This window comes from Pipistrellus kuhlii, unplaced genomic scaffold, assembly GCF_014108245.1.
Source record: "Pipistrellus kuhlii isolate mPipKuh1 unplaced genomic scaffold, mPipKuh1.p scaffold_m20_p_3, whole genome shotgun sequence".
Lineage (NCBI taxonomy): Eukaryota > Metazoa > Chordata > Mammalia > Chiroptera > Vespertilionidae > Pipistrellus > Pipistrellus kuhlii.
In genome coordinates, this window is record NW_023425529.1 from 112,689,670 (window position 1) to 112,761,758 (window position 72,089).

The 72,089-nt window shown below is 40.3% G+C and overlaps 1 protein-coding gene across 1 annotated transcript; it reads right to left on the minus strand.

Annotated features, from left to right (window-relative positions):
• Positions 1–18,721: 18,721 nt before the first annotated feature.
• On the minus strand, positions 18,722–54,995 carry TNFSF11 (TNF superfamily member 11). Its single transcript, XM_036458658.2, has 5 exons — positions 54,521–54,995; positions 48,165–48,332; positions 28,653–28,698; positions 28,474–28,572; positions 18,722–20,267 (listed from the first exon to the last, which is right to left on the minus strand). Exons 1-5 carry the CDS (start codon positions 54,746–54,748, stop codon positions 19,846–19,848), a joined length of 963 nt encoding a protein of 320 aa, XP_036314551.1. The 5' UTR covers positions 54,749–54,995; the 3' UTR covers positions 18,722–19,845.
• Positions 54,996–72,089: the final 17,094 nt, after the last annotated feature.

The window sequence follows — 72,089 nt, forward strand, 5'->3', positions numbered from 1 at the left end:
AATTAGATCATAGTCAGTAGCGGGGTGGGACACCAGCAAGCTACAAGTGGGTGGTGGAGAGCTACTGGAGGGGGCAGGCAGCAAGCTATGAGAGGGGGACTGGAGGGCAGAGGGAGCTATAGGAGGGCTGGAGGGAGCTGCAGGAGGGAAGCAGCAAGCTACTGGCTATAAGTGGGTGCAGAGAGCTACAGGAGGGGGCAGGGCTGCAAGGTTTAAGGGGGACAAGGGGAGGGGAGCGGATGGAGCTACAGAAGGGCAGGGGGTGGAGGGAACTAGAGGATGGCAGGGCAGCGGAGGGAGAGCTACTGGAGGGCAGCAACAAGCTGCTGGTGAGCTACTGGCACACAGATTCCTGTGCAGGGCTACAAGTAATATTATAAATTCTTCAAAAATATAATTTTTAATGATATGTGGCTATAATATAACAGAAGCTATGATTTATTAAACATCAAAATAGCAACCATTGAATAGAATCCTTTGAAAACATTATGAGATCAATAATATTATAACCCTCACAGTGGAAAACATCATTATTGTACCTAATTCTTCCCCCTTCCCTACAGAATAATGGTCCTCAACTGGAATCTTTTTTTCTCAAGCAGGACATTTCACAATATCTGGAGACTTTTTTTGGGGGGGGGGGCGGGGGAAGAGGGAACATTTTCATTGTCACAATTGTTGAGGTGCTGCAGACATCTAGTACATAGAGGCCAGGGATGCTGCTAAACACACAATAAGTCATAGGACAGCTCCCAACAAGAAAGAATAATCTGCTCAAACAGCCACTAGTGCCAAGGTTGGGAATCCCTGTGTTAAAGTCATAACCTTTATTGTGTGAAGTTTGCCACTCCTTGACTTGAGTCCTTGACTTGAGGCATGGTCAAGTGACTTGCTTTAGCCAATAGAATAAGTTAGAAATTACTACGTGACATTCTCTTAGGCATTTTCACACTTCCCTCTTGTGGTTCTATCACAAGGCAAAGAAAATGCTCATTGTCACATTAGACCCAAGAGGAGGATGCGAAACGTGAAGCAGGACCACCCAGCAGACACAAAACCTGCAGTGAGAAGCAGTGGTGCCAGCCTCTGCATGCGTGGCCGGAGATAATTTTAAGCCACTGAGTTTTTGGAGCATTTTTTTTTTTTGTGGATTTTTTTTTCTTTTGTTTTGTTTTGTTTTGGCAGTAGCTAATTAATAGATTAGATGAGAAAACTAATTTGCTTCAGGTCACAAAATCAATAAGTCAAAGAGCTGGTTTCATTTTAACTTTTTTTAAAGAATGGTTTACTGATTTTTCAAAAGAGAGGACAGGAGAGTGAAAGAGAAACATTTATGCCGAAGCCGGTCTGGCTCAGTGGTAGAGCATCAGTCTGCGGACTAAAAGGTCCCGGGTTCGATTCCGGTCAAGGGCATGTACATTGGTTGTGGGCACTGGTGGGGGGTGTGCAGGAGGCAGCTAGTCGATGTTTCTCTCTCATCAACGTTTCTAGCTCTCTATCTCTCTCCCTTCCTCTCTGTAAAAAATCAATAAAATACATTTTAAAAAAAAAAAGAAAAAGAAACGAGAAACATTTATGAGTAAGCTCCACATTGAGAGGCTGCCTCCTACACCTCACCCCCAACACAGACATGTGTCCTTGACCAGGAATCAAACCAGCAACCTCCTGGTGCACTGGATGATGCCCAACCAATTGAGCCACACGGCCTAAACAAACCTTGTTTTCAAACTCAGAACTGCTGACTCTAATATCTTTTGTGTAATCATTCTTCTGTTGGATAACTAAGTTATTTTCTGTATTTTGCAATTTTGATAAACACCTTTTTACACATACATTTGCCTCCTATTTCTCTAGGATAGTTTCTCTGTCAAAGGATATGGGCCTTTTAAGTAATTTAATGCATTTTGGTTGTATAATTTTTAAAAGAATTATCGAAATAATTATATTAATTTTAAAATTCTAATAATAGTTTTATGTTATATACAGGTATCAAATCATCACATACATCTTAAGCTATGTTTTGTTGCATCTATATACTAGTATATAAAAGCCTATGTGACTGGCCGACGACCAGTAGCTGTGATGCATACTGACCCACAGAGGGAAGACACTCAATGCAGGAGCAGAAACCACAGGCATGGATACATGTGACAGACTGATGAATCACAGAGGGAAGGGGGAGGGGGAAGGGCAGGATGAGATTAACCAAAGATCTTATATGCATACTAGAGGCCCAGTGCATGGATTTGTACACCAGTGGGGTCTCTCAGACTGGCCTGTGGGGATTGTGCCAAAACCAGCTCTCTGACATCCCCCAAGGAGTCCCAGATTGTGAGAGGGTGCAGGTCAGGCCAAGGTACCCCACTGCTGCAGGAATCTGTGCACTGGGCCTCTAGTATAATATAATATCTCAATAAAGCTGGAAAAATAAAATAAAATGAACCCCAATTCTATTAATTAATTAAGAACTTAATAAGTTCCATAACTAACATTATAATTTTAGATAAATTATACAGTGCATGACATATGTAATCTAAGATAATTTTTATAAAGTTTAAACTGTATGAGGAATGCTTCTATTACAGATGGCTGTGGAATTAGAAACAAGGCTCAACATGCCCGTACTTTTAGGTTATGTATTGACTGCACCTGTAGTGAGATATAAGTTGATTCTCTTATCTAGAAGAATGCAACCCACTTCTATAGAACTTATCCTCATTTTTGATGAGCCATTCTTAACAAGGCACTCCCTGCAGGTAGAAGTTAGCAACAACTGTGTGGCAACGGACCAGTTAAGACCAGAGCATGATGTCTTGTAGAGGGGCTGTGTCCAATAAAATGCACTACTACCAGTTACACGTGAGTAATGTAACTTGGCCATTGTTAGCCTCAGTTTAAAATATAGACAGATGTAAATGGTTCCCTAAAGCCAGCATGTGACTCTCTTAGCATTCAGGGTTTATTAGCATTTGCTTTCGCTTGCCATAATCACTTCAGCCCTAGAACATTGGGTCAAACCCCTTCTCCCAATAGGTGATGAGCAACAAAAGCCATCTGGTCTCCCTACAGAGGTGTGCAGAACAGGCTGAACAGGTGAATCTGAGGCAAGGAACCTAAGAAGCGCTCCATCCAACACTGGGGCTTTGTGCTATGAAACCAGGCTCTGATGTTGCCTTTAGAAGACTCCAGGGGCTGAAACAATCCCACCTCCCCACCAAGCCAGTCCAGCCTTGCCTTGCAGCACAGTACTCAAGTCTGCTGCTGCCCAGAGCAGCGCGGGACCTGTACCCAGAGGGCCCCATGCTTGGGTTTAAGGCTCTGCCAGCACCAACTTAAGTTATTAGTAATTCATTTTTTAATTAATTTCTTATACAATTTATAGGACAATGGAGCATGGGCTGGAGGCTTGGAGTGTCAGGTCACCTGTGGTCCCACCTGCCACTAAAACCCCTTCTCCTCTCCCCACCCCAAAGTGAGACAGTGCAACCCCCACCCTGATGGTGATGAGTCTGGATGTGTCAAACACAAGGCCCTCGAGCCAAATCCGTGCCGCCAGGCCTTGCAATGTGGCCCGCACCGCGCTGTCATCACTGCACTCCGCTGCGTTTCCATCACAATGACAGTTTATGACTGTTCAGTAAACCATTCGGCCCACGATTTAGGCTGGATTTTAGATTTTGGCCCCTTCTCTGATTGAGTTCGATACCCCTAGGGAGGGTTGGGAGAGAGAAGAAGCCCACTTTCTGCTCCTGGCCTCTCCCCTAGCAGATACAGGGAATAAGAAGAAGGAGAATAACTTTCCCCAAGGGCATTTTGTCGTTGGCCCACATGTGGGAGGCTCCTGTCACCACATGCACTCTTGCCTCACACTCTCCACATTATTTACTAATTTAGTATCATCAGTGGTCAGAAGGGTGCTTTCTGAATGTTGTCTCCCTCTGTCTGGCTGCTACCAACTCTTCCTGTCTGTCCCAGCAGTGGGGGGCATGTCTGTTTATTCATTCTCTACCCCTCCAGCTCCACTATCATCTGTTTACAGTATTAATATCTACATTTTAGTAATGAGAGAGGGTAGAAGACTTGTTCAGAGTTTGGCCACATCAACTTGTTAACATAAAACCCAGTGTTATTCAGCCAGGAACATGTTTCTCAGTCATCTTAATCACCAATTTCTACCATCATTGGGCCAGTTGTACAATCAATCCAAAAACAGTTGTTTAGTCATCTAGAAACATTAAATGGTTATTGATCTCATGTTTTGAGCAGCCACACAAATTTGGAAGAACATGCCTAGAATAGGCTTCAGACCACAAAGAACTAATGTTAAAAAAAAAAAAAAAAAAAAAAAAAAAAAAGAGTTCTTATTGATGATCTTCAATGTGTAGGCCAAATCAGAAATTTTAAGGGGGATTTCAAATTTCAGAAAAATATATGCATGCTGGAAATCCAGCCCCAAAGAATTACTTATAAGCCAAGTAAGCATGATGGGGAAGGTTCAGGTGAAGGTCACATGGCTATAAGTGGATTAGTGGGCTTTTGCTGCAGAAAAATCTTCCAGTTTGTGTTCTGTACACAAAAGTAGTGTAAAAGTCCTTACCAATACCAATTTCTTAAGCCAAGCATATAGTTCCGTCTGCTCTCACTTGACTTCTGACAAGAAACCAATTTGTGGGAATTGCAAAACTTATTCTCTTTGCCACTGGGAGCCCCTCAAAGGACGTGGCCAGTTGTGCGTATTATTGTTGAACAACCTTTCAGGTGGCAACTCATCAAGTCCAAGGGAAGAAGGAGCCCTTCTGTATCTGTCAGGATAGGTTTGGTTATGCTTTGCCAGCAAACAATTTAAAAAAACAAGGGTTGATATCTTGCTCATGCTAGGTCTACACTGTGGGAGGCTCTGCTCCACAGACTCAGGATACTGGGAGTTATTCTGTATGGCGTACTACTGATTTCGATAGCAAGGGAAAGAGACCTCCAGGCAGCTTTGCACTGAGAATTAAATGCTCTTGCCTACATGAGTCACATGTCACTTAGCCTACAACCTATGGTCTAGAACTAGTGCTATGACTCCTCTATCCACTCACAAGGAAATAAAGATACACAATCTGTTCAGATGATGTAAAGGAGAAGAGAACTGAATGTTAATGAAGACCAGCAGTTGCTACCACACTTCCAAAAGCAGAATTAGGATTCTACTGAGCTGTGCCCCTGGGGAAAATTATCACTGTGTCTCCATGCAAAGAAACAGGTCTGGGGCTGGTTCCCAGAGGCCTCCAGTGTGATAGCTCCATTTTGTGGCTTGCCTTTCTCAGAACTCACTCTCAGTTTCCAGAGGAGCCCACATCTCCCACCAAGAATTGGAGCAGTCTAGATGATACCTTTCTGTAGAAAATATTTCCTTTGGCTCTACATTGCACTGTTAAGTAGGATGAAGAAATATTCCCTGCTGTGACAAGGAAGACCTAGGAAAACATGGTGAAATCCACTCTTGGTCCTCAATCGTATACCTTATTCCCCACCGCTCCACTACTTACCTTTATTGGAGTTCCTTCCCTCTCTTCAACTGCCCAAAGTGTCTATAATTTAAACTTTCTTCTCATCTTTCCCAGTTAAGTTCTCTCTACTCCTTCTCTATTCAATCCCTTACCTACCTAAGTCCCACCCCAATTGTAAGACTGTCTTAGCTTTCATCTCCTGGAAGCCCTTTCTAAACTTCTCTGGGTGGACACTGTGCCTCTCCTCTCTGTCCCCAAAGCCCCAGGGGCATATTCCTATTATAACACTTTTTACCTTACATGGAATTTTGCAGTCTCTTCTCTAAGTTCCTAAAAATCAGGAATTCAGTCATTCATTCTTTTATTCCCACTGCCTGTCTGGCACTACTAGATGCTGAATAAATGGAGGTGTAAATCACTACTAAGCTTCTTGGCTCAGGGTGGTGCCTGCCGACATTCTGCAGAGTTCAATCATTCTCCTTTCCTCCAGGTAAAAAAATACAAACACTCCAACAGTTGTGAGTTGCAAACCTAAGGAGGCTGTGGCATTCTATGTGTGAGAACTGACTATTTATCTCACACATAGAACAAACACTGGGCAGCAAATGGGCATCTGAACCAAGAAAGCAGTTTCTTTCGAAAGGTTGGAAGTTTTCCAAGCTTTCCAAAGATTTATTCTCATCATGGTCCCATGTTCTGGTAGCAGTCCATCATACGGTAAGGAGGGTGAGGGAAAGAGGAATAAGAAAGGAAGTGGAGAGCCTGTGATCACTGTCAAAGTGATCTTAGACCACAACGGAATTACATGAGTTCAACCTAAACAGATAAAAAGAAGAATTCCAGGTCTCAGGAGAATTAACCTGCCCCATTTGAGGCATGCAGCTGGAAGAACAAAACCAACCTACCTCAGTTACTCTGTCACTCAACTAATGGAACTGCAGCTGCCCCCCATTGAGGATTTAATCATTCTCCTACTTGTCAATGCTTCCATGTTTGTTTGTTTGGTTTTTACCGGTTAAGGCAGACACCGTTAAGTTATCTATAAATCATCAACAGGCCAATTTGCTGTTCCCAGAAGACCCCCAAAGGGACTATTTGAAATAAGAGGGACATGAAGAAAAGAAGTTAACTCTGCTCTTCAAAATGGGACATTGCAACTGTTGTGAGAATGAGTACATCTCTTACTCCATTGTGAGAAAGGAAGTCTTGCAAATTGCACAGCTGGTAATATGTTTCTCCTCTTCATAAAGGATGTATACTACCCTGTTTCCGGGAAAATAAGACAGTGTCTTATATTAATTTTTGCTCCCAAAAATGTGCTAGGTCTTATTTTCAAGGGATGTCTTATTTTTCCATGAAGAAGAATATGGTACACATTTATTGTTAAATGAAAATAAAGGAAATTTATTACCCATATGCAGTACGGTAGTACAGTAGTTGTCAACACAAACCAGACAAACTGTGAATCCTACAGTATCAAGAATTTACTCATTTATTCAATGACAATCATGTCATCATCTTCTGGAACATCATCATAACAATCCAATTCCTGAATTTCCTGGTGAATTTCTTGTGACTCCATTTCTTTCAGAATCAGTGGACCAAATCTCTCCTGTTTAGCAATAGCACTGTCTTTAAATGAATACTTCTTGTCAAGGTAGCCTGCTTGCAGTGCATTTGCAATGCAACTGTCAGTGATTTTCTCCCATGAATTCTTCACCCAAGTCACAACTTCTTGCAGTTTAGGTTTCACAAAGTTTTCATGCTGATTTCTTTCCATTTTATTTTCAATGTAGTCATTAATTTCCATGCGCAAATTGTCTTTGAATGGCTTGTTTATTGCAATATCAAGAGTCTGGAGATAGGCCTTCATTCCTGCGGGAATCATTATCTGATCTATTTTTTTTTTTTTTTTTTTTTTTTTTTTTTTTTTTTTTTTTTTTTTTTTTTTTTTTGTGAAGAAACGTTTTCATGTCTTTAGTGCAGTGAGTGCTGGCTGTATCCCAGACTAGCAGACCTCTTTGGCTCCCTCGCATTACAAGTGGCAGCATTAAATCGACCCACTTCCTTATAACTGCTTGTGTGGCCCAGGCTTTTTCAGTTTCAAGAATAAAAACGCCCAAAACACGTTCAATCTTTTCCTTCTTGCCCTTAGAAATGATTAAAGGTGGGATTTTAGTACCATCCAGACGAATTGCCAAAATACAGGAAACACGTGCACTTTCATAAGCAGTGGAAGGAATGTACACTGAGGAGGCACCCCGCTGTTCAATTGTTGTTTGAGATGATTGGCCCATAAACACTGCAGTTTCATCCATAGCAATCATGTTGGAAAGATTGTATTTAGAGAAGTCAGAACCCGGGGGGGGGGGGGGGGGGGGGGGATGCCTTATATTTCACTCAGAAGGAAACCTGTAAGTAGGTCTTATTTTTGGAGGATGTTTTATTTTCGGGGAAACACGGTATGAAAGCCTAACATTTAAGTTTGTTTTGGTATTTTGGGGAGGGGTGTGTGTGTATGTGTGTTTCTTAGCAGTTATTCACTGAACAAGTAGTTAAAACTAAAAAAGGTTGCCTGCAACTCACACTGTGAAGAGATCTTGAAAGAGACTGGATTTGGACCCAGACTATTCTAAAGGATCTTGATGACCAAAGACCAACTAAGACTTGTCTTGAAGGCATTTACCAAAGTTGGACAGATGCACTAGTTGTGAGCATGATTCTGGGATGAAAGGTTGGAGTTTCCTGATAAGTGGATATTTCATATATAGAGACTAGACTAAGGAGACACTGACACTAAGACATTCAGGGTATAGAAACAGACCTTGGAATTTAAGATTTTCATAAGAGGAACTTTAAAAAGAACTTAACTCCTGCTTTTTGCCTTGACATATGGCATATTAGTTAAGATAATGTTGCCAGCCACAGTAACGCCAAAATATCAGTGATTTAGCACAATGTAAGTTTACTTCTCACCCACATATCAGGTGTACCTGACAAACAGATGGTTTTCCTCCACTTGAAGACTCAGAGACCCAAACTCCCTCCAACTTATGAGTCTGCTATTGCTTAGACACGTAGAGTCCTCTTACTGTCAGCCAGAGGTGTCCTTCTTAATCACTTGGTTTGAGGTGACATTTCATTCTGCTCTCATGCCATTACTAAGAACTGTCATGTGACTCCATGACATGGGGATTAGGAAATAGATCACAAGCTGGGCAGACACTTTCCAGCAACAACCTCAGGAAGGGGAAGCACTTCTGATGAACAGTTAACAGTTAGATGTCTCTTAAAATTGGGTCAATTGGAGAAACTTCTTAGAATTTATTCACTCGAGGCTCTCAAGCTTTCAAATGACTTGGTAGAAATATTTAAGAATATCCAAACACGAGACGTGTCTTCAAAATTCATATTGGTCCCAAAACATTGATACTCTGTGTTAGAAATAGAGAATTGAGGACATAGCAACTTGACCTACACTTTAAATATTCATCTTGTTGATAGCCAGCACTATATAAGATTTCAGAATGGACCCAATCCCTGGGCAATCAGAAGTAGGAAGTTATTACGTGGGATGCTCTGGGAAAGATTTCCTTGCTCCTTAGAATGTGTTACGAAGAGATAGTCCCTTTCTTCTTCTGAACATTGTTGCATTTGGATTTGATGCTCAGAACTGCTGTGACTATTTGCTTAACACCAAGAGGATGAAGCTAACACATGAAGAACAACAAGTCAGAGAGAACAATAAGAATACTGCAAAAGCCTTGACATGTTATACTAAGCTCTCAATTTCTTATTATTCAAGAAAAAATTCCTAATTTTTTTTATTATATAAGCCACTTTGAGTTTAGGTTGTCTGTTACAGATAAAAGCATTCTAAATTCTAAATTACACTACCCAAATAAACATGAACACAGTGTGCGCGTACACACACACACACACACACACACACACACTCATCCCAAAATAAAATCTCTTCCCTAACCAACCCTTGCTGTCTGAAATTATCCCTCTTTAGTGAGCCACTTTTAAATTGAGAAATGTTCTTTCTATTAGAACACACATATCTCTTTATCTTTTAATTTTTCTGAAATTTGGTTTAAATTTTATTCAATATTGTATTGCATACTTACCAAGTGCTAGCTGGTCGGCAAACAGCAGCTAGCGAGCCACATGCGGCTCTGTAGCCCCTTGCTCTGTGGCTCTTCCACAAAATACCACAGCCTGGGCGAGTCTATTTTGAAGAAATGGCCTTAGAAGAAGTTTAAGTTTAAAAAAATTGGCTCTCAAAAGAAATTTCAGTTGTTGTACTGTTGATATTTGGCTCTGTTGACTAATGAGTTTGCCAACCACTGCTCTAGTCTGTGAGAATTTTAGATTAAGGGAAAGAAACCATAAACAAGGGTGGACTTTAAGGAACTGGGATTTTTAATGATGCAGAAGGTTTACTGAGGCCATCATCTTTTTGGACTGCCCTCATTTTCACCACCAGGCTCAGCACAGGCTGATTGGCTTGCTGAGAGAGGGAGGTTGTAGACCTGCTCAGTGGAGAGGGAGAAGATGATGGGTTTGGCTCTAAGACTCCAAATGATTGCTACTTCACGGACATTTTTATTTTGCCTGCAGGAAAGAGAAAGTGATTCATTATGACCATAATTGAAGTGTACTCCCTTTTCTCTTTCCTCTTTCTCTTTTCTTTTAGAAAAGAAAAAAAAAAAGAAGAGATAAGCTCAGTCTATAAAACGTGAAAACAGTTAAACAGAGGGAAAAACCACTTAAAATGTCAAATAAAAGTAGAATTAATTTGAAGAACTGTCAACATAGAGACCAGGGCATAATGGGCCCTACTGACCCCTAAAATCTTCCCCAGAAATTATTGCTGGTTTGGGAGATGGCACCTAAGAGGGTATGAATGAGCCGGCCTGGGAAAGCAGAATCGAGCTACCGGATGTTGGGCAGGTCCAATTGTGTTACTGCTCTCGCTGACTTCAAGAATAACAACACTATTCAATCCATGTTACCCCTTTGTGACATGTTTTCACATTTACTGGTATTGTTTTACTTAAATCCTCAACAACACAAGATAAGTGATATGGTTTTATTATTTCAACTTTATGAATAAAAAGTGGAGTTGGAAGAAATTAAGTGTTGTATACAAAATCATGAAACAATTATTAATGAGACAAGACTAGGTCTTTGTCTCTCAACATCAAATTTGCTCATCTTTCCGGTCTGTTCCTTGCCATGGGATTTTGTGTAAAGGCACTACACCTGAAAAGCCCAGAATGCCAAGTGGCCCCTTTGGTTTCATTGCCCCTCCCACTACTCACCCAATCCTGTGTAACCCCGGCAAAATATTGGGGCAAAAACTTAAGGGGCCCTTACAAGCCACACAACAAAAGCTGGGCTGTGGATACTCACAATTGACAGAGGACACAGGTGAATCCATCAATCATGTGTTCATTAAGACATATTGAGTTTTTCTCTGCCCCCATCACCAGCTCGGCACCTTTGGGAACACAAGAGAAGCATGGAGAACACTCTCACACTGAAGCAGCCCACACTCCTTGGAAAGCAAGACCTTGACTTAGAAAACAACCTAAAGGTGACAAAAGACAAGAGATGACTAAGTCTTACATTGTGTTGTTAAAAACACAAAGGACAGTAGGAATTTACAAGGCAAAGGTTATTGATGGACTCTTGGAGTGGTGGGGCTTATACAGGATTTGAAGGCCATGTGAAAAGTGGAAAATATTTCAAATAGAAGGAATCATATCAACCACATTGTCTGTGACATCAGGAGTGAGGAAGAAGCGAGCCTTGAATTCTTACATTCCAATCTCAAATACATACAACAACACACACACACACACACACACACACACACAAAAACACACACACACACACACACACCACTCCAGATGCCATTTAATATTTATGACTCTATAAAATAGGTTAGTGATAATCACTGCATAGAATTATAGTGATGGTTAAATGAGATTATGGATAAAAACAGCCCAGAAGAATGTTCAATCCTTGGAAGTTCTCAACCCTTTTCAGCTGAACCTGAAAAGAAAAGAAGCATGTCTTGCTATTGCCTAATCCACAAATTTTAACCATGGGAGGAATGGCATTGAGTGTCTCTGGCAATAGAAGTTATTTCTTAATCATTGATCCAAGCAAAGAAAAATGCATGGAAATGCACTAATAGTCTATTAATAATTTTTGACAATTTTATGTAATATAGCACTTAAGCCCTTTTCACTGAGGAGAAGAAAAATTCTCTTTTGTGGAAAGATTGATGTTTTACATAGCCAAACTGGGTGGGCTGAAGAGGTAGATGCCTGGGGCACTTGAGATGTAAGATGGGAATGAAGAGAATATTAATTTCTCTCTGTAATGAAAGAAATCTATTTTTTGCCCCTGAGACCATCCATAGGGGTCAGACTCGTAAGCATTTTCTTCTAACAAAAAGGAACTATGCAGTGAGATTCTGATGAACTTCAAGAATCCTTTTTTTCTGAGTGGGATATGCAAGTTTGCATCAGATTGGACCAGATCTAAACTGTTCAGGGCATCCAAAAGGAGACTTACTGCTGCCACCAGCAGTCCCCTTCTCTGCCCTTTCATATGCATCACTCTCCTCTTAAAAAGATCCTGAACAGGTATTTTAAAATACTAATTTATACCAGACTAAATTGCTCTACCTGCCCTAACTGGTTTGGCTCAGTGGATAAAGCATCAGCCTGCAGACTGAATGGTCCCAGGTTCAATTCTGGTCAAGGTCACATGCCTGGGGTTGGGGGCTCGATCCCCAGTAGGGGGCATGCAAGAGGCAGCTAATCAATGGTTCTCGCTCATCATTGATGTTTCTATCTCTCCCTCTTCCTTCCTCTCTGAAATCAATAACATATATTTTTAAAAATTGCTCTATCCTTCTTAGTTCAGCATCTGCATTCTGGTAGACCCAGAGCAAGAATGCCTCTTTCCTTTCTGAGATACCAATGACCACAGAAATCTCCTTAAGTCCCCAATAAAAATAAGTTAAAGGCTATAGACATTAATATTAAGAACGAAAAACAAATGCCAAAGGACTTGACTGTAACAAACATGGTTAAAAAGGCTTTCTAACCACATTTGCCTTTACTAATAGAAAATCAGAACTATTGGGCTAGTAGATATGTCTATAGACATTGTAGCTCGCAGGGTTTAACTTCAATGAGCCAATATATCAGGCTTAAAAAAGAATTCTTGCATTTTTAAAACACTAAATTTCTGTTTTAAAAGACTTTATTACCAAATGTTTATTATATTACAAAAAAATGTTCAGCTGCCAGAGTTTTTTTCAACAATCCAGTAAACACACACACACACACACACACACACACACACACACACACACACCTTATTTAATAGCTATGCCGCAGGATACTATCTTTACCCAAGCAGCTTGCATGCTAAGGGGATATTTCAATGAACTTGATATTTCAATCAAGCTTACTTGCTTGATGAGTGCAGAAAACAAGGTGAACAAGTTGTCAAGCCATCTTTAAAAAATTAACTGAGCCTTTGGATTTGTTTAAAGCATTCAAGAAAACATTCTCCTTCTTTGAAACTGTCCTTTTTATCTTGTCCTGGGTAAATGAAAAATCAGTGTTAGGAGGAAATATTGTGTGTGAAGCCTGGCTCCAACAAGGTTTTTCAGCCCTGAATTTTGTACACATTCTAAGTCAAAGGCAGTGTAAACAGTGAAGGTCAGCACCCTGGGGAGAAGTCAATTCTTCCCAGAACAACAGCTGGCTCCTCACTCCTTCAGGGTATTTCTGCAGCCTCAGGGGTATTTTAATTCAGAAGCACTCAGGCCTTGCATCATGGGCCTTAAATTAATTTACCATGAAAAGCTGCAGTGTTATCTATTGAACAGGTCAGTTTTAATGCTCTTTATTATTGAATTCAATGGCAGCAGGTGACTTGATTTCAGATTCCTGTCTTCAGAACTCTGAGAGAATAAAGTTTTTTATTGTTGTTTTAAGCCACCAAGTTTGTGACAGTTTGTTATAGCAGCTCCAGGACAGGAGGTCCTTTCATTGTTTCAAGGACAGAATTGCATGGTAGGTTCCCATTGCCACCCCTCAGGAGAGCTGGCAGCAGCTTCAGCCTATTCCTCCTATCTGGGCCATTCTGCCTGGGAATCATAGGCACTTTGGGTTCCTTCCCACCCTGGGCTTCCCCATGTCTTGGCAGGGGACACCCCCTGTGCTCCCAAATAGCTGGTCACTGGCGCATTTCTGTGGATCCTGACTGTCTTCTCCCAGAGCTGAATCCCTTCTTAAGCCCTTAGACAAACTACACTCATAATGACATGGAGTCCTAGCACCAAGGGGTGCACCTATTACATTCCCATGGGCCTGACTCTCCTCTTCTCTCCTGAACCTGAGCCTGAACTTGGATGGGACTTGCCTTTTGGGTGATGGGCCACCTGTGTTGGCATTTTGTGGAAGAGAAGGGGATGGGAGGTGCTGCTCCTGGCTCTGGTGTCCGTCTGATGCTCTGTGAGTGACTCTTTTCACCCGCCATTGCATGTAGTGTCTCTGAACCTTGAGATTTAGGAAAACTCCTCTAGACCCCTCTCTCTTGTTTCATGACTTATTTCCTGATGTAGGTATTCTAGATAAGTCTTATTTATTATTTGTGACTCCTCAGAGTTGAGTATGAACTTTTCTTCTTTTATTTAGAGGCCATCATCAGGGCCAGGACACCCTAGTGTGTGTTGGGTGGGTTGGGGGTGGTAGCAGGGAGACTTCAGAGGGAATGAGGGTATAAGAGCATGCATAACAGCCTTGTCCTAATCCCAGCATAATCTCATGAAAATACACAGCCAACCCAAACACAACACAATTATTTAAATCCAAATATGATGTTATTCATATTTCAATGAAAATAAGTCCTTACTTGGTTAGGTGAGTACAACAAGCAAAGACCAGAACATTACTACACTTCTATTGTGGCATTAATTTCATTCTAGTTTAGTGTATCTAAACTAGATCAGATACACCAAACTAGATATTTATAGGTATTTTTCTATTCTTGGACTGTAACTTACTTGATATCTATATTGGGTTAACTAATGTTGTCCAATACTCCATGTCTACCCAGAACCTGCAACCTAATTTGGAAATGGGGTCTTTGCTAATGTAATCAAGGTAAGATGAAGTCTTACTAGACTAGGGTAGACCCTAAATCTAATGACTGTTGTTTTTTATGAGAAGAGGAAGATTTGGAGACACACAGATGCACAAGGAAGGAAGCCCATGTGAAGACACAGGGAAAATGGCCACATGACAGTAGGAGTGGAGTTTGACTGGAGCAGCACCCAGGATTGTCAGCAGCCACCAGAAGCAGGAAGAGGAAAGAAGGATTCTTCACTACAGCCTTCAGAGGAAGCGTGATCACATGACACCTTGATTTCAGATATCAGGCCTCCAGAACTGTGAGAGAATAAATTTCTGTTGTTTTAAGCCACGCATTTTGTGGTAAATGTTACTTAGGCAGCCCTAGGAAATTAACACAGTATCTATCATGGTATCTACCACAAGGCAAAGAGCACAGTGCATTGCTGAATACAGGCCCTGCACAGTGACTAGAGAGAAAAAGGTCAAAGGGCTTGCTTGAGCCTTAAGACTGAAGATATAGCAAATGAAAAGGAAAGATAATAACGGTGGCTCCTATTTGCTGAGCCCCTCTCATGAGCCAATTAATCCTCACAACTTTGCAACACATGTCAACTGTCCTTTAATTTTTTTAAAATGATTCTATAAAACTCCTGCATCACAAGGCCAGAAAGCAAAATCCAAGTGAAGGCCACCTGCCCAAGGTTACACACAGGGGACCTTAGAGTCCACCCTGATCCATAGACACCCAAACCTATGGTCATCCTTCCGAAGAGGTTCATGTGTCCTAAGGAACTCTCATTCCACCAACCTGAGATTGTGGAGATGAGGCTTTTGAGAAAAATGAAGCTTTTACAGAATCTATAAGAAGAGGGAGAAAATGGTTTTTGCCCAAGAGAGTGCCATTCCATGATTTTAGACCCCTGATACATAAACTTGAAATATTTACTTATTTTTAAGAGCACTTACTATTTTTAAAACCATCTCTGATCTCCACTTAGCTCTGAGTGCTACTAATGGAGTAAGTAACTTCTAGGTTATTTCTTGACCAACAGGAAGGAACAACTCTTTCAATTTTTAAAACAAAAGATTCTTTTTTGGTTTTTGTTTTGTTTTGTTTCTCATATATAAGTGAACTACCGTATATGGTTTTTATCCTTCACTGTCTAATTTGTCTCACTTAGCACAGCACCTTCTAGGTCTGTCCATGTAAGTGACAGATGGTTTCTAGACTTAATATGGAGACCACTTTATAAAGAACATAAATGTTGACTAACTGTGGTATGTATCTGAACCCAATATAATATTGTATGTCAACTGTACTTTAATTTTTCTTAAATGATCCTATAAGATTTTTCTCAGATGTTGCAATATAAACAGTGTGATAACTAGTCCACATCTGATAAAAATCAAAGAAATTGTCACCATAGAAGCTGGAGTACTGGTCAAGATGCAATAAAACAAGCTCCTGTTAAGAAAATCAGTCAACAAAGAGAGGGCAGGGGAGGGAAAATTATTACAGAGTAGAATTTTTAAAATTATAAGATTAGAAGTGTCATAAAAGTGTTATTAACCAAAAAGATAGATTTCTGTTTTATAGCTAAAATCTAATACTCAAGGTGTACAAATATTTTATTGTAAAAAGTGACACAAGTCTAAATCATAATAATGTGAATCAATAACTAATAGCATTTATAAATACGGCTACTAGAAAACATTATTTCAATTTCCTAGCCAGGAAGCTAAAGAATCGATCAGCAAAGCCAAGAGTGAAGTGAGGACATGCTTGGTGTGCCCAAAATGCCTCCACAGGCTAAACATGGGACTGAAAGTTGAATCAGAATTGTATCCTCAAAATGTACAAGTAGATCCAATGTCACTATCTCAAACTGAGTTAAGAATTGGACACAGAGAAAGGATGAGGCTTGAGGTGCTCTGATTCCCACCTAAGTCACTGGAGAAATAGGTCATCTTCTCTGGATATTTTTCTGGGATGGCCTGATGGAGATGAACAACACAGCAGAAAGCAGATGAAAAGGGGCAGGAGGAAGGGAAGCAACCTCACTAAATAAAAATTTTGGAATAGGTAGTGTTTGGGAAAATGCAAGGATGCCTGACTTTGGTGTAGTTCTGTAAATTGACTCAAGAAGACAGATAACTTTCAATTTTTATGCTTTTCTTCCTTTGGGTTTGATGTGTTGGGAAGGAGATTGAAATAGAGTAGTAGTTAAAATGAGCAAACAATTCAGGAACCATGTGGCTCCTTGGCATGATACTGTCACCCCTCAACATGTTTAGTTAGATGCTGCTGAGTGTGGACATGATCTTGTCCCCTCTCAATCAGATGCAGCAGCCTCCTATCCCCCAAGTGCCACCGAGAAACTAAATGGTCCCCTGTCCTCTGGGGAAAGAACCAGGGATGGGAGTAAGGGGGAAATAATAAGAAAGGGTTACAACACATACAGAAGAATGGAAGTGGAAAAAGGGATGGGTGAGAAGAAAAAAGGCAGGGGTACAAAGTAGCATGTGAGTGGGGGAAGTAGGGGTTTGGATCCTGCCATCAGATCCAGGAAAGCCTTGAGTATCACCAGAAAGGAGAAAAAGCTTTTTCCACACTTCCTGGCACACCCACTTGATCCAGTTGTCTCCTTTCAGACACAGGCCAGTGTACACCATTTCATTGTCATAGGTTCATTCCAGCAAAGCTCTAAAAAATCCCTTTAACATTCATAAAAATTGCATTTCAGTTAAGGTCTTCTATGAAGGCTCTCCCTTAGCATTGCAGACCAACTGCCAAGTGGGTCCCCCCAGTCTGGCTGGTGCCACCTTGTATTTTCACACTAGTTCCCAGGTTCTTTCCATCCATAGACTCTGAGTTTCAACTCATCTTTGAGAGATTGCAAATTAGTTGCAACAAGTTAAAATATTAATGGATAATCTACATTCACTTTTGGAGCCTTGCAGACCACCTCCTACCCAGCCTGATTTCATTTCTAGAGCTTCTGCGACCCTGTAGGTTGGGTCTAATGTCCTCCTCTCTGCTCCCACAATACACTTCACATGCCCAGACCCTGGAGCTTCCCACACTTGAACAGAAACCACTCAAGGGCGGAAATAGTGCATATTATCCCCAGGGTCTTGTCAGCACGGTGCCTTGCACATCACTGGTGCTCAGTAAATAACATGGAATGAACGAATGAATGTCATTCACCTCTAACCATGACAGAACCACATTATAGGAGCCAGGAAAGCCACTAAAGCTCTCTACACAAGACTTAGTGTCAGTGGGGAGTAGATGAATTCCCCAAATGCTTGTCAAAATTAGTTTTCCTTAAACAAAAACTCAACCAAAGGGTTATGCAACACTGAAGCCATATTTTGGATCAATCTACCCTAGATTTACTAATAGTTTTAAGACAATAGGTATATTTTGGTCAATGATTTAGTCCCTCCATCAAAGCTCTGCTGTTTAAAATTTATAAGTTCTTCTTTGTAACATCTGCTATTTCTTTCCTCCTTCCACCTTATCACAACCATCAAGAAACATTACCCACAAATACCCAAGTGCCTTAAATGATGGCTTCCTGTGCCTCCCCAAGCTGCTCATTTTCTTGTATCTCTCATCTTGGTAACTAGCTTTGGTTGAAGAACTCACTCACATACATTTCCATGAGGATGAGGATCAGTCTACAGCTAATCCTTCCTCCCTGAGGGAAGGTACAATATGTTCAGGGGTTCCTCCAGGTCAGACAGTTGTTCTGCTGCAAGGCATTATGAACTTGTGCAAAGCTCCATTTTTCCTCAGGAGCATAGCATAAAAGTTTCTTTTTTAAGTAGAAGCCTCTGCTCTCTATCTGGCTACATTTTCGCATACAGATACCTTGTAAGTTATTTTTCAAATTCCAAGGTTCATTAATTTAATTGAATCTCTTCCTAATTTTTAATTGAATCTGCATTTCTCTGTAACCTTTGGAAAGACAGAAGCCACATTACCATATTGGAGAGGACAAGATCACAGATTTATAAAAGAGAAGCACAAAATCACAGGCAGATTTTCTTATAAATTTATTTTTGTACCAAAAAAATTTAACATTCAAAGGCAATGTTTTTATTGTACAGTATAAAATAACTTTTGCTCAATTAAAAAAGGGTTTCTTTTGCTGATAAGCCACCGATACATTTTCCATTTAAAATAAAAACATTTACAATTTGCAACACTTGTAGAAAAAAAAAAAACCTGTTCAATAATTATATAAATACTCTTGACAGATTCCAGTCTCCCATTATGTATCCTTTTGGTGATGTCAGCTTTCTAAAGCCAATTAGCTTCTAAATGTGAAAGGCACCTCGTGGCCAACATTCTGCTTATTATTCAAGGCATTCATTTTACTTTTTTTTTTTTGCACAGGCTTGACAAGTCTGAAAAATCTATTAAGTTAAAAAGAATGAAGAAATATAATACAGTTGATATTAACAAACAATATTTTTCCCTTAGCTGCAATTTTTCCCCAGCTGATTTACAAAGTGCACCAGTTAAATATGTGTACATTTAAAACATTAAATATGTCAACAGTAAGACATTTTTAAATATTTTGAATCAAATACTATAGCACAAATATAATTTACAATACTTTGCACAGAAAACATTACATCTGAAATATAACTTTAGATATTATATAAAAATACATATATTTTCTCTCGTCGTTAGAAAAAAGTATTTATTTGCAGGTTCCAGCATGATGTAACAATTCAAAAGAACATAACCCTTTAGATGATCATCCTTTTGCAATTAGATAACACTCTCTCTGCTTCCGCTGCAGAGTGGCACATAAAAAAGGGCTAGATCCAGAGAATTAACCCCGCCTGTGGCCAAAATGCAGTTTTCCATAAAGGCAACCATAATTGCTCTAATCTGGTTTAATTCTAGGAATTCATTACAAAATTTAAAACCATTGTGTAAGAAAGCCTTCAGACTGTAACACACCTTGAGTCTAACATCTCCCTTTGGCTATAAATACACATGCTCTCTACAGGGTCAAAAGCTGGATAGAGTCTTCTTATACCACGTAGGTCATACCTCTTAGTAGTCTCACACACCTATGTACATCTTTCTTGGCTTACTTAAATGATAAGTTCCCAAACGTCCTAGGAAATATACAATATGCTCCACAAAATGGGGGTCAATCTATATCTCGAACTTTAAAAGCCCCAAAGTACGTTGCATCTTGATCTGGATCCAGTAGTGAAGGGTTGGATACTTCGATGCTTATTTCCTCACCAGACCGTAATCTAAAAAATCCTCCAACATTTATAGAGTAAAAATGGAATTCAGAATTCCCTGACCAGTATTTGGTGCTTCCTCCTTTCATCAGGGTATGGGAACTTGGGATTTTGATACTGGTTTTAGTGACATAGACCATCAGCTGAAGATACTCCGTATCAAGGTCTCCCGAAGTTTCATGATGGCGAAAGCAAATGTTGGCATACAGGTAATAAAAGCCGTCTTGGTTGACTATTAGTTTTCCATTGCTGAAAGTCATGTTGGAGATCTTGGCCCAACCTCGGTCATGGTACCAGGAGGACAGACTCACTTTGTGGGAACCTGAGGAGGAAAAAGGCACATGATTTAAACTTCACCCCTTTGAAATAAAAGGAAAAACCAAGATGGCAGCATAGGGTAGACACCCGAATGCAGCCTACCACAACAAATTTTCATTTAAAACTGGAAAACAGGGGAGGCATTGCCCTGAAGCACCATACGGCTAGCTGAGAGGAGGCTCTGCCATCTGGGAAGGAGAGAGAAGGCACGCTGAACCTCAGGAACTGTGAAGGTGCAGAGAACTGTGCATGTACAAAGGCGCAGACTTACTCCCAGCACACGGAGAGGAAGGGCCAAACCGAGATTGCTGCTGGCGTACTCCCACGCAGAGAGTGCGGGCCAGGCTGAGTTCGCTACTGGCTTCCTCCTGGCACGCAGAGAAGGCGGACAGCTAATACACGGCTGGCTTTCTTGTTCAAGAGGAAAACAGAATCACCCTATTGCTCTGATAGACAGCCCCAGACAGGGAGAAGCCAGACTGTCAGGCAGTGGGCAGAGATCTCTCGGAGGTGTGTGAAGCCAGAGGCCATTACTGCGGGACTTGGGGAGGAGCCAAAGGGAAAACAAAGCTTGTCTGCACCAACCCGAGACTCCGCCCCATCCAAGCTGAGCACAGAAGCTCTCCCAGAGGCTGGCTTTCTTTAAGGAGGGACTGGCTGGAATCCAAAGCTTATCTGCGCCTTTACCAAAGAGGTGCGCACGCCTGCAACCAATCTTCCAAAACTCACCTTGAACAGGACTTTTTTAAGGCGAGACTGACGGGAACCAAAGATTGTCTGCACCAGCCCGAGACCCCACCCCATCCAAGCGGAGTACAGAAGCCCTCCTAGCTGAGATACTGCTGATCCTCACAGCCAATTGGCTTGGAGATCAACACTTCCCAGTGATACCAACAATAAGCAAGGCTTAACAACAAGACTGCACACACAGCCCACAAAGGACTACACCAAGACTGTCCACTGCAGGTAACTGGGAAGGCTGTGCTACTGGGCTCTACCAGAACACCTAGCACACAAAGCTATTCCATCAAATGAGGGAAACAACTAAAATGCAGACAAGAGGAAGGACACAAAGGAAGGAGATGGAGGAAAAGAAAAGATTGGACATTGAGTTCAAAACTACAATTATAAGGTTATTCAACAATATCCTAAAAAAAGGGGGGGGCCAATAAAATAAATGAGACCTAAGAGGATATGAAAAGGGAGCAACTAGAAATAATAATGGATCAACTAGAAATGAAGAAAATATTGTCTGAAATAAAAAAATATTATACAGAGTCCTAAAAACAGACTGGGAGATCGCAAGAATCAAGACAAAGATTTAGAACACAAAGAGCCAGAGGACACTCCTCCACAGAAGCAAGAGGATAAGAGAATCCAGAAAGTTGAATATAATGTTAGAAAACTCTGGGACAATTTCAAGTGAATCAACATCAGAATTATGAGGATCCCAGAAGAAGAGAGAGAGCAAGATACCAAAAGAATACTGTAAGAAATAGTGACAGAAAACTTCCCCCACCTGGAAAAAGAAATAGACTTACAAGTCCAGGAAGCCCACAGAACCCCAAACAAAAGGAATCCAAGGAAGACCACACCAAGACACATCATAATTAAAATTCCAAAAGCACAAAACAAAGAGAGAATATTAAAAGCAGCAAAAGAAAAGCAGGTAGTTACCTATAAAGGAGCACCCATATGATTGTCAGCTGATTTCTCAACAGAAACCATGCAGGCCAGACAGGAATGGCAAGAAATATTCAAGGTGATAATAGCAAGAACCTACAGCCAAAAATACTCTACCCAGCAAAGCTATCACTCAAAATCGAAGGCCAGATAAAGAGCTTCACAAATAAAAAAAAGCTAAAGGAGTTCATCACTGCCAAACCAGAATTATAAGAATTGCTGAAGGGGGTTATTTAGGAAGAGGAAGAAGATAAAGATAAAAATTATGAACAACAAATACGTAACTATCAACAAGTGAATCTAAAATCCAAGAGAATTAAAAAATCTGATGAACAATATTAACTGGTGAATATAATAGAATCAGAGGTATGGAAGGGGAGTGGACTGATGATTCTCAGGGAAAAGGGGAGTGGGGGTGCGGGAAGAGACTGAACAAAAACTGTGCACCTATGGATGAGGACAATGGGAGATGGGGAAAGAACAGAGGGTGGGGTGGGAACCTGGTGGAGAGGAGCAATTGAGGAGGGGGGGAAAGAGGAATACATTTGTAATAATCTGAACAATAAAGATTTATTTAAAAAAATTCACCCCTTCAATGACAAGAACATCCTCACAATTCTATGAGGTTAATCATAATATTTTTTTTTAAAAAATACATGGCATGACAGTCATTGTTCCAACAGGAGAATAACTTTTCAGAATTGATCTTCTAAAAGGGGAGAAATACATTAAGATGTACTTAGTGCTCTGTGCTAAGCACCTGAGAAGGTACAAAGACAAAAACTCATCTTCCTTCCCCCCGAGTTAAGTATAGTATGTGTTCAAGAAGCAAGTCATGGACCTTGACAGGAGAAGTGCAGCTAATTGCTATGAGAATACAAAAAAAGGAGAGATGGTCCCCCAGAGGGATCAAGAGTGACTTTGTTATTACTGAACCTGAGAACACAAAGGAGAAATAGAATGCAACAAACAGAAGCACAAAGTCATTCAAGGTTGAAGAAAGAGAATGAGCTAAAGGCAGTAGAGAGGAAGCCTGAAATAAGTATACATAACTTTCATAGTTCACAGGGTTCTATCTTCTCTTTTAACTCATGGGAAATGGTATGTAGAAGGAGATGAAAGTTAAGATTACAGTAACTTTGACTAAAAGGTCAAACTCCTAAAACTCTATTATCACCACCAATTTCCCCCTCCTCCAATAGCCCAAATACCTCCCAGTCTCACATAATTGAAAAGATGCTCCCAGAGAAGCTCACAAAAGAACCACTTCTGGCATTGCACTCCCAAGCTTCACAGCTTCACAGGATCCTTTGCTTGTTTTGTGGTTTTATTTATTTTTATTTTTTATGCAATTTTTGGGGGTGACATTGGATAATAGGATCCTTTGTGACTAAAGTATCACAAAACCTCCTGATAGACCAGAGTTCTTTTTTAGTCCCTTCTCCCCCTGAAATGTGGTGATAGCTATCCCCATGCTACTGTTCTGGAGCAGTAAAAGTTTCTAAGGAATCCTCTAAATCAGCAGTGTGTCCAATGCTTTTCACATTTTAGGGATTTAGTGTGTCTTATTAGGGTTTTAAAAATTGTCAATACCTCTATGATAAACCCAGTTAATCAATCATTTGTGCTTATATGGACACCTATTATTCAAGTAGGTATCAACTAGTGTGTGTGTGTGGGGGGGGGGGGGGAGTTGTTATGCTGTGGAAAATCCAAAAATGCTTTTTTTTTCTCCAGAAACCTTGTACTAGTAAATACTTGTGCCAAATGAGAACTATCATCTGTTAAGATTTCAACAAGGCAAAACAGAGCTGAGGAGTCAAAGATCAGGGTTGGAGTAACCTCTACAGCCAACTAAGCTAAGGAGAAGTCCACTGCTGCCTGCCACACACAAAACAATCGGGCATGGGGGGCCTTAGGCTTAAAGTAGATTCCACAGATCCATCAGAGCTGACAATCCTCTGGTTACAGTGACTCCTTGGGAGATTCTCGCAGAATGATAAACCCACACTGGCTATCTTCCAGACTAGTCTGACTCCTGTGGAGCCTCGAGCACCTGCAGCTTTCTCTAGAAAGCCACAAAAAGGAGAATGTCTACTATTTCTGTAGGACCACTAGGCAGCTTGGCATATGATCAATAGCATACGGTTCCAAAAACCAGCCAGATGGTAGAGCAAATGGGCAGGCGAGGGAGGGGATGCACAGAGGCCAAGCTACAGTGGGGCAACTCATCTTTAGGCCTACGGAGTGAAAGCCAATGGTTCCAACCCTTCTTTCCGGGACAATATATTTACTGAAATCCACATTTCATCCACAGGAGGGCATTAGAAAAAGCCTACAAGACCTTACAGGCACAGCTACCTTCAGGACCCACCACAGCACAAGTCCTTTTTCATTGGAGTCCTGCCTCAGGTCATCCTAGGTTAAAACATCCCAGATGTAAACGTCATCCCATGGTCCCAAGTGAGTCAAGATGAGACTACAGGAGTATTCATCACATCCTCATAAATACTAGCAAGTAATTCCACCAGACTGATATAGAGCTACATGACCCATTGACAAAGCTAACAAAATTCAAGATGTTTCCTATTTCAAATTATTGCCTTTCCTTCCTTCTTATGCTACTCCTGAATTCAATACTTATACAATCAATTATTTGTCTTAATAATTTATCTCCTATGACAGCTGTTAGAAAGGAGCAGCATGACAAAGGTGAAGTCTATCCTCTCAATGGAATAGAGCAGCTGGTGATAAACCACAGGCTCAGAGATATGTCTTGGTAAGGCAAAGAAGGAATATGAATTCGAGAAGGGAGAACAAAGGACCCTTGACTAAGTACCACTCCCACTATCAGCTAAAATCAGGTGAAAGGTGTCTCATTTCCTACAAAGCATATCTCTGTCTTTATCCACTTATTCAGCCATTCTCTGATCAATTTAGTTGATCAATCATTCAATAAATGACCATTGTGCTTTTTTATGAGCATTCCTTCTGTCCACAATTGAAAATTATATAAAGCAGTGTACCCTTAAGGCACTAACCACACAAATATTGGAGAAAATGAGAAATGAGCATACACAACAAAAAATATGACATCTTCATTTCTGCATGTCACATAGCACATGGATGAAGTTCAGTTAAAGCAACTGAAAGTGAAAGCTCAGAAATCAGCGGCAGCAGGAGAGCTCAGCTCAGTGAGGAAAGAAGGAGCCAGAGGACAGGAGGACTTGGATCAAATACAGGTGGGCTGAGGAAAGGGAGGGTATTGTCCATGAGGAAAACTGCAGAGGACGGAATACACACAGTGTACTGAGGGGCAAGGACTCCTGAACAGATAGTAGAGGGAAACAGGATGAGATTACGCTGTGATCCAGGTGAAGTCCTCTCCTGGCAGGTCTGGGTTTCCATCCCTAATGAAGCTTGCTGATGGCCTCTTATCCCAGCTCCTCCCCTACCCCCAGTCTCTATGGTCACTGCTGTTAGATGTTGGAGAAGAGATACCTACAAATATTTAGCCCTAAAGAAAGCCACATATTCTGGCCTCACAACATATTTCCCAATGTATTTCATTCAAGAAACTTGGCCAGCCCAGCTGGGTGTGGCTGGGTGGCTGAGCATTGACCCAGGAACTATGAGGTCATGGATTCAATTCCCAGTCAGGACATATACCCGGGTTTTGGGCTCGATCCCCAGTGTGGGGGATGCAGGAAGCAGCCAATCAATGATTCTCTCTCACCATTGATCCTTCTATCGCTCTCTCTTCTCCCTTCATCTCTGAAATCAATAAAAATATATTTTTTTAAAAAGCTTTGCCAATGTATAAGCTAACAGTCAATATAAAGCAGGTTCTGATTTTTCTTATGTGTAAATAAGTATGAAGCAAGGCCCAAAATGAACTTGCAAAATTAAAGCCATCCTCCTAGTACTTGCCAAAACTTGGAAATAGATGGACTCAGGGGCTTGTTGGCCCAGCCTGAGGAGAAAATTCTATTTTCTTAAACAGAAGCATACACTAATTCATGCCACTCAGTCTCAAATTTAATAGCCATTGGAAAGTAATCAGAAATTTTGCCTTGTTTTTTGGCAATGATTTGAGTCTAGGTGCCTGGAGAGAGAGCTTTGAAACTACAGCATGCTTGCTCTTGGCAAGCAGACTCTGGCACAGTTTAATGCAATATTTTTTCACATGCCCTTTGTAATGAACTGAAGAGATAAATGCAGAGTACATCCAGAGCACACACAGCTGATACATCAAGTATTAATTTGATTGCCTTTGCTAACATGCAAAATAGTTTTACACTCAGAAAGTCGGTGTAGCTGCACCTTAAGGCACACATACACACATAGAAAGAAAATTTGTTTATGAAATAAGTATCTGAGACAGGATAGATAGTTTAGGAAAATCATCTAAAAACTAGAGTTGGTTTCTCACTTTCTATGTCTGCTGTCAGGAAAAATCCCTCAATGGCTCATGCTATGGTGATAGTGGCTTCAAAATTGCTTACTAAAACCTAAATTTTTTTTTTAATCCAAGAAATATCTGCCTTAAGTAATTTTTAGAACAAAGTGGAATATGTATAACTATTTAATTAAACTCAAACAATAACAGATTGCGTTCACTGGGTACTTACTAGATGTCAGCTTCCATAAAGGAATGTTACTGCATTCCTCATTAAATATTCATAGCTCTTCATGAGGTAATACTACCACCATCCCAGTGAAGAAACTGAGGCACAAATTATGCCAATAATCTGCACAAAGTCACAGTAAACTATACAGTGGGGCCACAAACCCAGGCAGTCAGGCCTTAGATCCCCTGCCTATAAAATATATTTCTTACCAAAAAAAAAAAGAGGAACATGAATTTCTCTCCCTCTGACTAATCCAATTGGCAAGAAGGTGCTTAGATAACAACCTATCCTGTTAAAAGCATAAACTTGGGAGAGTGGAATTCAACTTCTAATCCTGCCACACCGTAACTGCTCAAGCAGGTAAACTAAGTGAGACCTCAGCTTCCCTGTCTGCAAATCTGAAGTAACCACTACCTTGTAGGGTTGTAGTAATGATTAGAGTCAGGAATTCAGAGTGAAATGCCTACTACATAGTGTGTGTTGAATAAATGGCATAACAATAATAATAACAATAATGTTCAATGGTCACTCGATCACAATATTCCTTGTAATATTTTTGGTGCTTGAATACCCCAAGATGGAGTAAGCAGTGGGGATTATATGTTGAAATAGCTGGGGCATTCGGGCCCATAGCTCTAGCTTTCCTCATTTCCAAAAGATAACCAGGTCTCCAGTTTATTGAGCTGAATCCCACCCCCCCCCCACCCCACCCAGAGAAAATTATAACCTCTGGAGAAGGAGAAGTATGTTTCATTTCATGCTTATTAAATATCACTCTGTCAAGCATCTACCTGGAATTCTGCAAGAGATGGCTGAGTATATGACAACTGGGTAAATTCATGTACCTCACAGGCAAGCAATGGGATGGTCAACTTTAGCTTGGGTAAATATAGATGAGGATCATAAGGGATTCCCAGTTATGCAATCTTAATTGGCAATCATCCTAGATAATAAAACTCTAGTTTACAAATTAACCGAACAGCAGAACAACCAGCATAACGACCAGTGGAATGACCAGTCGCTATGATGTGCACTGACCAGCAGGGGGCAGATGCTCATCTTCCCAGAGGGAGGCTACTGGAGGCAGTGGCAGAGGACAGGGCCCGTGAGCAGGTGATGCCAGGCCACCAGCCAAGATAGGTGCCAACTGGCCCCCCTCCCCAATTGCCCTGTCACCAGTCATCCTGCAGATGGCCCTGATCACCGGCCAGGCCTAGGGACTCTACCCTATTCTTGGGAACCGTCTCTTAGATTTAAAAATTAAAACCTAGCAAAGCTATTCACTGAAAAGAGAATGATGCAGCAATGACATGCATGGAGTCTGGCTTGCACATTTTGTGGTCAGCCCTGATTCTGACACTTATAACTGTGGGACAAAGCCAATTTTTTAACTTCTTTCTGCTTTAGTTTTTCTCCCATAAGATGGGGAAAATGGTACTACTGCCCCAGAAGGATCATGTTATGCACTACTTTTTATAATCAGGGCAAAAAAATATAGCTGCCCATACAACAGCAAGATGCCTTTCACCTATATGGAAAAGTATGGTCACTGGTGCATGCAGCATCTCGGATTGCGAGAGGATGCAGGCTGGGCTGAGGAGACACGCCGCCCCACACCGCCCCATGAATAAATGTTGTGCACTGGGCTTCTAGTTTAAAATAAACCATTTGATTATCTGAAAATTAACGTAGTAATAATAACCATTCTTACATGCTTGCCAATCACTGTTCTCACAGTGTGGATTACCAGTTGAAGACTAAGTGTCTTTCTTCTGATCTAGAAGTTAAGGGCTCTCAAAAATTGGGTAAAAGGTTAATAATAGGTTTGAGTATTCAAATAGGGCTAATAAATGACTCTTGAAATATTTTTTCAAGCTGGATGCAAATGAAACTTACCTGATGGGATGTCAGTGGCATTAATAGTGAGATGAGCATAAGGTTGAGTGTCAGGCTTGCTCCTCCTGGCCAGATCTAACCATGAACCTTCCACTGTAGCTGGATATGAGAGAAACCATGTTAGCCCAAAGACAAGTGACCTTGTGGAATTTCAAGTATTCATACAGATCCAAACTTACCTTTTTCTGCTCTGATGTGTTGAGATCTAACAATATGCTGTAATTCCTAAAGAAAAAAAAAAAGAATTTTGTTTACACATTCTTTCAGTAATGCAGTAAGAATTTAGGGCTGTTGGGCATACCGTAAATGAATCCTTTTTCCTTTAAAATAAGCCATAAGTACACAGGAAATAAAATTCCTTGTTACTCTAGGTAGCTATCAAGGGGAGTACAGCCCAAAAAATTAGGTTAAAGTGCTAAAAAAGTAAGACTGCACACATACTAGCTAACAAAATACTTTAGACTATAAGAGGAAATGAAAGACAATGTAAATTATAAAACATACAATAATTGAACATAATTAAAAACTTGTAGCAGTTACACAGATGGGGATGAAGTTAATAGGAAAATATTGTAACAACTACCACAGAATACAGAACAGTGTTAAATTTTAGGGAGGTCCTTTTATGTCTATTTCATTAGTGAATTTCTGTTATAACATTATAAAAAAAAGAATGATGCCTAGCTACCAGTGGTTAGTTTTTTATTTTAAAAAGTCACAATGTATAAATTACTACTTGGAAGTCTAATAGCTTTTGAAGTACCAATTACCTTAAAATAATGCTGCAAACAGAGGTTTAGAAGCATGAGTCAGAAAAGGAAAGAACACAAGTCCGTAAAGAGTGTAGGTAATTGAATATCTCAATGTGAGCCCTGCGGATGAAGGATGCAACAGATAATTCCATCGCTCCTGAATCAAGACCTTGGCTACCATTAAATAGGTGAAGTGACTAAAACCTTGGGCTTTGACCTCATTTTAAATCCATGCTCAGTTCGAATCAGTTACCTATTACATTGAGGATATTAACAGCAACTCTATCATAAGGTAATTGTGAAGAGTCACTGAGAAAATGCACATAGGCACTTAGCAGAGTGTAAATACCAGAACTGCTCTGGAGACATCCTAATTTCTGTTACTGGGATGAGCATGCGTGCTGAACATCCCCCTCCATGGTGTTTAAAGGATAGGCCATGGAGCTTAAGTTCTTTGAGTGCCTGGAGATAATGGCTTTGAGAAAGATGATAAATAGATGATAGATACATAGACCCAACAACACAACTTCAACTGTTAGCAGTTGGAAATGTTCTAGAGATAAGACAACACTGATTCTTTTCTCTGCCTTTAGGACCCCCACGGGAGATGCGAATCTATTCAATTTTTAAATACTCTTAGAGGAGACAGCACAGCAATCTTCAGCTGCCTGTTCTAACGTCCTGAAGAAATCATAGTGTTGCTGACTATTAGAAAGAAGCTTTAGGGATGTATCCAGGGCCACCTCTGTCCTCGCTTTGACACAGGGCACTGCACTGCACAGCTGCAGGAAATTCTAGGCAACTCGTAGCTCCTCTTGAGTTGTGCAAGGCAGAGGCCCTTACCAGGCATTGCTTTTCTTTCTACTCCATCCAAGTTTTATTTTTTTCCCCTGATGGCCTCCTATCTCCCATCTCTTCTCATGGCCTTTGGGTTTCCAGTTCTACCCTGACATAGAATTTCCTGATTTGGTCTCTTTCCTGATTTGGTCTCTGCTACATTTACAGCAAAGATTTTATATATGCACAATGTATCTTTGAAAATTTTATATACATATGTAAAATATAGATACCTGTATGTGTGTGTGTGTGTGTGTGTGTGTGTGTGTGTGTGTGTATAATTTATATATATATATCCTTGTACTTATATAATGGGTATATATTTATAATACAATATATCTTTATACATTTACATATATAATATATGTTTACCTGATTACTATCTCTTAAAACATTGGAATATGAATCTTGATGACAGAGAACTTTAAAATTGTCTACCCCTCATTTTCCCTGTAGCCCTGCTGTGCCTCATCGTCAAAGGGAAGGAGGAGCAGAGGAGGAAGCAATGCCAAGAATGGTCTGCAAATTCCTGTTTCAGGGGTCTCTGCTGAGAAATACACACTTATTGTTGAGGAAAAACATGGAAAGAGCCTCTGTGGGAGCTCAGTGATTTTCAGGCTTGAGTATCCATCACAGTCTCTCAGAGGTCATGTTGAAACAGAGTCTCTGATCCAGGTCTGGGGTGTGGCCTGAGAATCTGCATTTTTAATAGGTGAGCTAGTGCTGCGGACCTGGGGCCTCAATTTGAGAACAACAATCCCTCTCACATCCCCAAAGACACCAGAGATGGGCAATCTGAGATTTTCTCAAAGCTTAAGATGGAGGCTAAAGAAGCATCAGGCTCCAGTCACTGATTAGTTGGCAGGGAAAATTTGTTCTCTCCCACCTGGGAATGAACTTCTCCTGCCTATTTAATCAGTGGTTTCTAGGTCAGAGCTGTCACAGATTTGTTCTGTTACAAGAAAATTCAATAACCAGCAACATCCAGAAGCACTTGCAATGTGTGCTATAAAAAATAAGAAACTGTGTCATAACCCAGGGTGAATTAAAATTCTAGCTGAAGACTCATAAGGCAATGCTGCTCTCTTGTAATATCTGCTGTTGGGTATCCAGGGATTGCAATTCCTCTCTGAAACTCTATAGGGAAGTTTCCATGTGAAAAGGGGCTACATGATGTGTCTATAGCCTCACTCCACACACACACAAAAAAGTGTGTCCTCAATATCTGTTCTTGTATCTTACCCCCTCCCAATTTTTTGCACCCTGAGAGTATCGTTATTTATCTGTGTAGATAACCACAAACAACATTCTTCTAAGCCAGTGGTTGACAAACTCAATAGTCAACAGAGCCAAATATCAACAGTATAACAAATGAAATTTCTTTTGAGAGCCAAATTTTTTAAACTTAATCTTCTTCTAACGCCACTTGTTCAAAATAGACTTGCCCAGGCCGTCGTATTTTTGTGGAAGAGCCACACTCAAGGGGCCAAAGAGCCTCATGTTGCTCGCGAGTCGCAATTTGCCAATCATGGTTCTAAGCCTACATTTTTAGAGTGCCTGGCCCCAAGCCCTAGCCAATCTAAGTCAATTAGGTACTGACTTAGTTGTTGGTAAAAGAAGCTCGGCAGGTGATGCCAATATGCAGCAGGGAGTGAGAAATATTATTACTGACTCAGTGTTCCCTTGAGCAGTTGTTTGGCGACATCTCTATTTAGTCAGAGATTTATGCTACTCTCACAACTTATACATATTCCACATATTGAAAATGAAATCATCTCTTAGATTCATAGTCAACAAAGTATTTTCCCTTACATTATCATATTTGATTCACAGCCTGGGTAACTATTACTAACTTCATTATTTATTAATAGGAGGCAGAGAGAGAATAAGAACCCAGTGTATAAAATTGGGACCTGAACCTAGGCCTTTTGACACTTTTTTTAGAGCTAAAAGCCCATTCTCATTTTTAAGATATAGTCATCAAACATACTTCTGAAAGCTGGGGGGAGGGGAGAAATATTAATAGCCAGTGATGGGCTTCAGAATACGCTACCCCAGAAAATGGTACCTTGGCATACTGAATACTTTAAGCTGAAGGAATTTGAGAGGCATCAGGTGCAGGAAGGACTGACTACCTGACCTTCTTCTTATTCCCCGAAGCAGGTCATAGACCCTCATGTGAGAGATGCTCCTCAAACCTGGAGGAAGGGGGCATCCTTTTCTTTAAGCCCAAAGGGTGCTGAGTGAAACCAGAACGAAGGCCTTGCTACGTTTCTCCCAATTTGCTGTCCTTACTTCACGCCTTTGTCCTATCACATTTTCCCACACTGCTCCACTCTTCACCAAACCCAATATAAGCATTCGGGTTAATCATTTCTTCAGGTTTTCATTTCCTTATGAGGTTTCCCAAGTCACATAAAGCATGTGAATTTGTGTACTTTTCTCTTGTTCATCTGTCTTTTGTCAGTCTAAGCTACAGGGCTCCAACTGGAGAACCGCGGAAGGTAGAGGGGGAAAAAAATCTCTTTCTGTTTCCCTTCCCCACACCTGTCAAGAGGGTGGTTCCTTCCCTGAAGTAATGATGAGGAAATGAGGTACAGCTTGACTGGGGATCTGACAAAAAGGAGACCCCCACATCAGGAAATATGGCCTCGGAAGGAATTCCCAGGAGCTTCAGAAAACAATGGGCTTAGAGGTCACTGAGCCATAGTCAGGGCTGGGCTGGCGAACCCCCCAAACTGAGCCATGCAGGTCCTAGGCATGAGGGGGTATCCTGTCCAAGTCCACTGCACAGAGCAGAAGCAATTCCCCAAAGTCAGATATTTTGCTACGTACACCTAAGCATGGATTGTTCTCAAATTCCCTCCTAATTAATATTTTTCATTTTCAAGATCATAGGAACTCCTTCTGAAGCACTATCCAAATTCACTCTGACAATTCCATTTTCCTTTTAAGCTTTGAATTTACATTCATTTTCATCCACATTGTTCCTCTACGCCTGTCACATTAATGGGAATGCTTTAAAATTTGCAGAGTTCTTTATTCCCCAATCTTATCATTCAAGCATTGTTTCTGGTTACTTTAAATTCAGAAAGTTCTGATCTAATTTGGGGAAAACACTACGAAGAACATCCTAATTTCCTCTCCTCTGAACAAATTATTCAAATGCAAGAGATCTTTTTAGAAAGCATTTTATCTTGTTTTAAATCCATTTGTACATAAATTTTTAAAAACCCTCTGGATAAACTTCCAATGCAAGTATAATACATGTTGTCTGCAGTATCAGAATGCCCACAGATTTGCCGCAGAGAAGTGTGGACAGCTTGGACACACCTCCCAGCAAACAGCTTCCCGCAGAAACTAGAAGCCGCCTCCAGGGTGAGGAAGCTGGGCAGAAGGCCTGCCCTGCATTCTTCTCTTGGCTGAGAGCCACGAAAGAGAACCCGGTGTCCTGCTCCCCGGGAAGACCACAGATCTGCCTTCTCAGAATACAGCATGTGTCGTATCTGTTACATGCAAGGGACAAAAGGAATTCCCTCCGGGTTCTATAAAGTACTCATGACAATGCCTATAAATTACTAAGAAAATTCATGTGAATGAATGAACTTGCTTATGGTTACACTGTAACAAGTAGGCTTTTCAGAGAATTTAAGTAATTTTAGATAAGCATAATTGTCCCTAAATTGTGATAGCTTAATTTCGACCTTCGAAACAGGACAAAAAGGAAAACTAAACCACTGGTAGGCATCCAAGGAAATCTCTGCCAAATCAAGGATAACAGAAATCTTCTAACACACTGCCACCTAGTGGACGCTGTCCGACATTGACAAGCCTGAGGAGCCAACGTGAGGCTTGACAGATTTGAAACTGCCCCTCTGCCCTCACTCCAATGTCTAAAAACAATAGAAATGAGGAAATTTCACAACATTTTTTTTTAGTCTTCTCATTGTGGTATTTTACTATTTAGACTGCATTAACTTTTCATCTTTGCTGTCAGAGTACGTTTGGACAGACAGGAAAACAAAGGATAATGATTTTTTTTTTTTTTAATCTCAACTTTTATTTCACTCACAGAAAAACCTTGGGATTTCACAATTTTGCCTCCAGGAAAGAGAGTACACAAAGGATCGATGTGATTGTGTAACTGTGGTCTCTAACACTGCTTTCCTTCAACTTCTCCTGAACTCAACATCCAAGAAATGCAATTCCCAGCGGCATGACAGGGGAAATGAAGAGTACAGACCATGTCTTCAGTCTTTTGGGACCAGCCAGGCTGATGTTCCTCTTTTTAAGGGTTTTAGGATCTTTTGCCAAACATAGAGGAGAGAGACGTCCCAGAACTAGCTCAATCTCGGTAAGTCTAGGCCACTTAGGAGAGATTGTAGTGTAGAATAAACAGGAACACCTATGAGTATTTTCAACTCCTTTGAGCAGTTAAGGGAATTTTGCTCCAGGGAATTTCAACATTTTCCACAAATGGTAGCTACTAGTAAGCCCACTTCTGCAAACTCTGCTGGTGATTGCCCCAAACTAGACTTTGATAACATTCCAATACAGGAGTGATGCTATTAAATTGGGCTTAAGTTTGTTTGTTGCAGTGGGCTGTTTGTTTGTTTTGTTGTTGTTTTTTTTGTCTTATAAAATAATATAAGCAGATTTAAGTTCCCACTGAGGACATCCCCAGCTGTAAAGATTCCCTGAAAAGGTGAGATTGCCCGACTCTGGGTTTCTCCAACTGAAAACCCCACCTGTGCATTGTGATGTGAATTGTGTAGTCTGTGCATGCCTGTCAGTATGGACACAGAAGAAGGAATCTGTACGCCAGATGCTTTGGAAACCACTGGCACCAGCTCGAAGCCAGGGTCTCAGGTGGCTGCCTCCCTCCACAACTCCAGCAGCAGCTGCAGGGACATCTGGCTGGTTGAACAAGGATCTGGTTTGACAGATATAATGCAGGGTTCACACACTTGTTAACACATGTAATGCATTTATTTTAACATCTTAATGATAACCTTCATGTAATTCTTCTCCAATGTGTTACAAGAGTGTCTCCGTCAGCCGCGTTAGCACGGGAATGCTGCACATGGGTTCTTTCTGAGAATGAGGAGCCGGTTTTCTATTCCTGCAAACAAGTCCGGCAGACCTCCCCCTGGTAAATAGCTCTGAAACCCAGGCCCTGCCCTCCAGCGGGAGGACCGCTGCCTTCCTTCAAGCTCCAGCGTTTCTCATTGGGATTGTGGGAAGAGCCTTCTACAGCCTCTACAGCCTGCTCTCCTTGCACCAAGCGAGTTCCTTCTCTCTGAAAACCCTCCAGTGGCTGCCCAGGGCTTCAGGAACAAGCTCACATTCCTTACAGGGCTCAGAAGACCTGAAGAGTAGAGCATGCTGAGATGTAAATGAAAATTACAGTGGCCAGAGAGTAAAGGAGACAGAACAGTTAGCCTTGTTAATAGCTGTGGACCAGCTCAGACAAGTCTGCTCACATTCCTATCTGTCTGTTGGAACTCTGGGTTACTGTCCGGGTGGCTATTTCCCCAGATCTCTAAGCCAGGCACCATCCAACCCCAGGAGACTCCGCTTCTTGTCACCCTCGGGCTCCCGGTTGCCCACAGCCCATCCACGGGAGGGAAGTTCCTTGTGAGCTCTGCCTATCCCAGAGATGCTTGCTTCACCTTCTCCCGCCCCTTTGCCAATGTCAGCTCTTTCCGAGGGCTTACTTCTTTCTCCCCTCCTGCTACTTGATGGATAGAGATGTTTGCAAACCCCGAGAGGATGCATGCCTCATCTCTCCTACCCCGCCATGCTGCTGCTGTTTAGGCTCCAGACACCAAGACCAGCATTTTCTTTTCTTTTCTTTTCTTTTCTTTTCTTTTCTTTTCTTTTCTTTTCTTTTCTTTTCTTTTCTTTTCTTTTCTTTTCTTTCTTTTCTTTCTTTCTTCTTTCTTCCTTCCTTCCTTCCTTCCTTCCTTTCTCTTTCTTTCTCTCTCTCTCTCTCTCTCTCTCTCTCTCTCTCTCTCTCTCTCTCTCTCTCTCTTCTCTCTCTCTCTCTCTCTCTCCTTTCTTTTTCCTGATAATGGTCTAATAAACCCTATCTTTTAAAAAGACTTTCAGCTGTGGATGTTATTTTTTTTTTTCCTTTGATTTTGGTGTTTTGTTTAACAGGCCTTGCACAACTACTGCACCAGGCTCTCCCCCAAACCCCACCACCCTAAGGATACCCCTGGACACCAAAGGTGCCAGCCACACAGAACTACTTGTGGTCAATTTTCCCTGTGAGCATCTTGCCCTCGGGGTTGTGCAGATTTTGTGTACAGCTGCTCCCTCAGGCAGCCCGTGTGTAACTGTAAGGGTTTTATTCCCATGGTGTTCTTGGTTTACAAGGCACAGAAAGCATGCCCACCAGGGGCTGTGCAGCAACTGAAGAGACAGGATTAGCATCGCTGTCTCAACCTCTTGCTTTCCTCCACCCCTAAGCTCACACTGACCTTCAAACCCACAGAACATGGGGGACATCCCATATGCACCAGATAGAAACCCGCAGTTCCATGTGAAGAATCAATGGGGACCGTTCAAAAATACCTCAAAGCAAAGCAAGATAGAACATGACCTGTGACTTAGGTGTCTATCATGACCGGGCTAGCAAAGACTGTGCTGATCGGCCCAGGTCGCCTGGAGCAGGACCCTGCAGGGTCCCAGGACAGGAGGGAATGGGAGCCCTGGGCAGAAGGGGGCAGCATCCCAGCAGGAAGCAGGGGAGAGGAGAGAGGAGACAGAGCCCTGCCCTCGAATCCCAAAGGTAAGAGCCATCTTGACTGAAATTGGTAATTTTGCATTTCGATCCCTGAAACTTTGTCTTACTAGAAATTACTGATGCAAAACATTCTCTCAAAGACCAAGTCTCCAAATGTGCATTCTACCTCCCTCCCACGAGTGCCCTCTGTTAACCCCCTAAATCCCTTCACCTCCTAACTGAGTCAGCTGCCGCCATCCCACAACCATCTCTCAAAGTTCCCAGGGCGGAGCGTGACGCAGTGTGGACTGGCCTCCTCCTCCCACCGCAGCACGGTCACCAGGGGCCCGTTTCTCTCGGAAGAGCCTGCTGATTGGAAAAGACACGTTTTTGCAAACAGATAATGCGCTCTCCCACCAACGGGCTGAAGAAGAGAGCGCCCTTGTTTTCCTAACGCAGAGAGATGCTTTCCTGGCAGCGTGATGGCCGCACCGGGAACAGAAAATTAGTTTTTATTGTTTAACCGTCATGGTTTAAATGAGGAAGCTTCTGCCACAGTTAAAGGTCCCCTTGGGCTTTCATAAAGCAGCCGTAGGACAGCAATATTAGTCTTCATAAACTGCCCAATTTGAAAGTGTCTTGTGCTATGGTACTTGTTTAAAAAGTGTCTTGCGAGGCTTTGGCAGAGTAACTGCAGTGGGGCGTCTTGGGCTAACGGTGCGCCTTACCATGCCTCTGCTTTCTTCTCCCACTTAAACATAATCTTGCTCCTGACATTCACAGAACCTCGTCTCCTCTGAAGAATGCCGACCCTCACATCCATCCTAGTGATCCTGACTGATTGCTAGGATGAGACTCCAAGAGGAACAGGCCAGCCACTGTGGACAGATGAGCCCAGGAAGGCAAGGGGCAGAGGGCCAGTGAAGGTTCCTAATGTGTTCAAGCTCCAAAAAGGAAAGAAACTCCCCTCTTGAAGAGGCAGGAAAAACACCATGATTGGGAGTGGCCTCTATCTAGGCCGTACGAATCTTACACGGCGAGCTGCTAACAATATTATACAACCTGCCATTTGATGACCAAAAAATAGTGATGGGCAGAGATCACTCGCTTACTCATTAAACAGGATCTTTACACTTTCATTAAGCCTGCCACTGCAGGCTTAATGAAAGTGTAAACATCACACAGCCCATGTCCTTGAAAAGCTCACATGAGTGAGCCAGACCAATGCCAGACTCGTACAACCGAAGCAACGACGGGGTGAATGCAAGAAGCCCTGCCTGGTGTGCACAGTAGGCGTGCCTAACCCCTACGATGGGCAGCTGGGCCTCGCTGTGGGCCTCCTTCAGAAGTAATGCCTGAACTGAATTTTGAAAGACAATTAGAAAACTGACTACACAAAAAATGGCCTGGAATGTCACAAAAAGGACCCATCATTCATTCATCCACCCATTCCACAAAGTCTACTGAAGGCAGGGAGGGCCCTGTCCTGTGGGAGCTCAGGATGCTGTGTTACAAGGGTCAATGCAGGAAGGCAGGAGGATGGGACACAGCCAGGTTAGGGAGCTCCGGGCACTTTACTTTGGTGGGGCCACTGAGCACAGATGGAACTCTCCCCGACCTTGAACCTCAGAAAGTTCAAGCAAACATTTGTTGTCTGGTCATGTCAGGTTCAGACTGCTCTCTGCAGTTTCCAAGGCCCACCTTTTTGCACCACACAGGCTTGATCCTACTTCTCCACTTCAGTCACTCCATTCACCAACTGTCCTGTCCTCCAGGGGCTCTCGCCTCCTAGGATGCTTACAATACCTTCTTAGTCCCGGGTGCTATATACAGCCCTCCTTTAAAGACAGCCCAGCCCTGTTAGGAGAGGATTTCCAAAATCTTAGACACTAGTCCTGAATTATCAAATCAGAGTCTTTGTGAAAGATCTGGGAGCCTCTTGTTTATTTATTTGTCGTTTTAAACAACGGCCCCAAGTGATTAAGAGCAATAGGTTTGGGAAACACTGCTCTATGGCACCCTTCTCTCCAATTTCACAGGCTGTACTTCCCCTAAGGTCAGCCACTCCTGGTGGAGCAATCCAGTCTATCCTTTACACGGTCCTCTCAAACCCAGGACCCTCCGTTTTGTTCACTTCTGAAATCTTAGCCCAAGATTCCATGCCACATCATTAATGCTCCTCTTTCAGGCATGTCCTTCCTCTTCTCTGTTTTTTTAAAACATGTCAAATCACAATGGCTTTTCTAACCACACTGGGTACCTTCTAGTGTGAAGATAAGCTCAGCTGTGATGACACCACCCCGGGTTATTTCCCTCCTGCAAACCATTCAATCTTCTGCTCCAGGTCTGCCCTGAGATTGAGCACACATCACAGTCAACAGCCCATGGTTGGACAAAAGCAGAAGATGGCCTTAAAGTTGTAGGAAAATTCTATCGTTCTTACTTCAGCTTTCCCATAAATATAGCTTTTATAAATGCTAGATATGACTGGATTTGATTGAATTGCAATTCCCAAAACTATTATGGCAAACAGCGATGAAATCCCATTGGAAAACCACTGCATGACTAACATCTTGATTTGGGAACATCAGTTTCCTTGTGGGTTTACAAGAAACTTTCTTGAGACACATAACTTATATACAAAGGCAGAGAGATAATGAATGGAGTTTAATTTTTTTCCCTTGTTTTGGGGTGTGTGTGTGTGTGTGCGTGTGTGTGTGTGTGTAACTAGAAAGCAAACAAAAAAGTATATCTATTTAACAATTTCAGTTATAAGCAGCTAAGATCTACTCAAATTCTAATTTATTTCTTACGTACTTCAGTTTTAAAAATGGAAATAGGCTTCTTATAATAATTGACATTGGAATTCTAAGGGATCAGCTTTAGATATAGAAAAAATAAACACTTTGATGAACTTTCTGATTTAAAATTATTGTTCTTGAATTCACAAAACTTACTACAAACTGCAGATGATGATCTGGGTTTATTCAAAGATCACAGAGGCATATGCCTAAACAGACTTTTGGAAATTTTTCAAAAAGATGCATGCTGTTAAATTTACTTTTAAATTTCTCTCTTTTCTGCAAACTAGATAATTCTAAAGAATTTTAAACTTTAAAAAATGAAATTTTGACCATTCAAATTTTGTATGGATTTATGTATTCACAGAGTTCATTAATATAGCAAGCCCACTTTCTTGCTCACATAGGATTTAGTAAATATCAGCAACTATCATTGTCCCTAGAATCCATTCTCTTCCATTCCAGTTAGTTATAGGCAATAACCTTCCTCAAGTTCTGGTGGGCAATGGCCACTCAGCCTGAAACAATACTGTGCACTCTCCCTGGTAGAGAGGTTGGTCTTTAAAAAACAACAACACGTTTTTATTGATTTCAGAGGGAGGAAAGGGAGGAGAGAGATAGAGAGAGAGAGAGAGAGAGAGGGAAACATCAATGATTAGAGATAATCATTGATTAGCTGCCTCCTGCACACCCCCCATTGGGGATCGAGCCTACAACTGAAACTTGTGCCCTGACTGGAAATCGAACCGTGACCTCCTGGTTCATAGATCGATGTTCAACCACTAAGTCACATTGACCTGGTAGCAAGGAGTGGTCTTATAATATACTACTAAAGGTGTGGATGTGTCATTTCCCAGGTACTGGCCTCAGTTTTTCTTCTTCCCTTTCCTCTGTCTGGAAACAACAACAAATAAAGAAGCCAGCTTGGTCCTAGAGATAGAAGGTACCTGCTGAGGATGGAGGAGCCTTCCCACTAGCACTGAACTGCTCTCCTCTAGACTATTGCATGCAAGAGAAAGCTTGTATTTTATTTAGTTCACTGAATGATAGGTCTCTGTTACAGCAGCATAGACTATTCCAAATAACAGTAAGTACCGTATTTTTCGGACCATAAGATGCACCGGACCATAAGACGCACCAGTTTTTAGAGAAGGGAAATGAAGAAAAAAAGATTCTGAAACAAATAGTGTCCTAAAATATTTTATGTGCATTAAAACCCAACATCGCAGTCATAAACACATGTAATCAACCCTGTAAAGTAAACAGCAGCATTTAGAACCATTTTAGAGCCGGGCAAGCACACAGAGACCACACAGAGCCGGGCAAGTAAAAAAACTTTTTTTTTACAGTATATGTGTAGGCTATATTTGGACCATAAGACGCAGGGACCTTTTCCCCCCCACTTCTGGGGGGGAAAAAGTGTGTCTTATGGTCCGAAAAATACGGTATTTCATTGAGATCAAAGCTTGTTAATTTGGGAGTACACAGTTCTTAATATCAGGGAATATTTTGCATTTACATTGTGAATCCTGCAAGAGATGAGGTTAAGTATGTACTGATCTCAAGGAAATAAAAACATAATTTCAAGTAAGAATACATGGTTCAATAATGATGGCTCTCTTATTTTCCAGTAAGTATTTGGAGGCTCAGAGGCTCATTGACTCCAGGAAATTCAGTTGATCCTTAAAAATGTGTGGGTTTGGGTTAGGGTTAGGGATATCACACGACGGGCTACTAGTATATTATATTCTTCCAAAAAAGTAAGCTAGAGAAAAATATTTATGTTAAAATGGATCTGCTTAGTTCAAACCCATGTTGTTCAAAGGTCAACTGCAGTTAGTCAACAATATAATAATATTCAAACAAGACAAGCTATTGGTAGTTATTATTGGCCTTTCATATTCTGGGGTGACATTGGGGAGTTTTATAGAATTGTACTCACAAAAAGAGCCAAAGCCATGTCTTTAATTACAACACAGACCAGCTTCTATAGAGTTTGTAGGCTACGGGAGGTGAAGAGAGCTGAGATAAATGGGACTAAAGGGAGAAACAGGATGAAGATAACTTGTAACAAAAAGTAACCTGCATTATCGCCTCGGGCTCTAATATTAATAAGTAATCATCTTAACACTAAAAAGACATCAAGTAAATGAGAACCGGGTTTATCGCATTCCAAAAGGCTTTGTGAGTTAGCTGATGTCTGTTTTCATTTCAAAATATTAGTTTACAGAGTTCAATAGGTCATCATTTATTTGTTTATTTCCTTCATTCTTGAGACTAAATTAGGTGTGATATACTACAATATGAACAAAAAAGCCGTCGTCCTCGTCCCAATGGAGCCTGTAGCTTCATTCCACAATCTCTAATCCTTCTGATTGTGCAGCTCTTTCAGGAAAATAATTAACAATCCCAAATGTACATATTTCTTAAATATTAAATAAAAATACTCCTGGACAGGGGTTGGCAAAAGCAGATTTACAGTTGTAACTACATGAAGCACAGTTTATTCTTGTATTTATTTATTTATTTATTTACTTACTTACTTACTTAGTATTTTTCCATGGGAACAACTGTAAACCTACTTTGCCCACCCCTATATATCTGGCACATTATAAAATGGTCTCAAAAACATGGCTTTTTAAAAAAGCTGATAGTAAAAAAAAAAACATGTACATGTAAATCCCCCTGCTTCCTTCCCATGTCCTGGGGATCAACTTGAATATACTGAACATCTTACTTTGGAGAGCAAAGTGATTGTGCAATTATTACATTGATCTCTCTCTGGCTTATTGCGCTTTCAAATACCTTTGCAAGTAAATTTCAGGAAGTTCTTCGCAAATAGGTATCCAATGTGACATTAACAATCTGGCATACTTAAGACAGGTGGTCTCAGCCTCAGGTGCTCAGAATGGATATTTAGCGCATGAACATGATGGCTGTCCACTAAGCCTGGCCAGAGGTGTGAGGGCTGAGCGCCTCTCTGACTGCGTGGAGCAGGCCTATGCCTAGTCCTGAGCTCTCTGCTCTGCAGCCTCTGGCAGAGGCCACAGAGGCTGCCAAAGCTAGAAACAGGAATTGCTTTATAAATCGGACACCGTATTTGTACTAATGTTTTCTTTATTGTCATAGACTGTTATGATAGACTTGGAAAACTGCGGTTGGTAGGGTTGGATTACTAAGAGGCTTCAGTGCTAAAGGTGGAAAAAAGCCAAGAAAACCCAGCCACAATCAAAAAAGGGGGAAAAACAGCATTACTGGTCTGACCAAAGACGGGCTGGGTAAACACCACTTTTTGCACATATACAATGTGATATTGTGCTTATGTCTAGCATTTGTTACCACTGGATGGGTTGATCTCTCAATAATTATTGCAGCCACACATGTAATTTTGTTTCATGGGTTCACTCAATATCTATATCAGAATTAAACAGGGGTCTTCAAACTACGGCCCGCGGGCCACATGCGGCCCGCAGAGGAGTCTGATCCGGCCCGCCAGGTTTTTTGGGCAGTGAGCGCAGCCGAGGTGTTACAGTAGGAATTAGTAGTTCATGTAGTCCGGCCCTCCAGCTCTCTGAGGGACCGTGATCTGGCCCCCACTTTAAAAAGTTTGAGGACGCCTGAATTTATAGTATATGCCTGATACATCTATCCTATTTTCAACATTGGCAAGAGAAATGGGAAATCTGATTGTTTTGGCAAGGTATGTAGAATGTCACATTAACCAATAATCCTTATCAAAAGCTAACACATGTGGAAAATCATTATGTGGCAAGGGTAAGCAGTGTAAACCATTAGGCAGAGGAGAAGTTATGGCAAAGTGCCTAGCACAGTGTGTGCACTTAGTAAACAGTGGTTGGTCCTAATGATAAGGTATGGATAACACTTGTCTCCTTCCTAAAGATCCTCTGTCTGGAGGAAGAAATATCCTATCTCCAAACACACTTTGATATATCATGAAGTCCTTATTCTTTAAAAAGTATTACTTGAGCCGAAACCGGTTTGGCTCAATGGATAGAGTGTCAGCTTGGGGACTGAAGGGTCCCGGGTTCGATTCCAGTCAAGGGCATGTACCTTGGTTGAGGGCATATCCCCAGTAGGGGGTGTGCAAGAGGCAGCTGATCGATGACTCTCTCTCATCGATGTTTCTATCTCTCTCCCTTCCTCTCTGTACAAAATCAATAAAACATATTTTTAAAAAAACACTATTATTAAAAAAAAAAGTATTACTTGTGTAATATTATTACCTTCAGTTAATAGGTAACGTGGGTTTTCTTGGCTTTTCCCCCCATAACACTGCAAAAACAATTGTGAAACTAATAAAATAAAGCTCTATTCATCTTGCAAGTTATACTAACAGATTAGTATAAGTAAGACAATGTGCCTTTAATAAGAGCAGATGGCTAATCCTGTCTGCACACAAAGCTTTCTCCTTCTGGCTTGCCAGCTACTGAATCGCTTATACTTAACATTACTCATTTGGGATGAGGCAACATGTTTCCAAAAGACTGCTAAAATAGTAAATATTCTGCCATTATTGCTCATCCTTAATTGAGCATCTGGCCCCTGGTGGTCAGTGCACATCATAGCTACTGGCTGGTGGTCCAGTCATAATGGTCACTTAGGCATTTAGATAGATAGATAGATGATAGATAGATAGATAGATAGATAGATGATAAACTTATGTACACACATATAATAAATTCCATCCTAAAGTCGGTGTTGTCTTTTCATGGATTATAACTTTACATAGTACATCTTTACATTAACCAATCTGATTTTAAAAACTTCTGCAGAGGTGCATATATCTTTTCTGATGGGTGTTTCTGGTTTCTTGGGATATAGTCCTAGAAGTGGGATCACTGGGTCAGATGGGAGTTCCATTTTTAACTTTTTGAGGAATCTCCATACTGTCTTCCACAGGGTTGCACCAGTCTGCATCCACCAGGAGTGCAGGAGGATTCCTTTTTCTCCACATCCTCACCAGCACTTGTTGTTTGCTGATTTCTTGATGATAGCTACTCTGACAGGTGTGAGGTGGTATCTCATTGTTGTTTTGATTTGCATTTCTTGCATGATTAGTGACTTTGAACACGTTTTCATATGTCTCTGGGCCTTCTGTATGTCCTCTTTCGAAAAGTGTCTATTTAGAACTTCCATCTGACCCAGTAATCCCACTTCTAGGACTATACCCCAAGAAACCAGAAACACCAATCAGAAAGAATATATGCACACCTATGGTCATAGCAGCACAATTTACAATAGCTAAGATTTGGAAACAGCCTAAGTGCCCATCAGCAGATGAGTGGATTAAAAAACTGGGTACATCTACACAATGGAATACTATGCTGCTATAAAATAAAAAAAAAGGAACTTTTCCCATTTGCAACAGCATGGATAGAACTGGAGAGCATTATGCTAAGTGAAATAAGCCAGTCAGAGAAAGATAATTATTACATGTTCTCACTCATATGTGGGATATAATGATCAACATAATTTGATGAACAAGAATAGATTCAGAGACAAATGGCAGGGGAGGAGTGTGGGTTAGAGAGCAACCAAAGGACTTGTATGCATGCATATTAACATAACCAATGGACACAGACACTGGGGCAGTGGGAATGACTGGGGGGTATCAATTGGAGAAAAGGGAGATATATGTAAAACTTTAGATAATAAAAAGAAAAGAAAGAAAGAACAAGCATTGTGAATTGAAGAGTACAAATATGTAAATGAAGGGTAATATTTGGACAAGAATTCTAAATAAAGTTAAAATAAAAACATGGGGGGAAAGCTTCTGTAGATTTATCTAGTTTTATTTCCATAAGCTTTGTACATTCTTTATTAGTTTTATTTTTAGGGATTTTTTAAAGTTATAAATAGACTCATTTTTATTTTCTAATTATTGTTTGAGATGGGGACAGCTAATGGTGATTATTTATTAATTTTTATAAACCACTTTATTTTGCTTGTAGCCTTTCAGTTTCTTTTGAATCTTCCTAAGAATACAATCACATGAAAACACAAATTCTGCCTTCTCCACATCTATATATTTTCTTATTTCATTCTGTTGTGTAATTACATAGCTAGTATAGTCTGAGTCATAAAAACATGGGAACACTGGGCATCTTCCTTGTGTTAAGAGAAATGCGTTTGTTTTTCACCATTGGCTAATTTTTAATTTGAGCAATTTCAGATAACATGAACTAAGCTATCTAGTTTTATTTTCTAATGAATTTTAAACATCAGAAATAAAAAGAGGGAAAAAGTGTCCATTACTTCTTAGTGTTTATGAGATGATAATGTTTTTCTCCTTTGACCTGTTAAGATGAACCATTCTTGCATTCTCAAACGAATACTAATAGTATCTGTTCTTCTTAACGTTACTTTCAAAAATCACTTGGGCTGATCATACATATTTATTTTTCTAGAAGAAATACAACGGATAATTTTTAAGACTGAGCCAATGAAATTAAAAGTTTCCCTTCATTGTAAGGATGTAAAATCTGGGTCAACCTAAACAAAAAATTAGAAAACAATCATTTACCTGGCCTGAATTACCTTAATTAAGGGTTCAGTTTGATTACTTCTAGTACATGTAAATAATTGTTGTAGAAGGATTATTAAGTATTTGGGAAACAGGATAAAAAGCAGACTAATGGCCAAAACTGGTTTGGCTCAGTGGTGGAGCGTCGGTCTGCGGACTGAAAGGTCCCAGGTTCAATTCTGGTCAGGGGCATGTACGTTGGTTGTGGGCACATCACCAGTAGGGGGTGTGCAAGAGGCAACTGGTCGATGTTTCTCTCTCATTGACGTCTCTAGCTCTCTATCTCTCTCCCTTCCTCTCTGTAAAAAATCAATTATATATATATATGTATATATATATATATATGCAGACTAATGAAAATGGCACAAAACAACAAAAATGAATAGACTAGCAAAATTGCTGTTGCTATACCTCAAAAATTATAAGTAAAGAAAATTGAATTTAAACCCACATTTTAAAATATGCATCTAATGAATAAATCTAAGCACCTACACATTAATTATAATGAAAATGTAATACTTATAAGTGATATGTTCTCATAACTATAAGAGCAATCTGCACTTTATTGATTCTATGATGTGCCTTTTTTTAAATATATTTTATTGATTTTTTTACAGAGAGAAAGGGAGAGGCATAGAGAGTTAGAAACATTGATGAGGGAGAATCATCAATCGGCTGCCTCTTGCACACCCCCTACTGGGGATGTGCCCGAAACCAAGGTACATGCCCTTGACCAGAATTGAACCTGGGACCTTTCAGTCCGCAGGTCAATGCTCTATCCACTGGGCCAAACCAGTTTTGGCTGATACCCCTTTTTTATATTTTATATGTAATTTAAAATTAAGATGTAAATAGAATCTATGAACATTATGTTTCATTTCTTAGTCAACTTTTTCTTTCTTTCTTTGTAATCCATGAAATAGTAAAGTCAGTTGAAAATTGGTGGTATCTTACTTAGACTTGGTAAAATATAGCAAATATCAACTTTAAGGATTATACAAACAGCTTCATCTCCCTACCTGTGCTCTAACATAAATCCTCTTTTGGAAAAAAAAAATATACTATTGCTATAAGTGAATTTTAAAAAAATAAACTGAATTCAAATTCAACTTAGATTTTAAAAATTTGGGAACTTGAGGATTTCCTCTAAGATGATTAAAGATAATCCAGGAAGTTGCAACTAGAAGCTGGAATATAATGATGGATGCAACTAGAGGTTGGGATATAATGTTAGATGCAAGAATCCATGCAGGTGTGCATGCAATGGAGTCACTGGGCTCTACCCAGTTTTTGGTGGAGTCAGTAAGTAAAGTAATTCCAAGGCTGAAGAATTCTCAAGTGACCTTATCCAGGAAAGTAAAACAAGCAGTTATACAAGTGATTTTCATTTGGAGCTGTCAGCATAACAGAAGTCACTGGTCTTCTCTGTCCTATTTCTTATCTTTTCACCCAGCTCTCCCAGAAAATGAGAAAACTGACACAGAGCATCTCACCTATCACATCATTTCCTGGTCTTCTTGCCTGTCTCCTCACAGTAGATGACAACAATGGACCAGTTACAATTATTCTCATCAGAGCTCTAGATCAACAGTGTAGAATAGAAGATCCTACCATTACAAAACTAAATATGAAGGAAATAGCTATGAGAAAGTCCTTTGAATTGAGGGGATGTTCTAAGGCAGGGAATTCAAACTAGCAAACTGTTGCATTGATTACCACAAGCCATCTTTGTCCTCCTTCCAAGTGTAAGTTTAAATCTCTTTCCAAATAATTAAATAAAAATTTAAAGAGGAAAAAGAAAGGAAAGAAGAAAAGGAATATTTTCATGAACATGAATGTCTCTGGTCACCATATTCAACCAATAACTTCAGAACAATTCTGCTAACTCCTTTGGACAATTCTCTTTGGCTCTTTTACAAATTCTTAAAATAAAAAAGAATAAAGTCAATAGCACTTAGCCAATTTTAATTTCATTATTAGTAGAATCAACGAGGGCCCTTGACTTAAAACCTTCAATGTGGACTCACCTTTCCCACAGCTGCTTGAAAGGCCTGTTTAATTCTCTTACACGAATCAGGTATCAATTTTGTGTCTTGACTCTCCAGACTTGTGTCTTGCAAATCTGTGTTTTCATGGAGTTTGAAAATTCTATTAATGCAGTGAGTGTCATCTTCTGACATTCTATTGGGATCCATCTGAGAAACAAAAAAGAAAGCACATGAGAGTGTTTAATGGTAACCATTCTGCTATTTAATAAAGTGTGACTTAAGAACAAAAAGAAATCATTTTTTCAAGAGTCTTCATAGCCCCAATACTTAATAGTTCAAATTAGCAAAAATGTTTTTTAAGTTATCTATATTGAATTTAGTGGGGTGACATTGCTTAATAAAATTACATAAGTTTCAGGTGAAACATTGACTTCCAATTCATTTTGATGAGTAGCTATCATCCTCAACACGTGATTTATATGGAAATTGTCAAAATCATCTGGCACGTGGTCAGTGCAGGTAGAGAAAGCTTTTTGTCAAGTCACAGGCATCATGCTAGACTGGATTATAGAGCCCACTTAGAATTTGAAAGCACAAAAACTACATAAGTCAAATGAAATTAACAACTCCCTTAACCACCATGTTTGCCTGGCCTATTTCTTAAAATATGTATATTTTAATAACCTAAAGAAGGGCGAGAGCAATCCATTTCCTAGGCCCAAAGAAAACCTAAAGCTGGAACATAATTTTCCTTCTTGTTGAACCCCTTATCGGTGCTTCTCAACCTGGAGTGTGGGCTGTCAGGGTGCCTGGGAATGTGTGTGGGAGAGCATTGGTGCCACTTCGGATGAGGATGGCTGCATGGGGTTGAGCAGGCTGGGTGGATATGTACTGAGGGGTGCTAAAATTCTTGTAATGTAAGGGATTGTCCCACCCAATATATCCCCATCAAGTTACTAGCTGGTGGTTAGCAAAAGCATTTAAATATTGCTCTTTTCTGAAAAGTCTCTGCCCACTCCTTCCAGGTCTCTGACAAGCTTTTGTAGTGGTTTCGACCGCCAAGTAAAGGGTAAAGATAATTAGCTGTCAATTGTTTTAATAATAATAGTTTAATTTGTTGTCCTTTTATTTTAAAAATTCAAGGTACTTCTTGTGAATTTACTTATAAGTAGGTACAGGTTAGATGAAAAGAAAAGAAAAAAAATTGCCTTAGTTTATAGTAATCAACTTGGCCAATAATACCAAGTCTCCATTCCCAGGTTTAATTATTTTTTTAAGTAATCAGAAAGATGTCCGAATTTATTAAAGAGTCATCAGCTATAAACTAAGAAGTACCCTATCTACATCTGAAATTCCTAAAATGAAATGATTGCCTTTCAACAAGTATGCATGCACTAATGTGAATGTTATTATTCCAGTCTTGCAAAATATGAGAATTACCTATAATCGTGGGAAAGGTATCACTCAATGAGGAAATTGTTAGAAATCTGGACTGTCCTGCCAAAAGCGGGATGATCTGGTCACCTTACTCATAAAGCAAAATTATTTGCAATCCATATTAACTTTCATATTTTCTCCCAAATAATTTGTATAAATAAGAATATGTGAGTTTTTATATAAAGAAAGCTTTCAATCCTATGTTTTGTTTTGTTTTTAAAAAGCTCACTTGGGCCAATAAGTTTCCCACAAAACCAGGGAAGCCTGGGCAACTGATATGAAGGGTCATTGAGTTCAGATCTTAGGAAGGAAGAATCATGCAAGGGCCTCCGGAGGCTCACCACCAGAAAACTGCTGAGCTGAAGGAACAATGTGGTGTCAGTGGGGAAATGGCAGTAACCCTAAAATTGGTTCAGCTCAAGTCCTGCCAACAAGCTAAGCATCATCTAACAACAAGAGCAGTCCCTTAGCAACTCACAACTGAAAGGATAGCCCAGACACCTGCTGTGCGGAGGGCTCAGGGGGGACCTTGTTAGGAATGTGGAATCACAGCCTCCCCACACCCACCCTTCACCCTCCACTCACTGCCTGTAAATCTGCATTCTAACTGAATCCCACCGATTCTGATGTACATTAAAGTTAGACAACTAATGCTTTTCAATGTCGAATATATAGATACAGATCATCTGCTATTAAAGTGACTTCCAATTTCCCTGGACACCTATTTTAAAATGTTTTCACAAATAACACTAACTGGTACCAAAATGCTGCAGCACTTAACAATAGCTAATGATTTGATGCAGAGAAATATAATGCAAAAAATATATATAATAAAAAATGTCCATGTCCAGATCCCCTTTCCAACTTAATCAGCATCCCTAAAGTGATCCACAAGTGTTTCAATGTGCAGTTTTGAACCACTGGTTCAGAATGTGTCTCCTACTCCACTTACCTCTTAACAAAGCAGTCTGGATAGAAAATTTGAATAACTAAAAACAGTACTTTTTAGTCACTAATTAGATAAGTCACAAATTAGAAATGGATATAGTTCTAGTGCAAATAATTTGAAAAGCTTTTTCAATAAATTTAACATGCCAGATGAACTTCATGGAACTTAAAGTCAACAAAAAAAACACAGAAATTAATTTTAAAAAATCACAGTAAACTTAGTTACAAATGAATTCATTATACCCAGAAATGTCTGAAAAGATTAAATAAAGCTTGACTATCTGATTTAAAATGGACTTTTAAAATGCATTTATCAGATAATGTAGTTCATATGAAATAAACTCAATTATTTAAAAAAAAAAAAAAAAAAAAAAAAAACTTCCCTGAAATTAAATCATTTAAAGGGTTAAATGAGGCAGGATGCTTGACATTTGTACTATTCCGTTATCTGTCTTTACAAACAGGCAGCCTGCATACCTCTACCTCAGAAGTTCAGTAGGACTGCTCTCCTGTTTGGGTAGCACACAGCCAGAGGTTGGTGTGCCTATTGGGGGTTTGGGGAAATGACTTAAAAGGGCAACCGAGATTGAGTTTTCTGAAAAGCTTATCTCTAAACTTTGAATATGCTTGTAGGGGTGTTTTAAAAATTGCACATACATTTTACAAGCAACTTGTTAGAAGGTGTTATGTTGGTGTGGTATTTTTTTTTTTTGAAACCCAAAGTATGAATACTATGTGGTAAATATATGGCACAAGCCACATGCTATTTTTTCTTTGGCAAAGTTGGTGGGGGGAAAGCCAGTCTACACCAAAACTAGTGCCCGTTTTCCTTCATTTAAACACTGGTGATCTGCAAACATTAAGGAGATTGACTCATTTTTAATTACTCAAACATGAGTTGAGAGACACAATTTTTTGTTTTAAATGTGTTTTTGTTGATTTGAGAGAGAGGAGGAGGAAAGGAGGATAGAGAGATAGAAACATCGATCAGCTGTGTCCTGCACACCCCTACTGGGGATCAAGCCTACAATCCAAGCATATGCCAGGAACTGAACCAGCAATTTCTTGATTCACGGTGGACCTTCAACCACTGAGCCACACCAACTGGGCAAGAAGAAGAAAAGAAAAAAAACTTACGTCACTGTAATTTTTACAGTATTTTTAGCATTCTTCTAAATACATTTAAAACTAAACTTTTTTTGTATTGCTTCTCCTCTCCCCCTTTAAATAAAAGCAATAAAATTGGACGCTTTTTCTCGTGTGATTTTCTTTTTTTACTGTAAAGTGCAATGTTATCTGACATCAGATGATTTCATTCTAATTCAAATGCATTCACAAACCCCAAGCAATTGACCCACAACTTTAGTGAGTCAAACTATCTCTTATTTGGTACCAAGTTCTAATCCAAAGAGGTAACATTAAGTGAAAATATTAAATCAGTGACAGGTCAAAATGAGTCTATTCTCTTAGCTAGAACTTTGAAAAAGACCTCCAACAGATATAAAAGTGGGGGAAATTGTTTATTGAACACCCACGTACCCATCATGAGCGTCAAAGATTGCCAAGGCATGGCCAACCTTGTTTCCTCTCTAAATAACCACTTCTCTTCCCCCATGCTCTAGACTATTATTCTGAAACAAACTCCAGATATCATAGCATTTCACTTGTAACTACTTCAAAGTTTACCCCTAAATTATCAGGCATCCTCTAGATATCAAACTTAGATATCATTCTCAATAAAAGACAACCAGACTTGGTGTATTCTTATGAACACGTTGCTACTAATATTACTTCTTTACTGAAGGAGATGATCTTTTAAAATGCAAAATTGGGTTCAGAGTAACGGCTAATATATTTTGCATAAGTCCTAGAGAAAAATAATTTCTGTGCCATTTAGGAAAATCATACCCAGAGACATCATTACGTTACATTATCCAAATGAAAACTTTCTAGCTAGGCTTACTTATATGTTTACTTTGGAAAAGGGCTTCACGATTATCCATGTGACATCAAGACTGCTGAGTTATGATAGGTGATCATCAGAAGGCTATCCCCCTCATCATACCAGACCATCAATATTGAGACATCCTACCAAGAAGTTGAACAACTTTAGTAAGAGCCCAGCAGGTCATTCTTTCTCATGTAGCTACCCAACTTCCAAGGTTCCTGCCAAACTAAACTGCTCCTGGTCCCTAAAACTGCTCTTTCAATGCTGACCACTCACCTCACTGTTACTGCTGTGAAGATGCCTATACCACAGGCGTCAGAGGTGATACCAGGTGGAGAACTAGTGCATCTTCGCGCCCTTTTCTGAATGCTAGCCTCTTGTTTGATTAAAAATTTTAAGGATTTTGTTGTAGGCTTCTCCATTACTGGTACCAGGCCATGCACATAGTCAGTGGATATTGTATGTTGAATAAATGATTCTAAACTCATACTGCAGAGTACTTCATAGTGCCATGTGCAATGCAGGCATTCAACATGCAATCATTCAATGGGGGTGGGAGGAAACAACATGCTAGATGAGAAAATAAATAAACCACTCATTCTTTTTTTTTGTTTTTAATCCTCACCTTAGGATATTTTTCCATTGATTTTTAGAGAGTGGAAGAGAGAGGGGAAAATATCGATGTGAAAGAAACACATTGATTGGTTGCCTCCTGCACGTTCCCCAACCAGGGCTGCAACTGAGGTACTGACTGCCCTTGACCGGAATCTGAACCCGGACCACAGGCCAACATTCTATCCACTGAGCCAAACCGTCTAGGGCAAACTACCCCTTCTTGACTGCAGCATACGACAATGAAAGAAAAACATTTCCTTACTTTCATATAGATTTGGGTTGCAAGTAAATCACTCAAAGTTGTTTTTAGAAAAAAAAAATCTTGCAATAGATTATTTTTATTACTACACAAATGCAAATTTTCTGAAGTATTGCACATATTATTTCTACCTTTGTTTTAGTAGGTAATCAAACTAGTTCTACAATACACAAGCCAGTGGGTAATGAAAGCTTAACAAAAATCTACGATATCAAGTAATGGAGTTCAAGACTGACACGTGTCAAAAACCTTTAGAACCCGGGCATTGCCATGTTTTGATGCATCCCATTGGGTTTAGTAATCACCTTTGAATCTGAAAACCAATGAAGTTCAAATCCAACTCTCTTTTCCCATAAAAAAAAAAAATGCACAGTCAGCCCTCCACTTCCTCTGAGGAGTTCACAGCACCAGACAAGAGTCTTTGAATGAATCCAACCAACTGCACTGCAATTTCCAAGAAAACACAAGAGCATAAACCACCAGAAAGCATAATATTACAAATTTACCCCTTCCTTCCTTTCTATCGCTGCAGTCCCAAGCTGTCCTCCTCATCTTGCAAACGGTTGGTTATTTGCTGGATTGTAGTGAGGCTATGTCAGGGGAGAGAACTTCACCGCCTTCACACACACACACCTTGATTCCTTTCTCTTCTCACCTCAGGGGGAGGCGCCTGGTCCTTCCCTCTTCTGTAAGCAGAGCCCAGGTTTCTCAGGTCGCATGGTCATTTGGCCTTTCTAGCAACTTGGGCGTCACCACCCGGGGCTCCAGCGGCTGCGCACCCGGCCCCAGGCACCCAGACCCTCTGGTGGGCGGCCAAGGGAAGAAAGGCTCCATCCTTAAGAGAAGGCGCTCATTTTCCCCCCTAAGCGGGCACCAATTCATTCTTAGCTCCCGGTGAGAAATGGGAGGAAGGGAGAGTCTAATAATTTGCACAAGAGGTGAGCGACCAATGCTGTCTCGCGGGGGGAAATTCAAACGCGCCAGGCCGGGCGAGCTCAGCCTCCGCGCGCGGCGAGACCCGGTGGTGAGCGGAGCCCGGTGCCAGCGCGCCCGGACCCTCCCTCTCCGGTCCCTTCCCTCCGCTCAGTGAGCAAGAGCTGGGGAGCCCCGCCGTCCAGGCTCAGTTTCCCCACCCGCGCGGGAAGGAGAAGCCGGGTGGGCGCGCCCGATGGGGAGGGGAGCACTCACCTGCGCTCGGAAGTAGAGGAACAGGGCGACGCTGCAGACCACCTGGCCCAGCCCCAGCCCCAGGAGCGCCACGAACATGACCCGGGAGGCGGCGGCGGGCGGGTGCGGGGCGGGGGCCCCGGGCGGCGGGGCGTGCAGGGGGCCCTCGTGCGGGGCGCCGGCGCCGCCGCTGCCCATGTCCTCGGAGCCGCGCAGGGACTTGGTGTAGTCTCGGCTGGCGCGGCGCATGGCGCTCCGCCCGCTCCCTCGGGCGCTCGCCTCCTGCTCGCTGCTCCCCTCGCCGCCGGGAGCCCGCGTGGCCAGTCCACGGGCGGCGCGGAGCCGGCGGGCCAGGCGGGCCTCGACGGGAGCGCTCAGAGCCGGGCGCTGCTCCGGGCGCGCGGGCGAGCGGGCTGGCCGCCCCGACGCCCCATCTCTTATAAAGCGCTTCGAGGGGGCTGGCCCCGGGAGCCAATCAGCCCGGGGCGAGTCTGCCTCTTCCACTCCCACCCCTGGCTCCTGTCCTTCCTTCCTTCGGCCTCCCTTCTTTCTCACTCTCTCACTCGAAAGCCTCCTCCCCCCGCCGCCCTCCGAGGAGGAGACTGTGGGTTGTTGCAGTGGTTACAGACACCGCCGGTCTATCCTCAGCTGCCTTTTTGGAGTTCCCAGCGACGGGCCAGCGAAGATGCGGAGGCTCTGTCTCAGTTAAGGATAAAGGTCACGTCGGACGCCTACCCCCACCCCCAGGTAATTTGCATCCCTGAACCTCAGCTTCCCCTATAGGACCTGGGGATCTATGAAGGCCCTTTGTCTGTTTCTCCTCCCAATCACCCCTCACACCCCTCCCTCCACAAATACACAGCAAGGACCATCCTCAGGGATCCTGAGACTGCAGTCTCTATCATGGTTCCAAATTTAGGTTCTGAATTAGTATTCTGGGGGACTTAGGAAAACAGAACCCACCCCCCCAACCCCCACCACCCCTTTCCCAAATCCATGTTTCCGAGCCCTCAAAGTGATTTTGAAAGTGGCAATAGAGAGCCTATAGGGACCAACTCTGATTTTAAACAGGAAAAAAGAAAAGAGAGAGTGGAAGGACCCAGTAGCTTCATATATAGGATCACACATTACATTCCTTCAGAGTTCATCATGTGCCACCCCTCCTGGCTGGCAGTCCTTTTCCTCACTACCCTAAAGATAAGCGTGGTCTACACCCCATGTAGGCAACCCCAGGAGGACTCATCCAACTGTCCGTCAGGAAAGAGGGATGTTGCACAAAGCTGGTGGTGTAGTTAAATGTTAGTTTCATTGCTAAAGAAAACTTTCCAGGGCTTTTTAAAAGATTCTACTGCATTTAGAATTGTGCTCTTGGTGAGAAAATGAAAATATGAACATTGCTCACAAATTCTGATACATCTTCAGCAGGAAGTCTGGGAGGTTCTGGCCAATTTAGAAACCTATAAAAACTTTGGATGTTTCCACTTTTCATGAATGCTTTCTAATGTTGTGTCCTCTTTCTGCATAGTTCTCTAATGGGCCCTTCTACAGGTAAGATTTACCACAAAAGGCGCATCTCTAAGTTATTAAAGCTGGTGACCTCTGCTGAGCACCTAGAACTCAGCACACATTGAGAAAGCATATGAGATTAGTTAAAAAAAAACAAACAAAAAAAAAACACCTAGGTCAGAAATTCCACTTTGTCTACTTGTTGCTCCTTCAAAGATAGTGAACCTCTCTTTTTGCCTATTTATTTACATACTCATTTGTCAGCATTCCACTCCCCAATTAATATGTAATCCCCATATTTTCAAGGACTTTATCTGTATTATTCACCACTATATCCCCATTTCCTAGACAGTTGCCTGATAACAGTAGGTGCACAGTAAACACACGTTGAGTAAAAAAATGATTGAAGGGATCCACAGAGCCTCTGCCACTACCCCAGTCGAAATCACAGCTTCTTACCTGAATTAATCACATCACCTAACTGGTCCCATTATCGCCAGTTTTGTTTGCCCCTGAACCACTTTGTACACACTGATCAAGATTTCCTTTTAAAGTAAAAAGATCTATCATCTCCCTCTTTCCAATCTTTCAATGACTTCTAAGTCTAAGCTCAATAATAAAAACCTCAAATGGTCCTTCACAATCTGGCTCAAGATTCGTTTTATACATCAGCTTCAAACACTACTCCAGGCTGTACTGTGTCTCCCATCTCCTGATTCGGGCTGACTCTCCTACTGTCCTTACTCTCTCAGCTCAGATGTCCCTTCTCCCAAAGTCCTGGGCTGGCTCCCTCTTTCACAGCACCCTTAACTTCTGTCATGACACTCATGCATGCATTCATTCACTCTACAGATACATTAGTGGGAACCCACTATATACCAAGCACTCAGTTGGACCTTGAAACAATGTGGTGGTCAAAACAGAACATAGGGCTTCCACTTTAAAAACATATTGAACAAATCCGTAACAAATAATGAACTAAAATAGTAATAATTGTTTTGAAGGCAAAGTGCCACAACAATGAAAACATTTTAATAATAATGGGGCCTAACCTGTTTAAGAGAGTTAGAGAGGGCACTTTGGGAGAAGATAATGATTAAAATAAATACCTAATAGCTACCCAAGAAGAAAATGACCAGGGGGCTATCTTAAATGAGGATGATTGAGGTTTTGTAATTACTTGTTTAATATATCCTCCTTGTTGGATTTATATGTCTTACTGTGAAATCATTATTACACTTATCATTATACTGGAGGCTTGGTGCATGGCATTCATGCCCTTGGAAGGGATAGGGGGGTCCCTCAGCCTGAACTGTGCCCTCTCGCAATCTGAGACTTCTCAGGGAATGTCAAAGATTGAGCTGGTTTCAGCCCAATCCCCGAAGGCCACACAGAGGGACTCCACTGGTGCACAAATCTGTGCACCAAGCCTCTAGTATGCATATAAGATCTTTGATTAATCTATCCCTGCCTTCCCCCTACCCCATTTCCCTCTGAGACTTATCAGTCTGTTCCATGTTTCCATGCCTGTGCATTGAGTGTTGGCCCCCTGGTGGTCAGTGCACATCATTGCTACTGGTCAAACAGTTGAATGGTTGAATGGTCAACCAATTGCTTAGGCTTTTATACAATATATATAGATATCAGGTAATCAGTTAATTTGTTACCAAAATAAAATAATTAAGTCATCACCAATACATATTAAGTGATGCCAAGACCAAGAACACAACTGAAGATTCAAGTTATCACTACTCAGCCACAAACAACATGTAATTAGATTAACATTTATCAAACTGTATCTCTTAGTAACCTGGTGTATTAAGACAGAATTCTTTTGAAGTCAAGTGACAATAATGGTTGATGCATTTGAAAATGTAGGCTTTGGTCTAGACTTAGACATGGCTGGATATAGGCCTGAATCAAATGCCATTCCCTTTAGCTGACAATTGAGTTAACACAATCTGAATCTCATGAACTAAGAGGAGGGGAGAGGTAATTCCCAAAAGAAAATTAAAGTGCATATATCAAAAAAATAAGGAGCTAATGCTGTGCTGCTGGGCAGGCAAAAATAATAGTTATCCACTATTAGTAATTCTTTTAGGTCAACAATGTTCAAACTCTTGGGCCTCAGGACTGATACCTGGCATATTAGAAATCCAAACTAAGAGATTTTTAAAAATATATTTTTGTTGATTTCAGAGAGGAAGGAAGAGGGAGAGAGAAATAAAAACATTGATGATGATAGAGAAACATTGATTGGCTGCCTATTGCAGCCCCACACTGGGGATTGAGCCTGCAACCTGGGCATGTGCCCTGACCAGGATTTAAACTGTGACCTCCTAGTTCAGAGGTTGACACTTAACCACTGAGCCATGCCAGCTGGTAGGGCCAAAATAAGAGATTTTTTAACCTATTAGCATGTTAACATAGTAGTTTATTTAAAAAAAAAATTTTTTAAGTAGAAAGAAAAGTGACACTGTTTTACATTTTTTAAAACCCTTTTATGTTTGGCTTTGTAGATTCTCCTAACCACTTATGTACTTATGTGTTATAATATTGCATATCCTCCACCTCTGGAACACTCCCCTGTACCCTCTTAAAAGAATGAGAATGAGAAAGGAAATAGTTCCTTACTGTTATGAAATCCTTTCACTTCATATATGAACCCTGTGAGGATCTCAGAGACTCTTAGACATTCCCAGGCCACACTGTGAAATGGCTATTTGAAAGGTTAGTTGGCATTCACTTAATAAAAGGGGTGATCCCATGGTCAGATCCGCTTGGAAAATACTATGTTAAGCAACACATTAGTTGCTTTATGTTCAATGCAGTTCTTAGCAGTAGCATTAATGTACAAATATATATTGTAAATCTCCTGAAAAGAGATTTGTAGTCACTGTTTTCCAAAATTTTTTAATTTCATTTGATATACTTCATATATCAAGGGTTTGAGCAACAAGGATTTAAGTACAAACTAGATGAGAGACACCTGTGGGACACCAATGGACAGTACAACACAGATGGCCTAAGTGTCAGTAAAAGAGTAACCAGGGGACATATGAGAAATGAAGGAACAAGAAGAGGAGAGACAAGAGACAAGACCATGGAGAATGTGAAAGACTGTGACAAACTGGAGTAATGTATTCAAATCCACTTTAAGCATGTTGATTGGCCATGCAAAGTATTTCCACAGACCTGCAGCTTTCAGCCATTGCTTTTGCTTCTGGAGCTCCTTTAAAAACCACCAGTTGATCAGATTACTCTCAACCTCCTTATCATGGTTTATATTCTCTTCCGGTTCCCACTTCCTTTGTTGCCTCATTTTCCCCCTCCAGCCTCACCCTTTATGCCCCAACAACACAAAAGTACTTGCAGCCTCCCATTTCTTACCTCTATGCTATTGGTCATCCAGCCTCTTCTGCCAGGATTGCCCTTTCTTGATTTTTTTCACCTGACCACTGGCTTATCTTCATTCAATTAAGGCCCCAGGTACTAATGCTCCTAGGTTGGGCTCTATGATTCTTTATTAAATACTAGAAGCCTGGTGCACCAAATTCATGCCCTGGGGGTGGGAGAGTCTCTCAGCCTGGCCTGTGCCCTCTGGCAGTCCTGGATCCCTGGTTCCTTACTGCCCTCCTGCTCGCTGTTCCTTAGGGCTGCTGCAGAGGCAGAAAGGCTCCCACCATCGTGGCTGCACTCACCAGCCCTGAGCCCAGCTTCTGGCTGAGCAGCACGCCCCCTGTGGGAGTGCACTGACTACCAGGGGCAGCTTCTGCCTTGAGCGTCTGCCCCCTAGTGATCAGTGTGCATCATAGCAACCGGTCATTCTAGTTGTTCCACTTAGGCTTTTATTATATAGATGTATATACATTGCTCATTTTGTAATCTTTAATTTACTTCTCTGTCTCACCTATTGGCCTGTAAGCTCCATGAAGAAACTAATTATCTTCATCCTACTGTCTTAACACAATGCTTAGTGAATGTTTTTAAAATAAATGAATAAGTAAAAGAAAATAATATATAAATGTTTCTGCCATTCCAATAATAGAGGACTGAGTTGAACATAAAACTGAGTGTTAAAGAGGAAAGTACCCCAAATAAAATCACTTTTAAAATATGTTGTTGGTCTAATTAAACTAGGAAAGCATACAGCAAATTTAAAGGCATAATATGCCCAGACAATATGGAAAAATAAATATATGCATTTTCAATGTTAATATAATAGCATTTTAATATCAAGCTTATGGAACCTAAGAACATTTGAACTTGAGTGATTTTTAGATTTTATATAATTATAAACATAGTAGTAGTTCTTCAATTTTTTTAGTCTCAGGACCTTTATACTCTCTTAAAAATCAAAGACATCAAAAACATTTTTAATGTAGGTATATCTATCAAATGTTTGCCGTAATAGAAATATTTGCCATTCGAACAGAACATTTTTTACTCATTTGAGGTAACATGTAATATAAAAATATTACATGTAATATAAAAATGTGAAAAATAACTGTAAAAATATTAATGATAAGAGTTGTATTTTTTATTTTTGAAATTTTTAATAGAAGACAATTGTATTCTCCTCTCTGTTCTGTACCCACACTGATGTGATTCATTGTTTTTCCTAGAGTTGTATGAAGAAAATATAGCCTCACACAAACACATGGTTAGAGAAGGGAGGAATAGTTTTGTTGCCTTCCCAGATAATTGTGGAGTTCTCCTTTTCTATTACACCAAAACACAAGTGCTCATCTCTTAACCATTAGCTACACTGTGGAATGGTGGAATGTAAAACCATCAATGAAGTTTTCCTCCTCTTTTATAATAATACTCATTGGTGTGTCTTTTCCTTTGAATGGATCTCTTACCCAGAGATAATTTTGTACCAGGCATTCGTCATCAGAAAATATGTGTTCACTGAGCTCCATACATTTTCCAAATGTTGACAGTTTTTATGATACAATATGAAAAACCTTCATTCATTAATACCACCACTGATTTTATCAGTAAAGTCTTGGTATTAGAAAGCTAAGTTCACAGTAACAGGAGTTTTGAAAAATTCTTTTTTTTTCCTTAAAACTTGAATTCTTTCATTGGCAACAAATGCTGCCAATTGTTTTCCTTAAATTGACAGGCCTACTTTGTTTGTTTTCCAGACAATATCTGCCTAGCACTAAGTCTGGAAAGCTAATTTATATGTATATGGCATTTATTCATCTTACAACTTGAATAATCACACAAGTGCTTTTCCTGGTGACAATAATACTTATGTAGCAGAAGTGTTTCACACATTTAAAAATGTATATTCCAATGTTAAGATTTCATAAAAAGAAGAGTTCTTACTGCTTAATCAGGGATATTCTTCAGTGGAACTGGCTTGTTTTTGTTTTTTTAACCTTGATGTGTGTAGCAGTGAAGAATACAATAACTACCAGTGCAGGTTTTTTTTGTTTGTTTTTTCTTTGTTTTTTTTTTAAATATATTTTATTGATTTTTCACAGAGAGGAAGGGAGAGAGACAGAGAGCCAGAAACATCGATGAGAGAGAAACATTGATCAGCTGCCTCCTGCACATCCCCCACCGGGGATGTGCCCGCAGCCAACGCACATGCCCCTGACCGGAATCAAGCCTGGGACCTTTCAGTCCGCAGACCGACGCTCTACCACTGAGCCAAACCGGCTTTGGCTACCAGTGCAGTTTTTATATCAACTGCATTTGATTTGGTGCCAGCTGTGCTATTGCTCCAGCATTTTATCCATCAGTGCAAATGTCTACAAAGTTAATAAGCTGATTATGACCTTAGTATTACTTTATGGATAGATTTGATCTTAAGGATCCCCTGAACTGGTGTCATAGACCCCCTGGGACTAAGGACCACTTTTTGAGAACCACTATCTATCTGATAGAGGCATCTTGACAAGGCTTTACATAGTGCAGATTTCTTCCACTAGATATGGCAAAGAGTCAAAGTAAGGTCTGGGGACATTAAGATCTGGGAATTATGATGCAAGGAAGAAAACCCCATAGCCCAGAGAAAGAAAGAGGCCAAGAGGAAAGGAGGAATGCAGGCCAGCCCTGCATTCTTTAACAACTGTTCTGTCCTTTATCCCCCATAGGCCTCCAGGATAGTTTCCCACCTGTCTGGCTGACCCATAAATCAGTGGCCTGGCTTTCTCAGGGATCTCTCATGCTGTTTTCAAATCTCCAGTTAGGGATTCCTTAGGGCTCCTTCTTGAACCATCATCCCATCACAAGCCTAGAGCTTTAATCAGAGCTGGTCAAGTTAAATATTTTATTGTTTTCCATTAAATTTTCACTTAAAGAAAAAGTCCTATGGTCAAAATCAATAAGCATACTACTTCAAGCTATAGTAACAGTAAAAACAAGTTTAAAATAGGAAGCCACAGTTGTATTTTAAGTATGGAGGTGGTATCGGATGGGCAATTTAAACATCTGACTTTGGGCGCTTAGTTGAGATGTGACTGAGTGGGAGCAGGTAGACCTGTAAGAAGACAGTGTAGGCATCTAAGTGAGTGTTAGTGGATGCAGGGAAGGAAGACTAATCCTGACTGATTGGGGCAGGAGGACTGAGGAGAGGCAGCCAAGTGCTGAGTTAAGCATAGCTAGTCTGCCTGGGTTCAAATAGTAACCCCATTACTTCCTGTCTATGCAACCATGGGCAATTTACTCAACCTCTCTGAACCCTCATTTATAAAACAGGGATGGTAATAGGAGTGCCTACACCATAGGGTTTGGGTACAACTAAATAAACTAATCTAGATTAAGTGCTTAAAATAGTGCCTAAAAGAGAGTGGGACTATGTTAGTGATTCTATTTTTTTAGTATTTAAGAAATAAAATAGATAACACTTGGTGACTGAACATGAGAAGTAGCTGACTAATGCCTCTACCTCTGGCTTCGGTGCTTGGGTGGATAGTGGTACCATAAATTCATATAAACAAAATAGAAGATTTTGGTGATGTTAGAGAGTGAAGTCATTATGAATCAAAATTACACTTAAACTTGCTATTTCAAATATCATCTTGTAATATTTAATCTGTTTATCTCATTACCTCTATACATTTCCTCTTTTTTGTTGTTGTTGTTGTTTATTTGTTTTAATCCTCACCTAATGATATTTTTCCAATGATTTTCAGAGAGAGTGGAAGGGAGAGGGAGAGACAGAGAGAGAAAAACACTGAAGTGAGAGAGACACATAACTAGGTTGCCTCCCACATGCTCCCTGACCCAGGCTGAGCCTGCAATGGAGGCATGAGCCCTTGGCCAGAATGGAATCTGAGATCCCTCAGTCTGAGAGCCAAGGTTCTATCCAGTGAGTCAAACTGGGTAGGGCCATTTACTCATTTTTAAAATTCTTTGATCTTCTTTGTTTTTATTTCATAACTTAAATATATAATATATGTATGTATACATATATAATATATACCTCCTATCTTTGCAATAAATAAATATTTTAATTATATATAATATGTATCCACATATATATATATATATGTACACTATCTTTGTAACAAAGAAGAAACAAATATTTCATCATCTTAATTATAAAAGGTATCTAATCCAATATCCTTTTACTAGACAATTTTAGCAAAACACTATAACTATTTGGTCATTGACTTTATAATTTTTTTTCCTATAAAATTGCATTGAAACCCCATGCCAAAGACATTGAATCTCTTTCATTTGTTCACTAAATAAGCATTCTTTAATAGCCAGAAAAAATCCCTACCAGTTCCTACCTTCATAATGTAGTAAGTAAGAGAGATATTTAAGCCAAATTAAAATGTGGTTTCTCTAAATGCTGTCTTAGAAGTCTGAAGCAAATGCTACAAGTAATCAAAGAAGTTTCAACTAACTCTGTAGTGGGGAGTCCAGGAGGTTTTCACAAAAGTACTAATGAGTCCTGGTCTTCACAGATGAATAGGAGTCTGTAGAGTCAACCAATTGAAGTTGGCATTTCTGGAATATGGGCAAAGGCTGGGAGACCCAGAAGGAGAAGGCACGTTTGGGTAAGAGAGCACATTGACGGTAGCCAAAGTGCAAGGGGCCTCTGAAGGCTGAGTAACCTGATCTGGTGGACTGCGGACAGATCTTGGACAGCATTTTGAACTGTTTAGAGTAGGGGTGTCGAACTCAATCAGAGAAGGGGCCAAAATCTAAAATCCAGCCTAAATCGCGGGCCGAATGGTTTACTGAACAGTCATAAACTGTCATTGTGATGGAAACGCAGCAGAGTGCAGTGATGACAGCGCGGTGCGGGCCACATTGCAAGGCCTGGCAGGACGGATTTGGCCCGAGGGCCTTGTGTTTGACACATGTGGTTTAGAGAGTAGGATTTTTTTTTATTATTACGGTATTATATGTGTACATATCTTTCCATTGCCCCCCCCCCAAGAGTTGGATTTTATTTTGTAAACATCAGATGTCCATTGACAACAATGAGCAAAGGAAGAACACAACCAGTTGACTGTTTTTAGAAAATTTATTTTGACATAATAGAGGATGGTGACATATAAGAGATAGAAAGGAGAAATAAGGTCATTAGATGATAGCTGCAATCTATATACACTACTTTTAAACCATATACACTACTTTTAGTAGTGGTACTATCTAAAAGAGAAAGAACGCAAGAGAAAAATCAGGTGTAGGAAGATTGGTGCAAAAAAACAATGGGTCTTATTTTAGACATGCTGAATTTTAAGTGCCTGCTATTCCCCAATTTAATTTATTTAGTGAGCAATCTTTTTATTTTCTTCAGAGATTAAATATTTTGGCTGTATTACTAAGATTATTCTGTTAATCTTATTTTACTACATGTCCCAAAAGTAGCTTCCCACATCTTGCCACTTTATTTTCCTCTGACCATATGTATTTTAGATCTGGTCTTCATTGAAATGACAATATTCCCTGACTTCCCTCTCCTCCAACTTCTGAGAATGATAATTCTCATTATTTGTCAGTGTTTTCATAATACATTTGCCCTTATGGTTTGTGTCTATGAAGAAGGTTTCTGTAAGATACTTTCAATAAGGATTCAATATCTCCATGTTTAACATGTTTAACGTGGGATCACAACATTGAGCTTTTGGTTAGTAACATTATTGAAAGTGTGATTGTCATACTACATGACACACCACAGGAAACAACATACTCAAATGGGAAAAGCTAAAAGTTTTTTTTCCTTAAGATCAGGAACAAAACAAGGAAATCCACTTTCACTACTCTTATTCAAAATAGTATTAGAAGTTCAGCAATCAGATACAAAAAAGAAATAAAAAGCATCTAAATTGGAAAGGAAGATGTGAAATTGTCATTATTTTCAGATGACATGATACTACATAGAACCCTAAAGATCCCATAAAAAAAAAATTAGCCTGGCTGATGTGGCTCAGTGGTTCAGTATTGACCTATGAACCAGGAGTTCATGGTTTGATTCCTGGTCAGGGCATATGCCCAGGTTGCAGGCTTGATCCCTAGTAGGGGCTGAGCTGGAGGCAGCCCATCAATGATTCTCTTTCATCATTGATGTTTTCCTCTCTCTCTCCCTCTCCTTTATTCTCTGAAATCAATAAAAATATATATATTTTTTTAAATTTTAGACCTGATAAATGAATTCAATAAATTAGTAGAATACAAAATTAATATTCAGAAATAAGTTTCATTTTATATATCAATAATGATATTAAGAAAAGAATGCCATCCAAATAAATAAATTACCTAGGAATAAATTAACCAAGAAGATAAAAGTCTTGTACAAAGAAAATTATAGGACATTGAAAAAAGAAATTGGAGAATATACAATTAAATGGAGGCCTATACCATGCGCATGGAGAGAAAGAATTAACATAATTAAAATGTCCATACTACCCAAAGCAATCAAATGTCCATACTACCCAAAGAAATTTAATGCAATCCTTATCAAAATGGCACTTTTCACAGAACTAGAGCAAAATAATTCTAAATATATATGGAACCGCCAAGGACCCCAAACAACCACACCAATCTTGAGAGATAAAAATAGCAAAGGGAGACCTATCATGATAGCTCAAACTATAATATAGTACAAGGTCATATTAATCAAAACGACCGAAGGACTTGTATACATGCATATAAGTACAACCAATGGACACAAAACTCTGGGGATGGAGGGTATGTATGGGGGGGGGCAATGTTAAAATATGTACACAGATAATAATTTAATAAATCAAATAAAGGGAAAAAAATAAAAATAAATAAAAATAAAAAAATAAAAATAAATTTTGATACAATATAGGAAAAAAAAACAGACACATAGATCAATGGAACAGAATACAAAGCCTAGAAATAAACCCACATCTATATGGTCAATTAATTTATGACAAAGAAAGCAAGGACATACAATGAGGTAAAGACAGTTCATTCAATAAATGTTGTTGGGGAAACTAGACAGGTACATACAAAAAAAAAAATGAAGCTACTGCCTTCTTAAACCATATACAAGAATAAACTCAAAATGGATTGAAGACTTAAATGTAAGACTCATAACCATAAATGACCTAGAAGAAAACAGTCAGTAAACTCTCTGACATTGCTCTTAGAAATATTTTTTCTGAGTTTACTGGCTGTTTTCTCCTAGGAGTTTTATGGTTTTGTGTCTTAACACTTAAGTTTTTAATCCATTTCTAAAGATACTCCAATGAGCCTTTGTTCAAACTATATGTATTGAATGCCTGAACATATGTCATATCAGTTCTGTCTGACTTAAGATTTTATGTTCTTTCTGTTATACCAAACTGCCTCCCATGAAATAGTACATGGGTTTTACCAAAGTCTTCACGAAAAATAAAGGACAGAAATAAATAATTGTTTAGCATGCATTTGTCCATGCTCTATTACAGGGTGAAAACTTTAGAAATCTATCCAAAAACAAAATGGTTAAAAACAGAGACACTGCGGCCATGTGTCCTTGTGTCCTATGGATAAATCAAGGATCTGCCACTTACTGGTTGGGTGGCCCATGTTTCTCTGCCTTATTTAACTCATTTGAAAATAAAGAAAACAATATTTACCCTATGAGGCTGTGATGAACACAATATACTCAACATATCCAGAATCTTTAGAATAGTGTTTAATATATACATTTTATAAATCTTATCATTCTTGTTAGTATTTTTACTATGACTACTACACAGCACCATTTATCAACCAGTTGGATTTCTATCTACATCAGTCAGTATGAAAGTAAGAGGAAGGGCATTGAGAAAAAGACCTGCCCCAAAGTCCCTGAATTTTACTTAGTGACAATAATTAGGAATCTTTGAAGAAGAGTCATTTCAAGTTCTTATCTTTATTTTTTTTTATTGTTTGAAGGATTACAAATAGCAGTACATATGTCTCCTTTGTTTTCTCCCTCCAGGCTCCCCTATTTCACTCCCCACCCCCCGCATATGCCTTCACCTTCCCCCAACCCCATGTCTTGTATCCATTGGTTATGTTTATATGTATGCATACAAGTCCTTTGGTTAATCTCGTACAGCCCCCCGCCCCAACCTCCCTTGCCTTCCCACTATAGTTTGACAGTCTGTTCAATGGTTCTTTATCTCTATAACTATTTTTCCCCATTTTTTTCCTTTGAAAAATCTTTCAACTACAGACTAGAAATAATCATATAATAACAAAAAAATGTTTGAGTCCCAATTTCAGTGTCCAACAGATCTGAGACCCAGTTTCAATGTCAAATAATTCCTTATATATACAAGCCAGCAATGATATCTGTATGATGGACAGATGGTGGTAATGCAGGTCCGACCCTCTCTGGTTTTGTCCTGGGAAACCTGCTAGCATGGCCAGATGTCATTAGTGTCTTCCATCTCTGGACTGTTCTCCTCTTGTCTTTGTAGTTGGAGCAGACCTGACAATTCCTCTCTGTTGCAGGAATCCCCATGGTCTTGGAGTAGTTTTCTGAAAATATACAAACATATTCTCAACTAAAAGTTAATAAATGAATCTTTTCTATAAAATTGACTTGGGATCTTTTTTAATTTTGCCCACAAGATTTTCCTTTGGCTTGTTTTGACATCATGTGTGATTTTCATGGGTGTCTTGCTGTTAGCATTACAAATGAAAATTAATTTTCTACAGTAAAAATTTTCTAGATGTGATTTACTTACAGGATATTTTTCCTTACATGATATTACCCTACTAGCCCTCCTTTAAAAAAAAATGGATGCTTTTGTAAATTTTGTAATGCAGTCTTGATAACTTTATATTTTAAGTTTTTGCACAAAAATAAGGCTACTTCACTTCCCACACCCAGCTCAAATCAAGACCCAGGTAACAGACGGAGACTTGGCCAACAGCAGCTGCTCTATATCTAAATCCAGCATAACACCTACTCAAGAATGCAAATAATCCTTTCCACTAATATTTACAGGGTAAACTAAGATTGTTGTTAGAGTATTAAATTTGACAGTAAAATAGTAATCAAGTTTTCAGATTAATTTAAGTTGGTTAATAGAAATCAGTGAACATGCAAGAAAATTTAAGTGTACTGGACAAAAAGCTGTTCCTAAAGTATTAACTAAAATTTCTATTGGTAGTCCATCTCACAGTAAAATTGTTTAACATGAAATGAACCTAAAGCAGTCAAGTCCTTATCTTTAAGCATAAATCCAATGTGCATAAAGAGATACCAAAGAAATGAAGCAATGAAAAATCTTGTGTAGTAAAGAATAGCCCATTGCAGTTATAAATGCTCACTGAGAGCAGTGAAGGAGTCAGAAGAATTACCAAACAAGTAAGGAACACACATAGTAGGGTGGCTGCAGGGTCACAGAATAGGATGGCTGCAGGGCTATATGGCCAAGCACCTGGCCCAGCCTAGCATCATAGAGATGACAATGACATGACCTGGAGAAGTACATCAGTATGCCCTGCTCACTCAGGCAGAGACATTCTATGGAAATATTTCTATCATGGTTGAGTATCATTCTCAAAATGTGGGTGTGATAAAAGGTAAACTTGATTTTTTATCTGGAAAATTCTCTCATTTTTCAATGGTAAAATATTTTTGAGAAAGAAAATTATTGAGAAATGTGTAAAATAACTGTTAGGAATAAGCCATCCATTTGGCTATGATAATATGTTCAAATGTATTTTGTATTATTATTAGCATACCACAGAACAAGTGGGCAAACAACTGCATAACCTCATTTTATTTTTGACATTTGCATTTACATTTGACATTTACCCTTTCTATACACAATTGTAATGGAAATTGTGTGACTCATCTGTAATGGCATTCCTAAGAATATGGAATTCCTTAATATTTCCTGAGAAAAACTAGCATTTCTAAGAGTCAACCATTTTGGACTAAGGGGAATTCACCAATAAAATCCATGTCTCAAAAGGTAAATGTCTATGGTTTGAATTATCAAGCCCAACATAGGACGAGGCTTAGTGGGGATATTGTGGAGTGGATTAATCTTCAGATAGGTAATTATTCTGGGTAACCTTTAAGTTTGTTTCCAATCTTGAGATATAAATTAGCAACCTTAACCAGTCCTTCCAGGTATTATAGGTCAAAGTTTACAAAATGTTTTGAAATAAAAATATTCCATATGAGCCGAAACTGGTTTGGCTCAGTGGATAGAGCGACGGCGTGTGGACTGAAAGGTCCCAGGTTTGATTCCAGTCAAGAGCATGTACCTTGGTTGCGGGCATATCCCCAGTAAGGGTGTGCAAGAGGCAGCTGATCAATGATTCTCTCTCATCAATGTTTCTAACTCTATATCCCTCTCTCTTCCTCTCTGTAAAAAATCAATAAAATATATTTTTTAAAATATTCCATATGAACCCCTATTTGTTTGTTTAACTACATTTGCTCTGTCCAATAGACTTTTCTGCCATGATGAGAATGCCCTGTATTTGTGCCACATGATGGCCATTAGACTCGTGTCACTGTGGGGCACTTAAAGCACAGCTAGTGCAACTGAAGAACTGAATTTCCTCGGTTTCTCGCCAGTCACTAGAGGCAGTGGCTACCTTATTGGAATGCACAGCTCTTTACTCACGTTCTTAAATCTCTAATTTACATATGCTTATTAATATTTTGAACTTAAAACTTTGTTTCAGAAACTGAGGACCAGGATGGTGCAATGTCTCTGAAGACAGCCCAAGTGAGTAGAGCTCTTCTGGAGCTGAGAAGAAAATTCACTTTCACTCTGATCCCAGAGCCGAGCAAGCACAAGGCCTGACACAGAGTGTCTGTCAACAACCATTACGCACATTTCTTTGAATTCCTTGAATCTCTTAATTCAAAGTCAAATATTCAATTCACTCAATCCCATACGCTTCTTTGAAATATAGTGCCGGTTTCTTGTTTCATTTTCTCTGTGCCAAAAGTCCAAGGAAAATAAAAGTTCAAGAACTTCATGAACCAGCTCAGCACATGAACTCAGAGATTAGTCAACAGCTTAAACAAACAAGGCTGGCCAGCTGGTCCCTGCTCTATTTTACCACAGTCTGGGGCAGGGACAAAGACATTTAGGAAAGAACTGGGGAGTGTTTCTCTTGCCTCATCGCCCCTCCCCCTCACTCCAAACCCATCAGTTTAATCTGGGAAGTGTTTGGCTGATGTTCAGTGAGACAGTAGTTCGTCCTGGGACCACTGTTGTGCTCGGGAGGGTCTCTCTCCATGGGACCCGGTGGCATGCAGCCTGTTTCTCTGCAGCTCCCCACCATAGACCTGAGCCACAGGGCTCTCACTTTCCTGTTGTTTAATGTCCTAGAGGAGCAGCTCTGTAATACCAAGAAGCGCTTAGACAAATAAACATAATCAGGACAAACTATAATTAATGGGCTCCACCACATAGCCAAACTGCCCAACTTCATAGTTTCAGACTATTTTGGATTCACCATAGAACATATAACTTGCTTGTTCGGTGACTGCTCCATTTAGAAGGAGAACAGGTCCAATCTAGGCTGGGATTGAGTAGGTGGTTCCTTCAGTACCTGTTGTTAGAATCGAGTCTTGCATGCAATTTTTGCGGGTTGGTATTCTTCACTGGTGTAAAGAGTTGAGAACCCCAAATCTACAGCCACTAAAGATGGCGAACACTCTGATTCCAGAGATTACCATTGTTAGAAATAAATGGGCTTTGTTACAGATTGAGTTGTGTGCTCACCAAAATTTATGTTCTGAAGTCCTAATCTCAGAATGTGACTATATTTGGAGTTACGGTTTTTACAGAGGTAATTCTGTTAAAATAAGGTCATTAGGGTGGGCCTTAATCTGGTATAATGGGCCTCCTTATAAGAAGAGAAAAACTGGCCCTGGCCAGTTTGCTCAGTGGTTAGAGCATCAGCCCACAGACCAAAAGGTCTTGGGTTTGATTCCTGGGCAAGAGCATGTACTTTGGCTGCAGCTTTGATCCCCAGCCCTGGTCTGGTTCTTTTGGGAAGAATCCATTCAATGTGTCTCCTCACATCAATGTTTCTTTCTTTCTCTCTCTCCCTTCTTCCCTTCCACTCTCTCTCTCTAAAGATCAATGGAAAAAAATAAGGATCCATAGAGATGAGGATTAAAAAAAAGAGAGAGAGACAATGGACATATATACAAAGGAAAGATGATGTGAAGACACAGGAAGAAGACCGCATCCACAAGCTGAGGAGAGAGGCCTAGAAAAGATCCTTCCCATGTGGCTATCAAAAAATGCAACCCTGTTAACAGCTTGATCTCAGACTTCTAGCCTCCAGAACTTATAGACAACAAATTTCTGTTATTTAAGCCACCCAGTCCGTGGTACTTGTTACAGCAGCCCTAGCAATCTCACACAGGATCCTCCAATCCATCTCTGTAGGGTCATAAGGTTTTTAGCAGGGGTATGATCTCCTGACTTGGTATATTCTTTACTATCTTGAACATACAACCAAAAGAAACACTCCGCTGCTGCAGGTTAGAGTTAGTTTTCTCCCCTGAACACTTCTATTCAAAATACAGCAAGTAAGTCGTGGCATTTAATTTGGTGTCTCTCTCTCCTTGCTCCCTCCTTCCCCATTCCCCAGAACAAATGAGTCCTTAGAGCCC

Bases quoted from the DNA above. Each gene is read 5' to 3' on its own strand.
- TNFSF11 (XM_036458658.2), bottom strand. From the start codon at position 54,748: ATGCGCCGCGCCAGCCGAGACTACACCAAGTCCCTGCGCGGCTCCGAG. The intron at 48,333-54,520 runs GTGAGTGCTCCC...TTTGTTTCTCAG, and splicing joins TCCTCTACTTCCGAGCGCAG to ATGGATCCCAATAGAATGTC. The intron at 28,573-28,652 runs GTAAGTTTGGAT...TCTCATATCCAG, and splicing joins ACACATCAGAGCAGAAAAAG to CTACAGTGGAAGGTTCATGG.